The 57,947-nt window shown below is 43.7% G+C and overlaps 1 protein-coding gene, 1 long non-coding RNA gene and 2 pseudogenes across 3 annotated transcripts in view; 2 read left to right on the top strand and 2 right to left on the bottom strand.

Moving 5' to 3' along the window:
• Window positions 1–5,604: 5,604 nt before the first annotated feature.
• Window positions 5,605–24,010, top strand: LOC147999280 (disks large homolog 5-like). Its single transcript, XM_087596435.1, has 7 exons — window positions 5,605–5,671; window positions 18,021–18,115; window positions 19,712–19,817; window positions 20,884–21,043; window positions 22,231–22,374; window positions 23,005–23,167; window positions 23,512–24,010. Exons 3-7 carry the CDS (start codon window positions 19,736–19,738, stop codon window positions 23,539–23,541), a joined length of 579 nt encoding a protein of 192 aa, XP_087452561.1. The 5' UTR covers window positions 5,605–5,671; window positions 18,021–18,115; window positions 19,712–19,735; the 3' UTR covers window positions 23,542–24,010.
• Window positions 12,545–12,713, bottom strand: LOC134483730 (U2 spliceosomal RNA; annotated as a pseudogene).
• A 10,372-nt stretch (window positions 24,011–34,382) lies between the features above and the next one.
• Window positions 34,383–36,545, top strand: LOC147999279 (DNA-directed RNA polymerase II subunit GRINL1A pseudogene; annotated as a pseudogene). Its single transcript, XR_015643707.1, has one exon. The product of XR_015643707.1 is annotated as a DNA-directed RNA polymerase II subunit GRINL1A pseudogene (transcript).
• Window positions 36,546–47,858: 11,313 nt separating this feature from the next.
• The window catches only part of LOC147999278 (uncharacterized), a 12,006-nt gene continuing 1,917 nt past the window's right edge, over window positions 47,859–57,947 (bottom strand). Inside the window, exons 2-4 of the long non-coding RNA XR_015643915.1 lie at window positions 50,124–51,434; window positions 49,887–50,030; window positions 47,859–48,139 (exon numbers count right to left, since the gene is read on the bottom strand). This is a non-coding gene — a long non-coding RNA (uncharacterized LOC147999278). The remainder of the gene's footprint in view (window positions 48,140–49,886; window positions 50,031–50,123; window positions 51,435–57,947) is intronic.

Genomic DNA, 57,947 nt, shown 5'->3' with positions numbered 1-57,947 from the left:
TCCACGCCTCCAGCTCTCCTGACATCTACATGAATTATAACTCCTAATGCAGTGTAAATGATGTCTGCGCTATTGCTGAAGGAATCATGAGAATAACAACTCTAAACATCCCACCATGGATAGAATTTGTGGAAAGAGGTGACTGGCAGCCAACAAGAGGGCTCTACAGTTAAAGGGGCTTGCTGTCAAGTCTGATGAGCTTGACTCAATCCCCAGGATCCACGTGGTAAAAAGGAGAGAACCAAGGGCCAAGCTGTCGTCTGGCTTCCACTCATGTGCTTACATGTATGTGAGTATATATGTATATGTCTGTATGTACGTGTGGATATGAATGTGTGTATGCATGTATGTGTATACGTGTATATGTATATGTGTGTATATGTCTGTCTATATGTGTGTATAGGTGTATTTGTATGTGTGTATATGTATTGTATGTGTGTATGTGTGTATGTATATGTGTATGAGTGTATGCATGTATGTGTGTATGTGTGTATATGTGTGTATGTGTGTGTGTATGCATGTAGGTGTGTATATATGTGTGTGTGAGCATGAATGTGTATAGTCATGTATATGCATGTGTTTTCAGGTATGTGTATTCGTGTATATGTACGAATGTATGTGTGTATATGTATGTATGGACACACAAACACACACAATGTTAAAACATAAAAAGCTCCTTGGAGTATTCACCGTGCCTGGATAAGTGGTGACCATGTGGGGGAAACACATGTCCATGTAAGCACACCTGTTCACATGCGCTGAGTAATGCCCAGCCTGGACTTGAGCTCACTACCTGCCCAACAATGAGTTTCTGCCCACCTGGTCTTCTCAGAGCCAGGCGACGATTGTTCCTGCCATTCCAGTTCTGTTCCAGTTTCTCATGCCGCAAACCTTCTAGCTTGAATCTCACCTACTGACGCAGGAACCTAACAGCCTCCAACCCAGTGAAGTAAGTAAACTTCTTCCTGACATCCTCGGGCTTGGTGTCCCCATGAGTCACAGGGAGGAAGGATGGCATGCACCAAGGAGAAGGGCCATGGGCAAGGAAGACAGGATCATAAGTCAGTCATCACTGACACCAGCAAAGTGTGTGCTTCAGAGCTGGCTCTGCTCACTCTTGTCCCAGTGGCAGGACTTAAGAGTGGTGCATACCTGTCACCCAGCACTCAGAGACGTCTGACGCCCAAGAACCAGGAGTTCATGGCCATCTTAACTAATGGTGAGTTCAAAGCCAGCCTGGGCTGCATGAGACTCAGTCTCAAAGCAGGCAAGGAGGAACTTGCTATATTTGAGCAAGGAAGCTGCCATCCTCCTGGGTTCTAAACATTCACTGCAATACAGAAAGATGCTAGGGCTAGTGTGGCAGAAAGTAGGAGACAGAGAAGCCAGGTTAACCCTCACTAATCTCCTCATGCTGTGTGAGCTATGAGTAGATGGTGCCCTATACACTGTGGACAGGATGGTCTCTCAGACGGTTCAGAAAGCCATGGAGGACTCCAGCAATTCTCCACTTGGGTGTCACTTGAGTCTTATACGTGTGTGTTTACAAGCCAAAACATAAAATCCATAGGTGACTGTGTGAATTCAACATGGCCCAGCCATGTGCTGGAATATTATTCAGCCTTACATAGGATTCAGATTTTGACCCTTGAACAGGAATGAGAATGGTAGCCATTCTCCTAAGTCAGACCTCCAGGCAGTGCAAAAACAAACTAATACTGTATGACACCACTGAGGGCTGCAGTGTCACCAATTATATAAAGACAGAAAGCAGGAAGGTTTACAGAGCCCCAGGGGTGACACGGGGTGGGGAGGTTGGAGGGTAGGTGTGTAAGTGGGACTGAGCCTCAGAGGAATCAGACATGGCTGCAGAATATGCATGTGGCTGCCTCCCATACCTGTGGGTGCTGCCTCCTCAGAAAGGCAAATACAGCAAAATAATGGAACAGAGGGGACAGGCTCTGACCTCCTGTAGACACACAAAAATGATGTGACAGAATGTGCACACTGCTGCCTTGCTGCAGGAGCAGTTGAGCTTCCAGAAGGGTTGAAAGAGGCTGGAAGGGCTGAGCATGGCACTGAGTTCAAGGACATAGCTTTAGGTCCTGGGGAACTTAGGGTGCCCTGGCCCCATCCCGCTGATACTGAGGGACACAGCTGACATTCAGGGTGATGGCTGGGCTGGGCTGGGGAATAGGTGTCCACTCTCACCTGCTCCAGCTTGAAGATGTGCTGGGTGAAGTAGGACTGCAACTGCTTGTTGGATTCATTGATGCAAATCTGCTGGAAGCTATTCTGTTCAAAGTCTTCAAATCTGAATATGGCCAAGACACCAATGGGCAAGCACTGGGAGACAAGGTTTGGTTATAGCCGGGGCCTCCTGGGAAGACTAGCCGTCCTGAGAGGAGTTGCAGCAGAGGGGTGTGTTTTCCTGACCTGTTTGGTACCCAGTGTTTTTTGCCAAGGGTTCCTTTATTACTTCTTGATGGAACCAGGCCTGCACATATCCAGGAAGCATTGGGGTGGAACCTGGGCTTGGTGCCCACATGCTGGCATCGCTGAGGGTGAAGTCTAGCCTATCACACTTCCAGACACCGAGTGCAGATGCCTGGGTTCCTATAGAATGGCGGTTCTTACCCTTCCTAATGCTGTGACTCTTTATTTCAGTTCCTCATGTTGTCATCCCAACATAAACTTATTGGAGAGCTACTTCATGAGTGTCACTTTGTTACTGTGAGGAACTGTAGTGTAAATGTCTGGTGTGCAGGAGCGCTGATGTAGAACCCACAGATTGAGAGCAGCTGCTGTAGAGGATGAGAGTCCCCTGCCAGCCCTGGTGTTTGCAGAGATCCCGTGGCTTCCTAGTCTCCATGGCTTTCCCAAGGACAGGGTTTATTCTTGGCCGTCTCAGGGCCCGGGACCTCACAGAAACAGCCTCTCCCATGTCCTTCCAGTTGAGGAGAGTGTGGTTGGGCCTCAGCACAGAACAGTCAAGCAGGGCGCTGTATAGACACTTGGACAGGGAGTCTCCTGCAGTTATGGCCTCTGGACAGAGGGGTTTCTTACCTGGGGTGGGGCAACCGTGCCAGGTACAGGCAGTGATGCTCAGAGTCAAGACCTAGTTTTGTCTTATTTTCATAGACAATGTTGCCCAGGCTGGCCTCGAACTTGCCGTGTAGCCAAGGATAATTAAACAACTGATCCTACTGCCTCTACCCCCCATGGCCTGGCATTGCAGATGAGTGTCACCAGAGCTGGCTTGTCACAGCTGCTATACGGCTCTAAGTCAGGGGCCTCATGTGCAGGAGTGTTATGACTGTGCCATCCCCACCCTGCAACCAGGGTTTTCACCTTTCTCCTGCTGAAGTCTGCTTAATCCTACCATGGCCCCAGGACACAGCAGCTGTGGGAGACTCAAAGTCTGGGGCTTCAGCACAGCATGGGTACACAGCATGGCATGCAGCCTACACGGCTGTGAAAAAGCCAAGGAAGTGCTTCTCAGCTCACCCCCTGTAGGAGTGTCTAGTCCATCCTTCTCTCCATGGACGCAGACATCTGCTTCCAACTGCCCGACATGTCCCTCTGGTTTTGACTTTCCTGGATGCCATGTCAATGCCACCACACAGAGTGCTGCCTCTACTGGGGACACTCACACAACCTCTCTGGGGGACATCTGAGCCAAGCAGGGATTGGGTGCACTGCAGAGAGGTCAAGTCATGTCGTGAAGTACCTTGTCCCACAAAGGCTCACTGTTCAGGGAGTTGACTGGAAAAGTAAGCCTATGCCCCTGGGCAGGGTCCCCATAGGGAGTGTCCCACACCCTGCCATCAGGTCTATTCCTGGTGCCATGCAAATTCAATATGCAAGACCCAATGCTCTGGAAATGTCAAGAGCTAATGGAAATGTACCAGGAAGTGCACACCATAGCAAAGGGAGAGGATGGCACAGAGACCTATGCTATGGGTTAAGGGGCACGGAAAGGCAACCTCGAGCACAGGGGTCAGTCACCTCTTTCACAAACAAGGCAAAAGGTCAATGCTCTCAGCTCTGGGAGCTTAAAGGGCTCTGTGGTTCCTAAGCCCTGCAGCTGCAGCCAGAAGCAGCACTGAACAGGATGTAAATGCTGAGTATGGCGATGTCAATAAAACTTTATTTACAAAACCAAATTGGTGGTGGTGCTGGTGGTGGTGGTGGTGGTGGTGCTGGTGGTGGTGGTGGTGGTGGTGGTGGTGGTGGTGGTTGCGGACTGGTTCATTTCAAAGCATGCTGGAGTGGCATGGCCACTGAGCATCAGGAAACACAGAAAGGAATGCGACCGGACGCAGGGCTCCCAACACCCTAGACGTCGACCTATGGCACTGGAACAGGGTCCCTGAAGGTAAGTCTGGACAGTCAGATAAGGTAAGTACATTTTATTACAAGGAAATGGGACAAGATAAATCTTCTCTTCATCTCGCTATGCTTAAGCATCTTTAAGAGTGCAGGGAATTCATGTCTATCAGTCTGGTTTAGAAAAGTGTTTAGAGACAGCAAGAGTACACTCCTTGGTTCCCTTATGAGGGTTCCAGGGATTCTGATATCTGGGTCAAAGTGAAAGTTAAGGAGAAAAAGGCTGTCAGGCAGGGCAAAAAGATTCCAATTTCTGGTCTCTTTGGGCTGTAATTTTTACTGTGTTCAAGGCCATGAATGCAGACAGGGTAATAACGAATACAGAACAAGAAGCTACAGCTTCATTAAGACAAAACGAAAGTAAAAGTTTTGCCCTCTGCACCACTGCCTGAAGCAGGTTTTTCTAAGTCGTTTCCTGAGGATGGCATGTTGACCATTAGATTCACACGATGATAATGACGAATTCACCTGCTTTTTCTTTTCCTATAATTAGGCCAGCATCGATTCAAGGTGTGGCCCAACCGACTTATTATAAAGGATGATACTGGTTGGTTGAAAAAGGTAGTAGCTTTCTATGAACCATATATTAAGTTTTTATGTCTATTAAAATTAACATTGGAAAGAACAGTGGTAGGAGAGGAAGCTGGAGGACAACTGCTGCAAATGCTTGCTTTTGAAAATGCTAATGAAGAGTACAGGAGAGCGTTATTACTTATAAAGGAGGCTGGGGATATTAATGCTTATATGAAGGCATGCAAGGGTATCTTTTCTGAAAATGGAAAGATGGATAGTTGGCACATATTGATCCAGATAGAGTTATTAAATTATATGTTTAAATACTCTTGAATATCCTACAGGCACTTTCGCTCAGGATGAGTTGCCTTTAGAATGGATATATATTAAATAAAACTTTAACCAAACATTAACAAATTATGAGGAACAAATTTCTTTAATTATTCAGCAAGGCATACAAAGACCTGTTACTCTGTGGGGATATGATTGTGCTGCTATTGTTTTCCCATTAAGCAAAGATAAAGGGGAATATTTAATGCAGATGTCTGAGGTTTTTCAATTAGCCATGATTTCTTACACTGGAAATATTGAATTTCATCCTCCCCATAGTAAATTGTGGGATTGCTTTAAAAAACAAAAAAAAATTGATAAATACACTAATTTCTGTTGATCCATTACCATCAGCCTTTACTGTGTTTACAGATGGCTCTAACACCAAGATGGCTTATTGGACCAAAGATTAATTTTGGGGACAAGAATCTTCTTTTGGGTCAGTACAACAAAATGAATTATTAGCGGTAATTAATGTATTCCAGGATTTTACTCATGACGTAAAAATATTATAGCTGAGTCCGCTTATGTTGTAGGAGTAGTACAGAATATTGCGACTGCTGTTGTTTCTACATCTAAGCCTATATTAAATGTTATTCTCACATATTAAAGGACTATTGTTATTATGAAACTCTAGAATATTCATTACACATACTAGATCACATTCAAAATTTCCAGAATCTTTAACACTTGGCAATCATATGGTAGATCAATTAGTGGCATTTGCTACCCCAGAAGAACACAGTCATAATCATGCCAATACAGGATATTTACATATTAAATATAAGCTTCCCTATTCTCAAGCCAAACAAATTATTGCTAATTGTCCTATGTGTCAGTCTTCACGTATAAAATGTGTTCCATCTCAAATTAATCCCAGAAGGATGCAACTTAATACATCGTGTCAGATCGATAAAACCCATATTTCTGAGTTTGGTCGCCTTTCACATATAGATGTAAGCATAGATAATTTTTCAAAATTTGTGTGGGCTACACCATTGCCAGGAGTACGCACTGCTCATGTTATACAGCATCTATTGGAAACTTCTGCTGTTATGGGACTGCCTTCTAAAATTAAAATTGATAATGGACCAACATATATTTCTTATCAATATAAACAATTTTGTCAACGGTATCATATTGTACATATTACTGGTACAGAACACAATACACAAGGACAAGCTTTTGTTGAAAGAATTCACCATACCCTGAAATGACAAATTATAAAATTAAAATGGGGGAAAAGAGATGGCCTTATGCAACCTGAATGGAGTTTGCAGAGCAGTCCCAGAGCTATATGGCACAAGCATTATACGTTATTAATTTTCTTAATTTACCACAAGGTGAAGTTATATCAAGAGCAGATAGACACTTTGTTGAACTTACCCCCAGAAGGCATGGAACAGACAGTATGGATAAAAATTGCCCGGGATGCTGAATGACAGGAAGGGACATCATTGTATGTAGGGGAGAGGGTTTTGTCTCATTACAGGATGGGAGACTATTCTGGTTACCCGGGAGATGGATCCAAGCACAGAATAATAAGAACTGCTCCCTACCCTCAAAGGAATCCAGTTAAACCAGCTACATTTTCTCCTGATTGATGTTCTCAGGAGATGAGGAGGTGTCCTCCATTACTGAGGCCCTGGCTTCTCTTAGTGTCCACAAACAACAATGGATAAGGATCCGTGCAGTGACAACCCTATTACCTAGGTGGGGTCAGGTGAAGCGATTAAGCACTGAAAGGAATAATTTTGTCTCCTTCAGGAAAGTCCTTTACTGCTGAGCACTTATTCTCAGCAATGTGTGTTTTACTCATGGTTTCTTCTGCTGCAGCCAATGCCAGTTATCGGGTTTATATTGCTTATCATGATGAAATCCTACCAATTTTGTGTTAGTAAATATATGGATAATGACACAGAACATGATTGGAAGTTAATTCAAGCCTATTTAGAGGGTAATGAAAGTGCTTCAAAAGTAATTAATGCCTTGAAATATGATGTTCGAATGTCTTTTGGTAAACAGCTAGAAGATACTACCCCTATGGAAATAGCGAAATTATTGGCTGATCAATTGACAGGATTAGATCCCAAGGCTTGGCTTCAAAGGATTTTCCATAGCATGGGAGGAGCTAGTTTTGCCATAATCTTATGTACATTATGTATTATGTTGCTTTATTTTTACATGACTAAACCCCTACAAGGACCTTTAGCTATGTTATGTAAAGTGTTACTTTAAAACAAAAGAAAAAAGAAGGAATTGTTAAGACATAGAGATGCAGCTCCCAGGCAGGGTCAAGAAAGGCCTGGTGACAGATTCAAGTAGGGTCTGGAATGCCGCCCTGGAAAAGAAAATGTTTTTCTCACTTGGCCTTAAATTATGTTCTGCTGTGTCCCGTTTCTGTGGAAGTGGTTCTAACGCTCTCTTGGTAATGGTGAGTATATTTTGATTATAATAAGAGAGGTTATTCGTTATATGAATAACTTTAGGAGAAGCTTTCGTTTATTCGTCTTTCTTTGTTTAATCTTCCCTCATTGTTCCTGGTATCCTGGGAATAATAATCTTATGGTATCTTGACACAATGAAAATTGTAGTAATGCATATTCTTAGCTTAATAAGGATTAATAAAGCTTGCAACTGCGTGCAGTTTCTTCTGCCTTTGCTCTGCACCCCCTGTGTCCTGGGGGTATGCGACCATACCCAGGGCCCCAACTCACTACACATTGACAATGGGTCACCCCACAAAACACAGAAGCATCTACCTTAGTCAAAAATGGACATTTTATTGAATGCATACACTAACACTGATTGATCACATCCATAGCTAAGATACTATGGGCAGATCCGTGGCCCAAAATACATTCCTCTAAACCTATAAAGCGAAAGAAAGAAAGAAAGAAAGAAAGAAAGAAAGAAAGAAAGAAAGAAAGAAAGAAAGAAGGAAAGAAAGAAAGGAAGGAAGAAGAAAAAACACAAAAAACTTAAGCTTCTCATAGGAACTTCGCAGGAAGTGTTGTCTGGCGGTCAGTTCTGATTAGGCCATTTTAGATGAAACACTGCACAGTGACCCTTAATGTGATGGCCCCTATATAAAGCTTTTTGCAATATTGGAATTTTAACAAACCTCATCCAGAACATACAGCAGAGGCAAGGATGTGATCACCATGTCCTTGCTCTCTATCAGGTTATTTTTCTGTGTCCTTGATTGTCAGGCATAGAACAGCAACAATCTGAAATAGCTGGTAGACATGGAACAAAGTGGCTAAAACTATAGTTGTGGGTTGCACACCTCAACTGTCAATGGCTAATGCTGTCCTCAGAGACCTCGGAGGCCCCTCTTGTAAGACTGTCTATTGGAAATGGAAGCACTGACTTCAAAGTGAACCGGGCCAGCCAGGGAGAGGGCAACATGGATACGTGAGACCCTGTCTAAAACCAGCACAAAAACCAACCCTTCATTCAAAGCATCATCTATTAATTCTTTATTATTTACCACTTTCTCCCTACCAGCCTTTCAGTCTGGAATGGTAGAAAAGGACTGGGAATGTTCCTTCTATTCTAAGGACCTTGATCTCTCTTTCCTTAGGTCCACATTAAGAACACATGCAAATGGATATCACCATCTGAACAACTTAGTATCATCTACTCAGTATATCTAGCCTAATGCTGTGCTATGACAATCTCAAGCTTCCCTGAGTTTCCCTGACCTAGCAAGAAGTATGAAGTACTGAGGCCACACCCCAGTGATCCTTTCAAGGGGTTAGAAGAAAGCCGTGAGAGATGCTCCACTTCTTTGTCCTTAGATTAAATCACATTGACACAATGTGGGTGGACTATTTAACCAGATATGTTTCTCCCACCCCACCTTTCTGAGTTCAGACCATGGCAGAATTCATGCCCCACCACCCTAGATATTGAGTTTAGTGATATGTAATTATTATTTAAACCTATGTATTAAATTTTGTCATTTTGTTAATTTTTGTGGTTTTCCCAGTCTTCTTTGATTAACTTTCCTAGTTTTATTAATTTATCCCGTGTTCTCTGGTATTTTGTCCTTCCCTTCAAACTAAAGTATTCCTTTTAGGATCCTCTAGAGAGCTGTCTTACTGGTTATACATATTGTGTTAAATTTATTTTAGTGTGCATTAGTCAGCACAGTAGCTGGGCAGCTGCCTGCCCTCCATGGTATCAGATCTACTTTCCAAACAATAACGCTAACTCTTACAGGCTGTGTAGCATCTTGGCTGCTCTTTGTTCCACTTGGACAGCCCTCAGGACCAGGATCTCCTCTCCCTTAACCATGGCTGCTGTCCTCTTCCTCTCTCCTCTCCATCACACGTTCTTCCTTTATTCTATGGCAGCTTCTTCTTCCTTCTTCCCTCCTCATGATCTTCTCTAGCAAAGCCCTCAAAGCTCACCTCCCCCATCTCTCTGCTGTGCAGCTGTTGGCTGTTAGCTTCTTTATAATCACAGTTAACTGGATCAGGGTCAGTTATTTGGGGTTAACCAGTCCTGAGTTCCACAAATTAGCATTAAAATACAAGCAGAATTAGACCAATACACTACAGGGATTTTTGTTTGTTTGTTTGGTTGGTTTGGTTTAATTTTCATTTACCTTTTTACTTGTTATTTTATTTTTGGCTATTATTATTAATCGGTTATTTTATTTATTTACATTTCAACTGTTGTCCTGCTTTCCAGACTCCCCTCTTCAAATTTACATCCCATTTCTGCTCAGCTTTGCCTATGTGACAGTGCTCCCCCACCCACACATATCCATTCCCACCTCACACCTCTAGGATCTGCCTTTGGTGGGCAACAGGCCTCACCTTGAACTATAGAGCATCCTTGCATACACATTGGCTGGCAGTTTGGCCCCTGGGAGCTTGGGGATTAGGGAAAGAGGATCTGGTCAGATATTAAAGCCAATGATTGCTGCTTTCTCTTCTTTTTCTGGTTATAGGTGAAATTATGTTTGTGTGCTTCTCTTTTTTTAAATTATTGAGAGAAGATTAATTTCTTGGTTTTTCTTGGGTATAGTTTAGTTCATTGTCTTGGAGTTTTCCTCCTATTAGCCTCAGTTGTGCTTTCTTACAGAAAAGAATTGTTTAAATTTGGTTTTGTCATAAATATCCTGGTTCCTCCTTTTATGGTGATTGAGGATTATGCTGGATATAGGAGCCTGTGTCTGCATTACATCTGCCCAAGATTTTCTGACTTTTAGAATCTCTGTTGAGAAGTCTGGTGTAATTCAGATACGTCTGAATTTATTTGTTACTAGATATTTATACCTTACCCCTTTTAATGTTCTTTCTTGATCTGTGCATTTAGCGTTTTAATTATTATGTGAATGGAGGAATTTTTCTGGTACAATTAGTTTGATGTCCTGTAGGCTTGTTGTACCTTTATGGCCTTTTCTTTCTTTACCTTATGGAAGTTTGCTGCTATGATTTGTTGAATGTGTTTACTGGATCTATGAACTAGAAATCTTAATTCTCTTCTATATCTATTATCCTTAGGTTTCAACATTTAATTGTGTCCTGAAATTCATGGATGTTTTGGATTCAATAAACCATACATATTTACCTGAGATGGGTGTTTTGTGCTTTGTGGGATGACCTCCTTGACCCCAGGCTGCATGAAGAATCTCAGCTGACAATGGGGACATAAATTATGAGTATGTGTAGCAAGGCCCTGGCCTCTTCCAGGTTCTTGGATATTAACTGAGAACCTCAAATACAGTAGTAATGTGATAGTGTGGTGTGAATCTAGTTACTATTCTCTATTTTGATATAGATGACTCTTTTTGCGTCATGGTCAGCTTATAATGACTAGAAGACCTAAGCTTGAGAATAACCAAAGACTACATTGCTTCTCTAGCAGCTGAGCTTTTAAAAGTCCTGGTGTGACAGCAACTGTTGGTGGATATTCTGGATTATTCCTTCTGTACTTTAACTCTCTGTGTCACTTCCACCATCAGTAAGTTAGTTCAATTCCATAAATTGGAAATCCATCACCTGGAAGAAATACTCTTTTTTTTTAAAGATTTATTTATTTATTTATTTATTATATACAAGTACACCGTGATTGTCTTCAGACACACCAGAAGAGGGCATCCTATCTCATTACAGATGGTTGTGAGCCACCATGTGGTTGCTGGGATTTGAACTCAGGACCTCTGGAAGAGCTGTCAGTGCTCTTAACCACTAAGCCTTCTCTTTAGCCCAAGAAATACTTTCTGAATATGATCTGAGATTGGCCATGGAAAAAGGGTAGCTTGAACTGTCCCACCTAGGTTCTGGGCCTGCACAGGCCTGCTCTCCAAAAGAAACCTGTGTTCACAGCTGTTGGCTGGCTAAGAAAGATTTCACGAGACGTGATACACAGCCCTCGGACTTCTGCTCCAGTCATCTGCACAATTTTTTCCGGACGATATCCTCATACCTCCAGCAGGCGGGTGATGAAGCTGTCCACTCTCAGCTCCCCTTCAGCCATCTTGTGGCCACCAGACTCTCCTCCCTGCAGCAGGAACAAGGGCTTCTCCATGGTGGCTGCAGCAGCAGTGGTGGTTTGGCATTCTCACCTAGGAGGCCCTATGCCTTTCTACCCCAGTTCCAACTCACCTCAGGCCCGGGCCTTCCCCCCATCCACTTCCCACGGAGCAGGGAGAGCAGCACCCACTAGAAATAAAAGGGAAGCCCTTGGTCCTGCCAAGAGTGAACCCCCAGTGAAGGGGCTTGTTGGGGGGGGAGGGTGGCAATGGGAGGAGGATGGGGAGGGGACACCAATAGAGAAGGGGAGGGGGAGGGGTTAGGGGGATGTTTGCCTGGAAACCCAGAAAGGTAATAACAATTGAAATGTAAATAAGAAATACCCAATTTAATAAAGATGGAGAAAAAAAGAGAAAAGTGTCACACATTTAAAACAGAAGAATATGGACCCTAATTTTAAAGCACAGCTCTGTCAATTAACTAAACCTTTAAAAAGCTCAGAAAATCAGGCCAAACAATATTTTCTCGGTTTATGTATCTGTAATGTCGCATAAATAATAATGTCCGTTTCTTGCTATTGTGGAGGGAATTAAATAGATAATATGTAATCATGGAAATTTTGAAGTACCATCCACTTTTCTGTTCATTAAATCACTCTTCCTCATTTCATTGATCAAGTATGTATGTTTTCTTTTCATAGTTACATGTATAATAAAACCAGCATAAAAACCTTCAGAATTGTATAAGCTTTCACTTTTAACAAATTAAATTAGTTGTTCTTTGTATTTCTGCTGAACATTTAAATGTTCTTTATATGTCCCAATGCGAGTTTATTAGGTACCTATAAACTTTAAACTCTTTGCCTGAGAGCATGAGTACTATTTAATTATATAGTAACTACACTCAGGCTGTCTTTGTATTAGAACCAATTATATCAGACTCTAAGAAAAATTACTACACTTGATCTTAGCCAAAAGGCCGAGAAGCTATTAAGAAAAATTACTATTGCTTTAAAGTTTGTGTGTGTATGAGTGAGAGTATGAGTATGAGTGTCTGTCTGTGTGTGTGTGTATGTGTGTGTGTGTGTGTGTGTGTGTGTGTGTGTGTATGTGTGTGTGCAGCACATGACCAAACAACTTTCAGGAGCCATTTCTCTCCTTCTGTCATGTGGGTCCCAGGATGTAACCCAGATGTTTGACTTTGGCAATAAATAATATTACCAACTAAATAAATAAATAAACAAACAAAAAACAAGCCACAAATCAACTTTAAAAGTAAAGGCCAGAAGTTCACAGAATAGTAGCATTGGCCTTACCATATCCTTTCTTTGGGGATGGGAAAATTAATGTTCTGAAATCCATGACTTTCAGGAATTGTGATATTCATGGAAATTCAATTCCTTTGCAGATGCTCCAGTTGTTGTGGCCAATTGCTAGAAAGGTCAGCTTAAGCTTGCAGGACCCCCACCATCCCTCCCCCCACCCCACCTCCACAGAAAGCTCAAAAGACACTGCCCAGAACTTACTCCACATTCCCCAGAACCACTTTCTTTGTCCATCATTTCTGTGAGACGAAAGGTCAGACTCCTTCACCCTAGTCTCTCCACAATTGACATTCGCCCCTCCCAAAACACTTCTAAGACTGGAAAACATGTCTTAGGATGTATCTGCCAGACTCGGACTGAGAGAAACTAGGGCACTGGTTGTCACTACAACATTGGTGACAGAGGACGCCAAGTACTCTGTAGGAGACAATAGAATGTCCAAGAAGGGACAGCAGATGTCATGGGGAGCAGACTTTGCCTCCCTGCTAATGTTCTCCCTGTACTGAGCATAAGCTGAGGTGGCCTTTCCAGGAGACTTTCCCGGGGCAGAGCCACTGAGCATCTCCTTCTTCCAAAGCCAAATTTTCCTCTAGGCTTGATTATAAAAACCTTAGTAATTCTTATGCATCTAAATGAATGTTTCCTTCCAAATCCTGCCCAAAAATGTCTCATCCTAACTCAAATTATCCTTCTTCACCAATATTAGCCATTAAAAATTCCTGAGAAATAATACCAGTTTGAATATGCACTCAAAATGTTCTCCTGTCTTATTATGTACAGGTGCTTGAAATCACATCAAGAAATAGCCTGCATGGAAGGTTGCAATGTGGGTGTGTGTTAGGGGAACACTCATGAAGCCTTGTGCTTAGCATTCAACGGTTGCCACAAAATTCCTTAGGAGGAAGACTTGAAATCATTATGGTGCTAGAAACAGTGTGGAAGCCAGTTGGCATAGGAAAGTGAAACATTAGAGCCACCATTGAAGGCTCCTGTTGGGCCCTACCTTGGTGTTTCCCTCCCCCCTCACTGAGCCTTTCAGCCTGCTATAGGAAGAAATTGTTTACACCTTTGACAGCTGCTCTTAGCCCCTGATTTGGGGCTGGGATTTTCCATGGCACCCTTCCTCCCCACTGAGCTTTCCTGCTTCTTGTTTTTAAGAAGCTGTTTATGCCCCTGATTGGGCTGGAACTTTCACCACACAGACTTGTCCTATTTTCCTGTTTGGGGATTTTCACCTGCCTTGTTGATTTTCCACGGCTTTTGCCTTTGGTATATAAGGAGATCTCAGTAAAGCCTTGGTGGCACTCGCTAAAAAGGGGTGACCCGTGTAAGTGTTTTCTTTCAACTCCACAAACCTACACCTGATATTCACACACTGTTGGCACAGGCACTGACAATAGGTATCACAATAGAAACTAGTAACTAGATTTAACCAAACTATCACATTAATGCTGTATTTCGTGGTATTTTTTTTTTTTTTTTTTTGCTCTCCTAGAACCTGGAAGAGGCTTGGGGTTTTCTAATCCTACTCATAATTTATTATCCTTCCCAACACTATGGGCTTTGTTCTGTTAATGCTAACAGCGGCATCCAATACCTAGGATATTTTCTACTGACATGCGTGACATGAGACAAAACAGTCCCTGTCATCCCTCACCTGAATAAACTTCCTTAGAGGACTGTGTAGTTGGAGGGTCCTTCTTTCCTCTCCAAGATCGAGAAACATTTCCAGTCTTCAGACAAGTGTGTCAGCCATTGTCCAGTGACTGTGTTGAGATGTCCACATTGTCAGCTGAGTGTCGTCATCCAGCCTGCCCTGTAATTGTTGTAGATGATTAATAGGGTTCCAGCCCTAGGATTTAATTCAGTGCTACAGTACTTGCCAAACATGCTCAAAGCCCTAGCTGCCACCCTAGTCCTGTGTGCTCTAGAGAAAGAAAATAAAGAACCACATTGTCTATCAAGTTTCTCCTCCAATAGAAGGAGAATCTGCATCGGTCTTTTAAGTAACTCTAAGCCCCAGCTTCCCCACAGCTCCCTCCATCGATTGCACTATTGGTGCATTTTCAGTAATTCTCACTTTCTTTTTGGTGTGCAAAGAATATGCACCATGTAAGTAAAGTGTGTGTGTGTGTGTGTGTGTGTGTGTGTGTGTGTTCATCCATGAACTCACTATAAATTATTATCAAATGACCCAGAAGACCGTGGAGAAACCTGTCGATGTGCATGCAGAATTATGTTACTACCGTTCCATGGCACCTTGCAGGTAACACTGAAATACTGGGCTGCTTTAATAGAGCCTAAAACCAGGCTATGCATGGTTTTCGGTGAGATTGTGATGTGCAACACCACAACAGAGATCAGCAGAAGCTTCATTTTTTCCATGCTGCTGTTACCAAGTGAGGCAAAGCCTCATCCCATAGAGAGTCTGGTAGGATCTGATGAAAGGAGTAAACTCAGGGTTGAAATCAAGCCTTTAGAAACAAAGAGAAAAATACAAAGTCAAGGAAAGCAAGAGCTGTCTTTTTCTTTTCTTCCTCTTTTTTTTTTTTTGAGAAGATCCACAAGAGAGACAACCCCTTCCTCAAACTAACAATGCACAAGAGAGACAATACATGAATTAAAAATCAGAAATGAAATGAGGGACATAACAATAGACACCGAGCAAATTCCAAAATCATTAGTTCTTACTCCCCAGGACTTTACGCCAGAAAACTGGAATATTTATTCGATATTGTTGATTTTGTAGACAGATAACAATTACCAAAGTTAAATCCAGATCTGGGAAGGTATCTGAATAATACCCCTAAGAAAATAGATACACTCATTAAAGGTTGCATACATTATATATTATATTGCTTTTTTTTTGCATGATTAAACCCCTTCAAGGACAATTAGCTATGTTATAGAAAGTGTTACTTTTAAAACAAAAGGACAAAGAGAGAAATTGTGGAGTCACTGAGATACACTTCCCAGACAGGATCAAGGAAAGATGGCTGAGAGATGCAAGCAGGGGCTGGAACGCTGCCCTTGAGAAGGAAATGTTTTTCTCACTTTACCTTACACTATGCTGTACTGTGTCTGTTTTTTGTGGAAGCAGCTCTCATGCTCTCTGGGTTATGACAAGTAGATTGTGATACTAGAAGAGGGGTGATTTGCTATACAGATATTTTAAGGAGAAGCCTTAGCTTACTCTCACTTCTTTGCCTAGTCTTGCCTCAGTCGTTCCTGGTATCATGGGAATAACGACCTTATTATATCTTGCCAAAAGGGAATGTGAGGTAATGCATATTCATGCCTATATAAGGGTTAATAAGCTTGTAGCTGCATGCAGTTGCATCTGCCTTTGCTCTGCATCCCCTGTGTCCTGGTTATTTGTGACCGTACCTGGGCCCCCAACGCACTAGCTGTTGACAAGCATCACCCTTCTCAGTGTTAGGTATATATTTTTTTGAAATCTATGATGTGGAGGCATATTACAGCAACAATATGAAATAGCAGGCGGGCATGTATGAAAATGCTGTGTTTAAGCTAGGTGTGGGGACAAGTCCTCAAAAGGAGCTGTTAAGATGGGAAACAAATAATGCATTTGTTGCTGGAATTGAGTTGCCTCAGCTGTGTTGCTCTGCCTGCTCAGTGTCCATTCAACCTCACTCTGTTTCTACAGAGGAACTCAAGGTTTGCCCCAGCCGCCTGTGAGCTGTGATATGGGCAGAGAAAGGCCAGGACACAGTGGTGATTTCCCACTCCTCAGTTATGCTGAATTTTCCACTACTGTACTTGTATACACAAGTACAGTGTGGTCAGTTATTATAGATATTTGTCATTTCTTACAGAGGGCAACTATGATTGACTACACCCAATTCTATAAAAAACAAAACTCAGGAAACCTGGCCCTTGGCAGCAATGAATCAAGAAATATCTAGGATGGTGGGGCATGAATTCTGCCAAGCAATGAACTCAGATAGGTGGGTTTGTGAGGAAGATGTATAGTTGAATAGCCCAATAGATTCACGTTGTATCATCTTGATTTAATCTAAGGACAAAGAAGTGCAGTATCTCTGATGGCTTTCTTCTAACCCATGAAAGGTTCACTGGGGTTTGACCTCAGTTCTTCATTCTTCTTGCTGGGGCAGCAACACTCAGGGAAGCTTGAGATTGCCATAGGCACAGTATTAGGCTAGAAATGCTGAGTAGGTGATACTAAGTTGTTCAGATGGTGATACCCATTTCATTTGTTCTTAACGTGGACCTAAGGAAAGACAGATCAAGGTCCTTAGAATACAAAGATCATTTCCAGTTTTTTTTCTACCTTTCCTGAATGAAAGACTGTTTGGCAGAGAATGGTAAAAATTCAAGAATTGGTAGATAATACTTTGACTGAAGGGTGGGTTTCTGTGCTGGTTTTAGACAGGTTCTCAATTACCCCATCTTGTTCTCTACGCTGCTCGTCAGGTTCACTTTGAGCTCAAATAAAGCTGCTTCTACTTTCCAACAGGTAGTCTTACAAAGGGGCCTCCAAGGACTGTGAGGACAGCATTAGCCAATGAGAGCTGAGGTGTGTAACCCACAACTATAGCTTTATCTGAAAGACCCTCAGACAGAGGAGACTCTCGCTCCAGTCCTGAGGACAATCACCACCCCATGAACACACAGGACTCAGTCTTGATGTAAAAACAAGAGGTTTACTTTGGGATACCAATGCACTGGGGCTCGACATGGTCCACACGCAGGAGGGATGTGAGGAGCCTCGAACAACAGAAATGTACAGTTTAAACAGTCATTTACGATCACACAGTTTCATTAGCTCAGCTATTTCGGTGCCAAGAATACCTAGGCAGATGTTTCTCGTCCTGGGATAAGGCCGTAACCACATCAATGTAGCTATTTCAGTAGGAAGGACGTCTGACTTGATATATATTTTCTTATCCTGGGGTTCCCAGGACAAGGACCAAGGATATCTGTCTTGGCAGGTGTTTCCCTTCTGGAGTTCCCAGGACAAGGCTATAGCGATGTCAGCCTATAGCACAGCTGCATTCAGTACCAAGGATATCGCACTTCTATAGTGGTCAGTCAGCTTCCCAGAGATGTTTCCTGTCTTGTAATTGCCCTGCAGTAAATATGTTCTATACCCTCTGTTCTTATGGTCGGGCAGCTTCCTAGAGAGTGGGTGGGAATGTGCTTTCTGTACTTTCTGGTCTATTGTCTAACGTCTAGGGGCTAAACGAGGGCCAGCTTAAAAGATTCTCATGCTTAAGAAATGGCTGTACTGATATCTAACAGAGATCTTTCATATCCACTTTCTTCCAAGTCTACCAGCCATCTCAGATTGTTGCTGTAATATGCCTGACAATCAAGGACACAGAAAAATAACTTGATACACAGCAAGGACATGGCAATCATATCCTGTGTCGTTATGTATGTTCTGGATGAGGTTTGTTAAAATGACAATATTGCACAAAGCTTTATATAGGACCCATCAAATTAAGGGTCACTATGCACTGTCATAGCTAAAATGGCCTGGTCAGAAGTGACCACTGGATCACTCTTCTGTAACTTCACATGAGAGGCTTGTGCTTTTTGTGTTTTTTATTTTTGTGTTTTTTTCTTATTTATTTATTTATTTATTTATTATTTATTTATTTATTGCTTTATATGTTGTCAGGAAGATAGTTCAAGTCATGGATCTGCCCCCAAAATCTGAGCTTTGCCACTAATACTGTAAACAGTATTAGTGTATGCATTCATTAAAATAACTGTTTTTTTTTTTTTTTAGTAGGATAGATGCTTTTGTGTTTTGTAGGGTGATCCATGAAACAGGAGTGAAGATGCTTGTTTCTTACTCTGTCCACTGAGTTATATCTCTAGGCTTGTCCAACTCCTTTGGCTGCATCCCCCCCCCCCCACATTTGCTGACTATTTTATTTTTCAGATGAAATCACACGTTATAGCTTAGAGAGGCCTGTAAGCAATCCTACTTTGGTAACTTAAGTGCAAAGAGGAGAGCCCCACACTCAGCCTGAGGGTGCATTCACTGGTGGATCCAATATTTCAGTTTCCTCTGCTAACAGATCACCACATTGTTGCCAGGACCATAATGAATGCAATTCTTTCTCCTAAGGAATCTGGTGGCAACTGTCAAATGTTAAGCACAAAGCTTCAGGTTGTACCTATAACACACACCCACATTGCAACCTACCCTACAGGCTATTTCTGGGTGTGATTTCATGCACCTGCACATCATGAGACAGGAGACCTCTTTGGCTACTTATAGGAACTGGTGTGATTTCTCAGTAATCTTTAATGGGTAATATTGCTGACTGAGGAGAATTTGAGGTAGGATGAAACATTTCTGTGCAGGGATTTGGGAGGAAGCACTCATTTAGATACATAGCAATGACTTAGGTTTTTCCAATCAAGCCTATAGCCAAATTTGGCTTTGGAAGCATGTGGTGCTCAGTGGCTATGCCACAGGGAAGTCCCCTGAAAAGGGCACATCAGCTTTTGCTCAGTACAGGGAGAACATTAGCAGGGAGGTAAAGTCTGTTATCCATGACATCAGCCGTCCCTTCGTGGACATTCTATTGTCTCCTAGAGAGACCTTGGAATCCCTGTGATGTCACCAGTATCGTTGTGACAACCAATTCCCTACTTTTTCTCTTAGTGTCCAAAGGATATATCCACAGGCATGTTTGCCCGTCTTCTCAGGCGCTTTGGGAGAGTTGATGTTGATAGAGAAGAGTCTAGAGTGAAGCAAACGAAACCTAAAGGTAATGATGGACACAGGACATGGGGAATGTGGAGTAAGTTCTGGGCAGTGTATGTTGAGCTTCCTGTCAGGAGTGAGTGTGGGGGCCTTCACCTGGCCTTTTTAGCAATGGGCCACAACCACTGGAACATCTCTACAGATATTGAATTCCATGATTATCACAATTCCTGAAAGTCAAGGTTTTCACATCATTATTTTCTCCATAACCACATGGAGGATATGGCAATGCCTATGCTATTATTGGGTGAACTTCTATTCTTTACTTTTACAGTGCATTCAGTATGTTAAATTGATATAATAACACCATAAGTAGTCATGGAGGGTATAACTTTTCTGAATTAAACAGGGCATCAATGTACTTCACTTTCATTGCTTCTTTAAATTCAGTGACTATCTGACAGTAGTAAGAGGGAGAGAATTGTGCTCCTGGCCATGACCTTATATTCTTAGAACTCCTCTGACTACCTCTGGCTGACGGGACCAATCTTACCTTCATACATTAGAGGTTCTGTGTGGCAGATATTTTTCTACAGTAGCCAACTATATGGGGCAGGTAGAGAAAGAGCCTGTAACCTACTGGCACTTCTGGGGCATTTGTCATTTCAGTAGGGGGAATTAATAAGTCTGTTGACCATGTCCTCCCCCTACATGAATTTTTAATGCAAAGTTATTGGACGAGAGTAACAGTGTAGGATATCTGAGTATCCCTGATCAATCAAGTCATTGTGGATGCTGAATTGATGATCTGACTTCTGAAACCAGAGGGGTGAGGGTCCTGAAACCAGGTTGTAGCCTGCGTACCTGATAATAATCCTGGAGAAGGCATCTCTCTGGTACTTGTAAGCCTGTGTGGGCAGGCATAGGGAACACCTGGCTGCTTACATCTCTTGGTCTCTATATAGTAGTGGGGGAACTGTGATCCACTTAGGATGCCTCTTACACATAGACCAAATTCCTTGCAGTGACACTGGCTTCCAAGCATGTTCTCCTGTTTGGACCTCACTGTGGTCTGTGTATGCTCTATGCATTCGCCCCATGTGGGTTCACTTGTGTTATTCTACCTACAGAGGCCTGCAGACAGACGTCATCCCCTGAAAATGTCCTAAACAAGGTGCAGGCCAACGAGGAAGAGGAGAGGCTGAATAGAGAACTGGAGCTAACTACTAAGGAGAGAAATGAGCTGACAGATGGCCTCCTTTATGTGACAGGTGGATCCATGAGCAAGAGGTATGCATTGCTCCAAACAAACGACCTTGTTCTAAACCTCATCTCCCATAGAGAGGAGATTCAGAACCTGACCCTTAGTGAGGAGTGAGTTTGGAAATGGACTCTCTGATTCCACCTGTTGAAAATCTGAACTTGTGATCTGAGTGAAGAATTCAGGGATAACGTCACTGGAGCATGAGTTCCCAGTGTACAATTGGAAAGCCCTTGACAGGTGGCAGTTTGCAAGGTTCTAGGTGCTGTGAGTTTGTGGACAGTGTTTGTACTTGCTAGGAAGGTGACTGAATGCTATCATCTCATGGCAGCACCCTTAGGTAACAGGTCCCACATTGTTCATCTCCATGCTTAACTAGAAGGCCTGAGGCTCAGGCCTGTTCCTTCTTGTCTGTGTGCCTTAAACACTGAGACAGTAATGGTGCATACATTTCTACTGATTCTCATTGTGCTCTTTCCATATTTGTCTCTCTTTCTCATTCTCTGAGTCTGTTTACTTTTCTTTTCTTGTGGGTGTGTCCCAGTTTGTGTGTCTGTGTGTTCACAGGTCTGCATGCATATGTACAACTTTTATATGTTTCTATGTCCCCTGTCCCTTGGAATTTAGGGGTCTGTTTTTTGACCTCAGGATATACCTGTATAATAGTTTCATGGAGGTGTAAGTGCTTTATTTTGGAAGCCCCACTTTCAACAGTACAGTTCTTTGCCTGTGTGGTCACATTTGTCTATACACTTGTATGCCTTGGGCAGATTATAAGTTTGTGGCAATATCTGGTCTTATCTCCAGAATTATGTGTACTGTCTGCCTCTAGAATATTAGTTATTCGGCTTGTAGCATTCCACTTGTCAAAACAGGAAAAATGAAATCAGAGGTTTCTGGATGTGTGTGTGTGTGTGTTTGTGTGTGTGTGTGTGTGTGGTTGGGTAAGCTCTGTGGCCTAGGCTCTTGACAGCATAACAGGTTTGAATGCAGATCCAGCCCTCCTGATTCAAAAAAGTGAGCCAGGGAACCCTTTATCTGGGTGCTTAGCTTCTGTTGTCCTGGGCACACAATTCCAAGTTTCTGAAGCTGAAGAAGATCCAAATATGTAGAATTCAGAAAGTGTCCTTCCAGGGCTGGGGTAGTACAGGACACAGACTGAGTTCATATAGTCCTAAACCTCGATGTTCATTGGGTTCTATCTTCCTGGGGCCAGCCCCTACTTCAGGCCAAATCCATTTTATGAAAACTTGAAGATAAAGGAGAAAGAGGTCATTTCATTACTGCACAACTTAGACACAAAGAACATTGAACATCGTGAGAAATTTCAGGAGCTCAAGAAGGAGATTAACTTCTATCGGTAAGTACTGGTCAGAAGGGCCCATCACTTGTGGAATATCCATTGCTGCCTCTCTTTGTTCTGGACTGGAGAGCCTGCAGCTCTGGGTCCATGTCTTCTGCTGTTTAAATATCACTGTGCCGTGGGTCTTTTGGACTCAGTTTCAGTTCCATAAGAGACTGTGACTTCTCAGCACAGTGTCTATGCATCTTTAGAAGGCTCTGGATAGAACTATACTGATTCAGGCATCAGAGTGTTATTAGGCCGACCTGGGCCTCTGGGGTCATATCAGGTTTAACAAAGCTCAATGTGTGGACCACATGGTTAGCATGACCTCCCTTGGTTCTACTGTCCTCTTGCGGTTTTTTACTGCCTACTAATTGATGTTGCCCCGATGCATTGGGCTTTCATGGATAGTTGTAGATCCCTTGTTCTTTTGGAGAGACATGGACTGTTAGGTGCTTGGGTCACAGAAACAATTTATTCTTCCCTGGATTGGCCGTTTGCTGTTTGTGGAGCAGCCTTACATGTATGGAGATGTATTCTATGAAGTCTTTATGGGTATCTGGGTCCTGGTGGAGTTTGTGGGATTTGGCAGTTGGAATGGGAGGAAGAGGCTACAGGATCTTACTATGCAGAGTGTGTTTCCAGCAACCTGCACAGCCGGCTCCTGATGGACCAGGCATGTATGAAGAAGAAGTTGGTCACATTGAAGCAGGAGTGCAAGGAGTTACAGCGATATTTGTTTGAGTTGAACCCGAAGGATGAAGACGAACAGGAGAAGACCAGAAACCTCCAGACCCAGCAAAATGTGGTAGGAACAAGCAGCTGAGTCAGATTAACAATGTCTAATACCATTTGCCTATTGGATACATCTTTGCTTCCCCTATCATCTTTCTAATGTCCCCACACCCAATCAGTCACCCTCCTCATGTGATAGAGTTATTCATTGCTCTGTCTATGCACAAGTATTCTGGGATATTAACCACTTTTCAGAAACTGAATTATGGGCAATTATACTTCTCTGCCCTTTTTGAAACTGCAGTCCAGAAATGGTGACAGAGGAATAACATATCACATGACTGAAGGCAGCAACTTGAGAGCTGGTATGCGTGTCCCCACCATATCCGTGTCTTAATAGCTGCCTTCTTCTCCCAGGTCTCAGGAACTGCAGGAGACATGGAATAGGACGGATCCCAGGAAGACAGCCCCCTGAGGAATGAGTTTCTCTCTCAGGAGTTCCCTGTGACACAATCCTCACAGTCAAAGACTTTTTGTGGGTGAATATTCTTCTTCTCAGATAATTTCCTCAATGTTTAGAGACCCTACATTTATGTATCCGTATGCCAGCCTGTCTGGTTGAGGTCTTTCTCCTTTCTCATACGGACAACACCATTTGAGAGACATCTGAGGAGACAGCCTTGACGTCTTGTCCTAGAGGAGAAACAGCACTACAACTGTGTTTCTAAATGTTCATTAAGAAAATGCTGTTAAGAAATGTTTTTGGTTATGATTTTCATTGAAGTTTTCTTTTTGTTATTTCATAGTTATATATTCTTGTTACTGTTTTTCATTTTTATACCATTTTAGTTGTTCATTTTATGCCTGTTTTTTGTAAATTGTATTCCTTATGAATAAAAATTGATTTGTAACTCTTGACTCTTAAGACCATCTTATTCAAGGGTCCTTTGCACTCCTGTAGACTTAGATCTGACAACTGGATATGGATCTTTGCATGGTCCAGGCAGCATGGGTAAATAGGGAATTCAAAGCCACCAAGGGGTACACAGGGTGATAGTGTCTTTGTGTGGATAATGTGACTTTTTTTATGGACACACACTTTATGATGTAATCACTGACATACTGTATCCATGCTATCATGTATTCTGCTCATCCTAGTCTATATCAGTCTACAACACACATTCCTTATTGACTGTGTGCACCAGATATTGAGTAACACACACTCATGCCTGTAGAGCTGCAGAAAAAATGACAACTTTCACAAAGGTATATAGAATAATCCTAATGGAGAACCATGTGCCTCAGTTTTTCTTACAATACAGCATTAGTATTAAACCAGAAAGATAATGACCATCAACGTCATTTTGGGAAATAGGGTTCCTGAGCTTGCCTCTCGCCATCAGATTATCTCTAGTGTAACTTTGTTCTGCTATTTCTGACAGTGGCTAGACTGTCCTATAAGCCTGTGTGACAGGAGTGCTGTAGACCTGTTTTCCTCTCTTTCAGTCAGTTATGGGGACAGAGTGTTCTGCTTTCTGGCGTGTAGTTTTTCCTCTCTACAGGTCTTCAGCTGTTCCTGTGGGCCTGTGTCTTGAGTTCACCAGGCAGCTTTCTTGCAGCAGAAAATTCGGTCTTACCTGTGGTCCCGAGGCTCAGGTTCGCTCGTGGGGTGCTGCCCACGGGCTCTCTGCAGCGGCAGCAACCAGGAAGACCTGTGCCGCCCCTTCCGGGAGCTTCAGTGCACCAGGGTTCCAGATGGTCTTTGGCTTTTTCCTCTGGCGTCCGAGATGTGTGTGCAGGGAGCAGTCTCTTCTGGTTTCCCAGGCTTGTCTGCCTCTCTGAAGGTTTAGCTCTCCCTCCCACGGGATTTGGGTGCAGAGAACTGTTTATCCAGTCTGTTTCAGGTTCCGGCGGTGTCTCAGGCAGGGGTCCTGCCGCTCCTGGGCCTTCCCCCACGGGAGCCCAGAGGCCTTATACAGTTTCCTCTTGGGCCAGGGATGTGGGCAGGGGTGAGCAGTGTTGGTGGTCTCTTCCGCTCTGCAGCCTCAGGAGTGCCCACCTGACCAGGCGGTTGGGTCTCTCTCTCACCGGGTCTGGGAGCAGAGAGCTGCTGCGGGCCGGGATCCGGCTTGGGGTTTTCTAATCCTACTCATAATTTATTATCCTTCCCAACACTATGGGCTTTGTTCTGTTAATGCTAACAGCGGCATCCAATACCTAGGATATTTTCTACTGACATGTGTGACGTGAGACAAAACAGTCCCTGTCATCCCTCACCTGAATAAACTTCCTTAGAGGACAGTGTAGTTGGAGGGTCCTTCTTTCCTCTCCAAGATCGAGAAACATTTCCAGTCTTCAGACAAGTGTGTCAGCCATTGTCCAGTGACTGTCTTGAGATGTCCACATTGTCAGCTGAGTGAGGGCAGGGCAGGGCAGGGGATTGGGGCAGGGCAGGGCAGGGCTGGGCAGGGTATTGAGGCAGGGCAGGGCAGGGCAGGGCATTGGGGCGGGGCAGGGCAGGGCAGGGGACTGGGGCAGAGTCCATGAGATGTCAGGAGGCAACAGGCCAGCTGGGGCTAGTGTGGGTACAGGGCTTCTAGTGTGGGTGTGAGAGGAGGAAATTAGGAATGGTCAGATTCTGATGCAGCATATAGGCGGGAAGCAGCTTAGACCATCTCAGTGCCATATAGGGACATTGTAGACACTGATGGGCAGTGTGGGGATGGTAGGGTCCGATATACTGCTCTCTGCAGGTGTCAGGAGAGCATACAGTGGCTCTGTCAGACTTATGACAATCAGGCAGGCACTGGGTGCAAGTGAGAATCATGGGACAAGCCCTGTCTGCAGCCTGGATTTGGGACATTCCCAGGTGCCCCATGGACTGCAAATAAAAAGGCAAAGGACACAGGGAAGCCAGCAATTCCCATGCACATGACATAAATACTTGTAGATCTTTCTAGAATTTCCATAGACTATCTGTCACTAGTCCTCATTATAGAAGGCACCAACACTCTGCCCTCTACTTCAACTTGGTGAGACAGCTATTCTAACTCCAGCAGGAAGGCCTCAGGGAAGACAGTAAGAACTCGCAGGTGACTCCTTTTACTATTGAAACAGGGTCTTCCTATGGAGCCCAGAGTGGCCGTAGGGTCCTAATGCTCCTGCCTCACAGTGACTAGAATTCCAATCCACCCTCAAGAGCAGTTGATTCATCACTAGATCAGACTAAGGACATGTGAGGCCCCAGGGTGCTAGGATTACCAGGGTCCTAGTAAGTTTCTCCAGCCTAAATTACAACCTGAGTCAGTGCTGCTATTTGGGACACCGCCTGATGCCCAGTGACATCACACCTTGGAACTCTTTGTCAAACATAAGCTGTTATGGGAATGAAGTACCTACACAATAAAAACTGGTCTGGAGGGGTTGGGGAGGTTGGGGATTTAGCTCAGTGGTAGAGCACTTGCCTAGGAAGCACAAGGCCCTGGGTTTGGTCCCCAGCTCCGAAAAAAAAAAAAAAAGAACCAAAAAAAAAAAAAAAAAAAACTGGTCTGGATACTCCTAGGTCAAGAATCCCCTGTTGGAAATGCTTTGGACCGCAAAATTTTAAATTCTAGATCCTTCTGGCTTTTAGAAGATTTATAAATACAAAAAAAGAAAGATGGGCATAGTAATTTAAGCCAGTGATCCCGGTCATTGGAAACTGAGTCAGGGTGATGGAAGACTGTAAGTTCCAGGGCAACCTGTGTTTCAAGAAAAAAAAAAAGGCATGGTGAAGATTCCACTCAAGTAGAAAACAAAAGGGTTTCACCTGGGCCCTGCCATCCACTGGTCAGCACTCTCATTACCACAGCCACAGGCAGACACTGGGGAACATTTCCCACTGTCTCTCTTTGGGATGCAATCCACCCCATGATTCTATGTGAGGAATCCCCCAAAGGTTGCATCATGTGAGGGACCTAGAAAGTTCCAGGATTGGGAGAATTTAGGAGTTTATAATTAGGGATGATCTACAGCTGTGGCAAAGCCTTTTCCCAGCACATGGCAGCCCTAGGTTTGTCCCCAACAGTAAAAATAAAATCCCCCAAAATAATTCAAACATAATGTCCTGAAGCCTGCGCCCTGACCAGTCTCCTCAAAAGTGCGCAGGAACCTGGGTCCACATTTAGGACCCAGCACGACCTCTGTGACCCGTGAGAAGGGATCTAATATGGGAATTAGTACAGTATGATTTATCCTTGTGGATACCTTTAGTGAAAATAACCACCTGACCCCTGAAAACCCATCTACCTGGGGGGCTCAGCATCATGTCACCCAAAAAGCCCAGATCCTAGGGCCAGCATGGGCAGGTGGTGAAGAAAGTTTGTCTCTCGTGAACATCAGTTGCTGCTCCTGACCTGACTCTATCCTCAGGAGACAATGTCACCCCAGAAAGTGTGGGTGTCAACGGCTCTTCCCAGGCCAAGCCTGGGATACTGCTTAAGTTCCACAATGCACAGCAGTGCTCACTCTAGAGCTAAATGTTCTACAGCTGAAAGGGGTGGGTGCTCTGCTGGCCACGCCCCTCCCCTGCAGTATTTACTGCACTCAGAGTGGTGCTTCAGATGTGAGGGACTTCTTGAGGCTACTCCCATGGAGAATGGCAGATTCATCAGAACGGGGCACAGGGTGAGTTCAGAGCACAGCTGGGAGGAATTTAGGGATGCCAAGCCATGACTAAGACCAGATCCTGGGCTGACAGGCAGTTGAGCTGGAGAACTGGCATCCAAAGAGTGACTGCCTGAATTCCTCTTAGACCAAAAGCCCTGGATCTGAGCTACTTTGGTGTGTGCTCCTAAGTGGGGTCCCAGACACAGCTCAGAATTGGGGCTGTGCATGGACTTTGGTGCTGGCAGCAGGTGGCTTAGCCATAAAGTGCCGAGCTTTCCCATCTGTACCCACTCAAACTCCTCTGTTTCATTTTAGGTGTGTTTGGTATAGTTTTGAGACAGGGTATCTTGTAGCAGCCCAACTCGCTTTGAGCAACAATGTAACATAAAAATAACCTTGAATTCAAGATCCTCCAACCCCTCTGTCCCAAGTCCTGGAATTAAGACCTCCAGCTGTGACCATTTTACTGCAGCATAGGATCCATCTGTGTTAGAGTGAGCTTTGGAAATACTGGAGCTCCGACTGTTCCTTAGAATTCAGGTTTCCTTAATTCTTAGCAGGAGTTTTGTGATGATGCTGATGAGAGAGTCAGGAGTTACACTGGGAGAAGTAACAGTCCTGGCAGCCCTGAGTACACAGTGAAAGTCAAGAGAGAAGCCTGCTGATTAGCACCTGAGTGAAAGTGGGAGGATTCAGAGTTCAAGAACAGACTCAGTTACATACCTAAGACCATATTGCAACATTTTTGTTTCATTTTTGGCTTGTTTTCTTTGAGACAAGGTGTTAATTTATAGCCCTGGCTGTCCTGGAACTCACAATGCCTCTACCTCCCAACCCATGGAATTAAAGGCATGTGCCAACATGCACTGCCACTAATTAATTTTTAATTAAACATGCTGGCACAATCCAGTAATCCCAGTGCTTAAGAGGCTGAGGCAGGCAGATATCTGGCTTCCTGACAAGTCTGATCTACAGAGAGCCTCTCAGAATAGCCAGGGCCAAACAGAGAAACCCTGTCTCAAAAAATAAACAACAAAATGAATTTGTTTTAAAGAAGAGAGGAAAGATTTAACAGAGAATTAGAGGCAGGGAACCAAAAGGTAAAGGGCAGTGCAGAGTCTAGCTTCTGAGATGAAACTGGACACCATGGGGTTAGGGTGGGGATTCTCATCTTGGACTGGGAGACAGAGGGTGACTTCAGGCATGGAAGGCTCAGTCAGTCATTAGTCAGGATTCTCAATCAAGAGGGTGTTGTAAGATCCAAAATGTGTGAGCAGTGTTCTGCATGAGACTAGAAGAACCAGCCTACCCATACAAAACAGTCAATGAAGATTAATCACAAGCATACGTCTGGAGGTCCACAAGAGGTTAACGTCTACCTTAGTGTGGATTATTCAGAGCACAGGTGGAGAGGAGTAGAAGAGCTGATGGTGGCTGAGGCAGGAGAGGAGTTCGGGTGTGAATTTGAGCCAGTAAAATGGAGCTTGGAGGTCGGGCAGAGCAATGAGAGGTCTAACAGCATAGCTGTTGAAATCCTTCAGATTAATTTGTCTTAAGAGCCTCCTGCCATAGCCAAGGGCAGGAATAGATCTGACTATTGGGTGGCTGGGCTCACATAGCCCAACAGGTTTGGCCTTGCATCTGTGGGATTCCAAGTCTCTCCCTTTAGACACAGCCATGGAGAAGGTGTAGCAGTGAAGGTGCAGATGGCTTTGCAATGCTTGGCTTATGGTGTTGAGTACTTCATGCTCCACAGAGCTAGGGAATGTCCTAGAAGCCAGGGAGGCTGAGCCATGAGGAAGACAGGTCTCCAGGAGAGAGAAATGATAACCAAAGTCACTAAGAACTTCCTGAATCACAGTGTCTGTTAAGCATATATTTTATTTACTTACTTTTATGGGCCTGAGTGTTTCACCTAATAAATGCTTGTGCACAATGTGGTATGTGTGGTGCCCGTGAAGTCCAGACTGATTCCCTAGAACTGCAATTACAGCCTAATAGGAGCCACCATGTGGGCACTGGGAACTGAGCCCTGGTCTTCTGCTCTTAGCCACTAAACCAACATTCTCTTCAGCACACCCCCTCATTGTATTGTCATTAAGATTTACCCATTTAGCCTTCAGTATTTGAATTAATGAAGATGTGACAAGAGTCATAGTTACCATGATGGTTCAGGCATAGACAGGCAGGCATCTCATTGTATACAAAATATAATTTCTTTCTTTCTTTCTTTCTTTCTTTCTTTCTTTCTTTCTTTCTTTCTTTCTTTCTTTCTTTCTTTCCTTCTTTCTCTTTCTTTGTTTTACTCTTGGAAACAGGGGTTTTTTGTGTAGCTGACCTGGAACTAGCTCTGTAGAGGGAGCTGGCCTAGAATTCACAGAAATCTGTCTGCCTCTGCCTCCCAAGTGTTAGGATCAAAGGCCTGTGCCACCACCACCACACATCCTTCTGTTTTAAAGGAAAAATGTAGCCCTACATGGCAGCACGAGTTTAGTCCCAGTATAGACATTTTTCTAGAGTTCCTGAAGGGCTTGCTGCCTTCCCCTTTAGCCCTGGCTAACATGAGAGCTCCACACCTATGGGGTTTGCTTCATAAGAGTCTGGAGGATGAGGGTCACAGGCTGATATATCTGTGTACAGCAAAGGATGCCTGGTGAAGGTCAAGTGGGTACAGATCAGCAGGTAAAGGCTCTGCCACCCAGCCTCATGGCCTCAGTTTGATCATGGATGAAAGCAGAGAACTGAGTCCACATTGTGTCCTCTGCTCTCCATGTGCATATCATGGCACAGGAACACCACAAACTACATAAAATGTAAAATGCTGAAATGCTGACAGAAGAGGCCTATGGTAGGCGCCTCCTACACCTGAGACTTCCAACGCCGAAAAGCAGGAGGTAGAGAGTGAGGATGCAGAGTGCACACAGGTCAGGACAAGGCCATGTTACTGAAGCTTCCATGTGTGGTGAGCAGGCTCTGGGGCACCATGAGGGACATCAGGAGCTTCTGCACTTTATAGAATTACAGGGTTCCATGTTACCTCACATGCCCATGATTTGCCCCCTACTGCAGGGAGAAGCCAACACCAGAAGCCTCCAGCTCCCAGCCCTGCTTTTGCCATGTAGGTTGATCCAGAAGAGCTTGGAAGTCCCTGGACCTGGAGTCTCAGGTGGTTGTGAGCCACCTGACCCGGGTGCTGGAGACTGAACTCAAGTCTTCTGCAAGAGCAGAAAAGACCCGTGCGCTGCCTGGCCCAGCCAGGGCTGTGAAATGGTGTTTATTTTCATCTGAACAAACCCAACAACAGTTTAGGTCCCTAGAAGCCACATGAACCTGGATGCAGTAGAGTCTGTCATCCAGCCCTTCCCACAGGGAGATAGGAGCCTGAAGTGGACAGTCTCTAGGATTAGGGGAAGGGCTAGCCTAGCATACACAGCCATGGACGAGAGGTAGAAGGTGAGGACCTGTGCTCAGGTTGTCCCTGACCTTTACACAGGCACATCAGTACCTGTACTCACAGAAACACCATACAGACATAGGTGAGAAAAGAAATAAAACAAACTATATTGAAAATACAATATACTGGGGCTGGAGGGATGGCTCAGTGGTTAAGACCACTGACTGCTCTTCCAGAGGATCTGAGTTCAATCCCCAGCAACCACACTGTGTCTTATAACCATTTCTAATCTCATCTACTACCCTCTACTGTTGTGTCTGAAAACAGGGACAGTGTACTCACTCATATGGACAAAATAAATAGTTTTTGTTTTAATCCTTTTCTAAAAAAAGAAACCCATCTGTGACACATGATCATTGTGTGATTCCAAATGTCGCTAAGTCAGTACAGTCCTATTGCTACATGTTCCACCAGTTGTGTCAGCCTTGGTAGTAGAGTGGCACAGTTGAAAAGATGCTGGTCACAGTGACCAGGCAGCCTAGAAAGCTAACCATGAGCAGAGAAGGCTGTGCTGTGTCCTAGTCCTCTACCCCACACTGCCACCTCATCCCTACGAATAGAGCAAAAAAGAACAGATGAGGAATGTTCCAGGTTTCTTTCCTCTTTGACTTCTTTATTAACCTAGCCCCTGTGCTACATGTAACCTTGTCACATCCTCTGTCCCATCCCTAAGCCCACATACCTGTCAGATAAGACAGGGATCTTGCTTTGGGGAGAAGCTCTGGTCCCTCTCTGTCCTAAGAGGCTCTGAGCCATCGCTGAAAGAGAGTCCTCTGAGGATTGAGGGAAGTCCATAGCCCGTACTCTGACTTCCAGGAAGGTTTGAGGAAGGTGGTCCTCTTCTTGTGGTTCCTCTAGTAGGAGCAGCCCACACTTGGGCCCAGCTCCCACTATCAGGAAAAGACAGGTGGCTCTGGTCTTTGCACAGCTCCAGCGGAATGAACAGTGCATCTCTCCTCTCTCTCTTGCAGGAAGTCTCAGCCTCTGGTGCAGGTGATGTTCCCAAGGCAAAGGAAAGGGAAGTGCAGAGTGAGGACTCCCACGATCCTTTAAAACATTGTCTGCATTGTCTTCATTAATTTTTATGTTTAATTTTTATTCCATGTGTATTGATCTCATTGTAGGGGTGTGCATTCCAAAGCATGAGTGTTGAAGGTAGAGCAGAAAGCATGGGAGTCACTTTATCCTACCGCATGGGGTCCCAGGCTCTGAACTGGGTTGTTGAGCTTGTCTACAAAGAGCTTTCATACTGAATTTCCTGCTGGCTCTGATTTCAGGGAGAGTGTCTCATAGAGCCCAGATTGGCCAGTAAACTACTGATCATCCTGCCTCAAGTATTGCCATCTAGTTCATGAAAGGGTTGAGTTATTGAAACGAGGGACTGGGGATGGGCAGAGGTGCATGACTGAGGCTATCTCTGCTCAGTGGCATGCCTTTGGGGACTGATAGTTTTCATCACTGAGATGTCATTTGACTGCAGTGCTCCTCTGGAGAGAAGGAGTCTCTTTTGCCAGGGCATCAGACTCTCCAGACAGGCCTGGAAGGTGGAGGTCTAGAGGCCAGGCCTGCATTCCTCTTCAGAAGCTGCATTTACCACTCTGGACAGTGCTATAGCACAGGGTCACATATCCAGTTCTACCCTGAGACCTGCTGATAAAGAATGTCTATCCTGGGACAATGTCTATCATCGGTTCAAGGTGTGGCCCAACCAACTTATTATAAAGGATGATAGTGGTTGGTTGAAAAAGGCAGTAACTTTCTATGAACCATATATTAAGTTTTTATGTATATTAAAATTAACATTGGAAAGAATGATGGTAGGAGAGGAAGCTGGAGGACAACTGCTGCAAATGCTTGCTTTTGAAAATCCTAATGAAGAGTATAGGAGAGCATAATTACCTATAAAGGAGACTGGGGATATTAATGCTTATATGAAGGCATGTAAGTATATCTTCTCTGAAAATGGAAAGATGCATTTTTGGCACGTATTGATCCAGATAGAGTTATTAAATTATACATTGAAATACTCTTGAATATCCTATAGGCACTTTAGCTCAAGATGAGTTGCCTTTAGAATGGATATATATTAAATTTAACTTTAACAAAACATTAACAACATATGAGGAACAAATTTCTTTAATTATTCAGCAAGGCATACAAAGACCTGTTACACTGTGGGGATATGATTGTGCTGATTTTGTTTTCTCATTAAGCAAAAATAAAGTGGAATATTTAATGCAGACGTCTGAAGTTTTTCAATTAGCCATGATTTCTTACACTAGAAATACTGAATTTCATTTTCCCCATAGTAAATTCTGGGATTGCTTAAGAAAACAAAAAAAAAATGTGATGAATACACTAATTTCTGTTGACCCATTACCATCTGCCTTTACTGTGTTTACAGATGGCTCCAAGACCAAAGATCTAAGACAGATGGCTTATTGGACCAAAGATAAATTTTGGGGACAAGAATCTTCTTTTGGGTCAGTACAACAAAATGAAGTATTAGCAGTAAGTAATGTATTGCCGGATTTTACTCATGATGTAAAAATATTATAGCCGAGTCAGCTTATGTTGTAGGAGTAGTACAGAATATTGCAACTGCTGTTGTTTCTACATCTAAGCCTATATTAAATGTTATTCTCACATATTAAAGTACTATTGTTATTCTGAAACTCTAGAATATTTATTACACATATTAGATTACATTCAAGATTGCCAGCATCTTTAACACATGGCAATCATATGGTAGATCAATTAGTGGCATTTGCTACCCCAGAAGAAAACAGTCATAATTATGCCAATACAGGATATTTGCATATTAAATATAAGGTTCCCTATTCTGAAGCCAAACAAATTATTGCTAATTGTGGTATTTGTAAGCCTTCACTTATAAAATGTATTGCATCTGAAATTAATCCCAGAAGAATGCAACCTAATACATCGTGGCAGATGGATGGAACCCATATTTCTGAGTTTGGTCGCCTTTCATATATCCATGTAAGCATAGATAATTTTTCAAAATTTGTGTGGGCTACACCATTGCCAGGAGTACGCACTGCTCATGTTATACAGCATCTATTGGAAACTTCTGCTGTTATGGGACCGCCTTCTAAAATTAAAACTGATTATGGACCAACATATATTTCTTATAAATTTAAACAATTTTGTCGGCTCTTCTGGGAAAATGGCGACTCCTGCACGTGCTCCAGAGTTGCCGCTGCCCTGGAGCCTGCGACCTGCATGGGCCCTGCTGGGGAACCCTGCCTGCGGGGCCAGCCTCAGCCCATGCACATTGTGCTCCCTGCCCCGTGGCTTTGAGCCCCCAGTTCCTGAGGACTTGGGGCAGCAGAGTTTGGAGGAGCTGCGGGAGAGGTTGAGGGGCCAGGAGAGACTTTTGCGCAAAGAAAAATTCATTTGCAAATTGCCCTACAAAGGTAAAAAGATCTCAGACACCACTGCCAAACTGAGAGCTGCCATTTCAGAAAGTGAAGAGGTCAGAAGGAGAACTGAACTACTTCATCCTGTTAGTGTTGACTGTAAGCTAAGGAATAAAGCAACCACAAGAGTTGACACCGACATAGAAAAGGCCCAGAATTCTGACCTGATGCTTGATACTTCATCATTAGTTCTGAATGTTCGTCAGTAGACATTGAATCATCTAAAACAACCTCAGAAACACAGGGACCAAACAGCTCACTCACAAAGGCAATGAAGAGACTTTGGAGACTGGCTGCACAGTGAGTACCAGCCCCTCTGTCAGCATCACAGCCCAGGCTCCCCCATCTGAAGTTAATGAACATCTCCCCCAGCATTCAAGTCAAGCGGAAGAGGTTTCCAGCAGCGTCGACAGTCTGTTTATCACTAAATTGCAAAAGATCACAACTGCAGACCAGACTGAACCCTCAGAAGAAAACACCAGCACTGAGAACTTTCCAGAACTGCAGAGTGAGACTCCTAAGAAGCCTCATTACATGACAGTGCTAGAAATGCGAGCTAGAAACCCAGTGCCCCCTCCTCATAAGTTTAAGACAAATGTGTTACCCACACAACAGAGTGACTCAACAAGTCATTGTCAGAGGGCTCAGTCTCCTGCTTCCTCAGAAGAGCAGAGACCCAGGGCTAGGCAGCATCTTGATGATGTCACAGCAGCTCGCCTTCTTCTGCTCCACCCCCTGCCTGCACAGCTGCTCTCCATAGAAGAGTCGCTGGCTCTGCAGAAAGAGCAGAAGCAGAATTATGAGAAGATGCGGGCAAAGCTCGCAGCACAGAAACTAGCTGAGAGACTGAATATTACAATGCAGAGCTACAATCCAGAAGGGGAGTCTTCAGGGAGATACCGAGAAGTGAGGGATGAAGATGATGCCCAGTCCTCGGACGAATGCTGAAAATGAGCGCTGGGAGATCCCGGGAGTTGACTGTTGAGCTTAAATTGTCTCATCTAACTTCCTAACAAGTACCAAGACAGTGTCAGACCTTGTTGAGGGACAGCAGTTGAAGTTACACAAAGGTAGCTACAAAATAAGAACCCAGTTTGTCTTTCAGAAGATGATCTTCACATGCTTGAACAGTTCAATATTTGAACATTGTGTTTGGCCGTATTGTGTTACAGTTTTGCAGTATATTGTGCATTGGTCTGATATTTTAGTGTGAGTAGAACACACGTTTTCTTTAAGATATCTGCTTTTTCCTTCTTCGTATTCTTATCAGATAGCACTGCTTACACCCCTTCTGGTGAAATACTTTGTTATTCCAGGCACCTAAAGTGAATTAGGAAGGCCTGGTCCCCTCACTCAAGAAATTAGGGGAGCAGTCTAAAGAATGGTACGCATGCTTGCATGGACACGTTCCTGAGACGCTGGATATGAAATGCCGCACACAACACTCGGGAACCACCACCACTGTGTCTGCTGCTCTGTCCTCTCTTGGGGCGACTGCTGTCACCTGTGATGAGGTTAAGGAGCACTTGGAAGAAGTGCTAGGTGGGGAGGGTCTTCTGAGCTGGTGTGGGGAGCTGCTCCTGGCTGCCCTAGGCTTGAACTCATTGCCATCTGGGATGATAGGTCCCTGTACAGGACACTCGTGCTTGGTAAGGAAACCGGTGTTTTTCTAAGAGTTACAGTTGAATTGTCAGTTAATTGCTTTTTTTCCTTGTTAAACCCACAGAGGTGTTTACAGGCTGCAGAAACCTCAGTCCTGTATGTGCACATTTGTGCTGTTTCAAATGATTATATGATCATTTCCAGCAAAGTTAACAATGTTATCAAAAAGCCTTTTTCTATTATGTGGAATTTGTAAAGGAGAAATAAAATACCAATCAGAGCAAAAATAAAAACCATTTTGTCAATGATATCATATTGTACATATTACTGGTATAGAATACCATCCACAAGGACAAGCGTTTGTTGAAAGAGTTCACCATACCCTGAAATGACAAATTATAAAATTAAAAAGGAAAAGAGATGACCTTACACAGCCTGAATGGAGTTGGCATACCAGTCCCAGAGTAATATTGGCATAAGCATTTTTTTATTAATATTCTTAATCTTAAATTTCATAATTATAAGCTTCATGTAGGACCAATAAAATTAAAGGTCCATATGAGGGCTGCAGACATGACTCCATGGTTAAGAGCACTGACTTCTCTTCCAGAGGTCCTGAGTTCAAATCCCAGCAACCACATGGTGGCTCACAACCATCTGTAATGAGACCTGATGCCCTCTTCTGGTGTGTCTGCAGACAGCTACAGTGTACTTATATATAAATAAATAAATCTTTAAACAGATAAAAAGTCAGTATGAACCTTTGTTGTCTAAAATGGCTTGAGTCAGGGCTGACAACCAGACAGCCCTTCCAGCACCTGCCTATGAGCTCACAGATTTAGGCTTTATAAACTGACATAGAAAAATGTCCAGGGTCGTAGCCTGACAAATTCTCAGCTACGTCTCTGATGATCAGTCTTAGGGTGGGCATTCAAAAAACCATCCCTCTCTAAGTGAGGTCAAAGTTTGTGTGGTTTATGGGGCAACTCCTGGACCCCATAAGGCTGGATATTTCAGCTGCTCTTCAGTACATGCAGGAATCCTGAAGAAGTAGGCAAATTAATATAGCAAACTTCCTTCTTCCATGTCCTTGATATGAGCTGCCAGCAGAAGGTGTGGTCCAAACAACAACCAACAGATTGGGTAAAGATCTTTACCAATCCTACAACAGATAGAGGGCTTACATCCAAAATATACAAAGAACTCAAGAAGTTAGACCTCAGGGAGACAAATAACACTATTTAAAAAATGGGGCTCAGAGCTAAACAAAGAATTCACAGCTGAGGAATGCCGAATGGCTGAGAAACACCGAAAGAAATGCTCAACATCATTAGTCACAAGGGAAATGCAAATCAAAACAACCCTTAGATTTCACCTCACACCAGTCAGAATGGCTAAGATCAAAAACTCAGGTGACAGCAAATGCTGGCCAGGATGTAGAGAAAGAGGAACACTCCTCCATTGTTGGTGGGATTGCAGACTGGTACAACCATTCTGGAAATCAGTCTGGAGATTCCTCAGAAAATTGGACATTGAACTACCTGAGGATCCAGCTATACCTCTCTTGGGCATACACCCAAAAGATGTCCCAACATATAACAAAGACACATGCTCCACTATGTTCATAGCAGCCTTATTTAGCCAGAAGCTGGAAAGAACCCAGATACCCTTCAACAGAGGAATGGATACAGAAAATGTGGTACATCTACACAATAGAATATTATTCAGCTATCAAAAACAATGACTTTATGAAATTCATAGGCAAATGGATGGAACTGGAAAATATCATCCTGAGTGAGGTAACCCAATCACAGAAAAACACACATGGTATGCACTCATTGATAAGTGGATATTAGCCCAAATGCTCGAATTACCCTAGATGCACAGAACACATGAAAATCAAGAAGAATGACCAAAATGCAGATGCTTCACTCCTTCTTTAAAAGGGGAACAAGAATACCCTTGGCAGGGAATAGGGAGGCAAAGTTTAGAACAGAGGCAGAAGGAACACCCATTCAGAGCCTGCCCCACATGTGGCCCATACCTATACAGATATTAGATAAGATGGATGAAGCAAAGAAGTGCAAGCCGACAGGAACTGGATGTAGATCTCTCCTGAGAGACACAGCCAGAATATGGCAAATACGTAGCTGAATGCCATCATTAAACCACTGAACTGAGAACGGGGCCCCCGTTGAAGTAATCAGAGAAAGGACTGGAAGAGCTTGAAGGGGGTTAAGACCCCATATGAACAACAATTCCAACCAAAGCCACTACCCAAAGACTATACATGGACTGACCCTGGACTCCAACTGCATACATAGCAATGAATAGCCTAGTAAGAGCACCAGCAGAAGGGGAAACCCTTGGTCCTGCCAAGACTGAACCCCCAGTGAACATGATTGTTGGGGGGAGGTCGCTAATGGGGGAAGGATGGGGAGGGTAACACCCAAATAGAAGGGGAGGGGAAAGGGTTGAGGGATGTTGGCCTGGAAATCGGGAAGGGGAATAACAATCGAAATGTAAATAAGAAATACTCAAGTTAATAAAGATGAAAAAAATAAAAAGAAAAAAGAAGGTGTGGTCCAGATTAGAGGTGGGCCTTTCCATCTCAAAAGATCTGAATTGAAGATTTATCTTCTGATCTCCAAGATTTGGATTACAAGTAGGTCTTCTTGCTTCAGAAAATTTAATTAAGAAAAAAAAAATCCAATGGTGCTAATGCCTTTAGCCTCAGCATCCAGGAGGTAGAGGCAGGTGGATCTCTGAGTTCAAGGCCAGCCTGGTCTACAATATGAATTCCAGGACAGCCAGAGCTACACAGGGAAACCCTGTCTCAAAAAAAAAAAAGAAGAGGAGGAGGACCAAGAGGAGGGGGTTGAAAAGAGGAAAACAGAAATAAGGAAGGAGAGAGAGAGAGAGAGAGAGAGAGAGAGAGAGAGAGAGAGAGAGAGAGAGAGAGAGATCCCCCTCACAGGGCGTCAAGCCATTTGGCATTAGTTAATTCCAGGTACACTCAAGTTGACAACCAAGAACAGCAATCCCATTACCCGTGGTTGTGATCTCACCCTGGTAGGCTCCTGAGTAGGAGGCTGAAGCCGGAGAATTGCCATAAGTCTGATGCCAGCATGAACTACACACGTGTTCCAAGCCAAGCCAATCTCAGCTACAGTTTGAGATTCTGTCTGAAAAATATGAAAGAGAAAGAAAACATAATTTCCTAGAGCAGTGTTTCTCAACCTTCCTATGGCCTCAACCCTTTAGAACAGTTCCTCAAGCTGTGGTGACCCCAACTACAAATTATTTTGTCGCTACTTCACAACTGTAAATTTGCTACTGTAATGAATCTTTATTGTAGTGTAAACTATCTGATAGGAGACCCCGTGTGGGTCACGACCCCCAGGCTGAGGGCCTTTGCCCTAGAGGTGGTCTTGGCCTAGTTTATATAGTTCATATTATAATGGGCTCTCTCAGCGTTTGAAGGTCAAGTATATTCACTTGTAACATCAAAACTTAAAAATTCAGTTGAGCTGCTGGCTGGTACGGTCTGACATCCCCCAGAATACCTTTGCCATTTTGTTCCATGCCTGCCAGCCATTTAATATTGTTGCTGTAACACGCCTGCTGTCACTGACGAGGAGAAGGGACTTGGCTCAAGGACATGCTGACCACACACCTTGTTTTGTTCTGAATGTTCTGTATGCGGTTTACTAATCTTGAGAAATTTTATACCTGAAGGAGTGGTTCCCTGAAGTGGACACAGGTGAAAGGCTAAGGCAGATGTGTGAAGGAATGTTTCACTGAGGCAGATGCAGGTAAAAGGATGTTCTGCTAAAGCACGCATGTGAAAGGACACGTGATGAAGGGTTCTGCACTAAGGACACACATGCATTGGTCTGCCTTGCATTCTGTAGTTGAGCTGCATTTGTTGGGACTTCATAGAACCACAGCAAAAACCCTTGTGGTGGGCTGTGTGGTTTCTCGCTGTTTCCTTGGGCTTGGGCTGATGGGCAGAGTGATGTCAGCTGAGACAGACACATGTGCTGACGCAGGACACACGCTGATGCCAGGCCCATGGAGGACACGGGATATTGAGAGGGAGTTTGGATAGAGTTATGCTTGCGTAGCTTGTTGGTCTGGGGTCTCTGCTGATCTCTGCTCGCCTGAGAGCTGCTCTTACTGACTGTGTAGCATCTTGGCTGCTCTTTGTTGCACTTGGACAGCCCTCAGGACCAGGCTCTCCTCTCCCTTAACCATGGCTGCTGTCCTCTTCCTCTCTCCTCTCCATCACACACGTTCTTCCTTTATTCTCTGGCAGCTTCTTCCTCCTTCTTCCCTCCTCATGATCCTCTCTAGCAAAGCCCTCAAAGCTCCCCTCCCCCATCTCTCTGCTGTGCAGCTGTTGGCTGTTGGCTTCTTTATAATCACAGTTAACTGGGAGCAGTGTCAGTTATTTGGGGTTAACCAGTCTTGAGTTCTACAAATTAGCATTAAAATACAAGCAGCATTAGGCCAATCCACTACAGGAGTTTTTGTTTGTTTGGTTGGTTGGTTTGGTTTAATTTTCATTTACCTTTTTACTTGTTATTTTATTTTTGGCTATTTTTTATTAATTAGTTATTTTATTTATTTACATTTCAAATATTGTCCTACTTTCCACACTCCCCTCATCAAACCTTACATCCAGTTTCTGCTCAGCTTTGCCTATGTGACAGTGCTCCTGCACCCACACATATCCATCCCCACCTCACACCTCTAGGATCTGCCTTTGGTGGGGCAACAGGACTCACCTAGAACCATAGAGCATCCTTGCATACACTTTGGCTGGCAGTTTGGCCCCTAGAAGCTTGGGGATTAGGGAAAGAGGATCTGGTCAGATATTAAAGCCAATGATTGCTGCATTCTCTTCTTTTTATGGTTGTAGGTGAAATTATGTTTGTGTGCTTCTCTTTTTTGAAATTATTGAGAGATGATTAATTTCTTGGTTTTTCTTGAGTATAGTTTACCTCATTGTCTTGGAGTTTTCCTCCTATTATCCTCTCTTGTTCTTTCTTAGAGAAAAGTATTGTTTATATTTGGTTTTGTAGGTTTGGGGATTTAGCTCAGTGGTAGAACGCTTGCCTGGCAAGCTCAAGGCCCTGGGCTCGGTCCTCTGCTCCGGAAAAAAAAATTTGTTCATTAAATTTGGTTTTGACAAGAAATATCTTAGTTTCTCCATTTATGGTGATTGAGGATTATGCTGGATATAGGAGCCTGGGTCTGCATTGCATCTGCCCAAGATTTTCTGACCTTTAGAGTCTCTGTTGAGAAGTCTGGTGTAATTCCGATACGTCTGAATTTTTTTTACTGGATATTTATACTGAAAGGACCCCAAATTTGGGGAGACTCTTGCTCCAGTCTCCTTATGGCTTGCCCCAGGAAACACGCATAGCTGATCTTGATGTAACAACAAGAGATACCTTTATTAACAAGATCTCGGGCCGACACGTATCTCACAGAGCCGACCTCAAGCCTCTAAAGGCAGGGGTTTATAGAGGGAAAGCCAGGGGATTTCGCGCTGTTACACATGATTGGCTGATTCAAATGGTGCACAGTTACTTTTAGTGCGGAGTTACATCAGCAAAGAATACGTGTAATCTAGCATCTCAGCAATGTGTGTAGGGTGACTCATCTCACTCAGCAGGGGGATGACTCATCCTCAGGGAGTGAAGGAAGGGGAGGGGGTGGCTCCAGATGGCCAGTGTCCTTGGGGGCTGATAGCCGGGTCGGTGAACCCTATCTCAAATTCTCTCATGCATGTCAGCACTTTGTTTGTGACTGACTTTTTGAAATTTAGCTCTTCAATACCTTACCCCTTTTAATGTTCTTTCTTTGATCTGTGCATTTAGTGTTTTAATTATTGTGTGAATGGAGGAATTCTTTCTGGTATAATTAATTTGATGTTCTGTAAGCTTGTTGTACCTATATGGTCTTTTCTTTCTTTACTTTATGGAAGTTTTCTGCTATGATTTGTTGATGGTGTTTACTGGACCTATGAACTAGAAATCTTAATTCTCTTCACTATCTATTATCCTTAGGTTTCGACATTTAATTGTGTCCTGAAATTCATTGATGTTTAGATTCAATGAACCATACATGTTTATCTGAGATGGGTGTTTTGTGCTTTGTGGGTGACCTCCTTTACCCCAACTGTTCTATTTAGTAGCACGTTGGATAATGAGACATGGTCAGCAATGGTGACCTCTTCCCATAAACTATATGAAAATAGGGAGGGGAATTGATGTGTGTCAAGTATCAGTAGTCTCCTGGGAGGTTTTGGTTCCCGGTTGGCCACATGCAACAGTTTCAAAAGCCCAGGTTTGATGTTCCTTGGGATTCCCATGATGATGTACTCAGACATGACAGAAAAAGACCAGAATACACATGAGAGAACTTGATTTCTATAATAGAGAGAACATTACTAAGTTATGTTACAAAATATTAGATCACACGGTGATCTCTATGAATGTATTATTTAGTGAAAAACTAGTGTGTGGTATAGCATTGCCATGGCACAGACATTTAAAAAAAAGTTGTTTGTTTACTGCAAACATGGACTTTATTACCATATGACTCACCTACTACACACCTTCACTGCAAAGGTAAAACGTGCACTTAGGTCCAGATGAGATCAAGGCATATCTTGAAAGGAAATGAAGATGACTAATGCAATGGAAAGTCTTTGAATTGAAGGATTTTTAAGAAAGTGTGCAGAGGGAACAAGAATGTTCTTTCTGTGGGGTCAGTGAATTAGGAAGGATAGTTGGGAGCTTTACTTGACTTCAGCATTTGATTCCTGAGACTTCATTGGTAAACTTAATGTCTGGAATTTTGTGTTGTAAAACAACACATTGGCTCTGCAGCTTTTGGGAAGGCCCATGGACAGAGAGATCACACCCGCTGGGAACCATTTGTGTGGCCATCACATTTTGGAAAGACACTTGAGAAGTCCTCAAGGAGAAAAGAATGAAAAACTAAATGTCTTCACAGGAATTACCTCAATTCTGATTATGATTTTTTCATATTAGTAATTTATACTTGATTCTTTTTTTTTTAATTTAAAACAAGAGCCTTCGGTTTTAATCTGAGGTGGTCGTAGAGTCACAAAATGCTTACAATACCTGTATGGCACCGATGTCGTCTCCGTCTCCGTCCTGCAGATAGGAGAGACACCACGAAGTTCTTCTCAAAGCAGTTTATTCAGGAACCTTTCTTTCTGCATGCAAGCAGCAATCTCCTACCCCCAAGGACACTCCCTACTAAAAAACCAGTAACCACGCCCCATCAGTGCAGTCTACATAGTCTCAGTTCATAGGTCCACGCCAAATGGCCTGATCTTGTGTCATGGTGCGCCTGCGCAGCTCACAAGATGGGCGTGGCTTACTTTTGGATGTATGAGGAACTCAGGTGCTAGTCATAAGACTTGGCAGCAGTCCCGGGCGCCATCTTGGGATTGCCGCCACACCTGCTCCCCACAACCCGGGATCTAACACTATGGGGCTAGAGATTCTTCTTTTAAATGCATCACCATCGACAGCTTCCATTTAACCAGCAGGTGTCCATGCCAGGCAGACACTGAGCAGGTTGTATGTTCTGTTAATCTCCACAACAACCCAATTCAGCAGAAACACCCCCATTTTACAGGTGAAGAAACCACAGCTCAAAGCAAATGAGTGTCAGGGTCCCCTCAGTCTCACTGGCTGTCACTTAGACCCACATCCTTCTCTGTACAGGGAAGCCATGGGCCTGATGTGGCTGTGCAAGCTGACTCTGCTGAGATGATCAATGCTATTCTTGACCCTGGGAGAATTTAAGACAAGGTGACCCACAGACTCCTGGGGTAGATTCTGCCTCTGGGTTCTAGGGTGTGACACAGTATCCCTTGCATGGGTCTCTACTCATCTGAGGAGTCTGTTCCCATCTGTCAGCTTCTATGGCAGTGGTTCAAATCCCTCCTAATGATGCAACCCTTTAATACAGATCTTCATGCTGTGGTGACCCCCACCATAAAATTATTTCATTGCGCCTTTGTAACTAATATTGCTGTTCTTGTAAGTCATAATATGCAACATATCTGATAGGCAAAGTATCATAAAATAAGGGCCTGGGAAGGGATCGAGACACACAGGTTGAGAAACATTGCTCTGTGAAATACTTTTAAAGTAAGGCCTTCTTCTCAGGAGAACCCGGAACAGTTGTCAGAGCAGAGATGCCCTGAACTAGTTACATGATTTAGCAGGCCTTAATGACAACAGAGATTTCCGGCTAAAGGCACAATCTGAAATCACTGTCCCCAGGACATTTCTTGCCTCAGGTTTTCCCCATAACAATGTGAGTCTGCTTGAACATGTCTGTCCAGGAAGCCAGTCCCTGTAGACTGTTATACAGACAGAATGCTAAAGTCAAGAATGGTTTCCCTCTGACGGCCCATAGTCACTTCTCTAGAAGTAAGTTCAAGTCCCCTGTGTGTAAAGTCACATAGTGTGTGAGACTTGAAATGTCATCCGTTTGAGTTGACAAAAAACAATTCTCACTTCAGATTTACAGCTGACCAACAGTTATTTTCAGGAGAACACAGAGGGTGGCCAGGCCTGCAGAGTCAGATCCCCTCCCTGCCTGGGACAATCCCACCCACAGTAGACTTCTGCTTCTCCTAACAGTGTTATCAGAAAATGTGACGTTAAGGTTCTGAAGTACACAATATGCACAAACCCTAAAGTTGTTAGATGGCCGATATGGGGCTTTTCTCTGCTTTAAGATCATTCTGGCCTCTCCTCTCCCCTGGACTGCATTCTGTTCTCTCTGGTCCGTTGATCTTTAAGTACCTGGGTTCAACTCAAGGCCTGGGTGGGGAGGAGGCCCTTTTCTTGTAGGAATGAGCATGGATCAAGAATGTATCCCCACTGTGACTGGGCAACAAAGTACCAGAAAATCTTCCCCAATCACAGAACTGGGTCATGTGGGAGCCTACACTGTTTCAAAGGGAGAGCTGGTTGCTTTCTCCTGGAAGAAGCACTTGGGGGTTGACTGTCACTTCTGGACTTTCTGTTCTAAGGTCACTTCTCAGAAGGGGCACTTTGCTCTAAGTCCTTTGGGGGACTCACCCAGCACTGGGGCTGGAGGATCCTCTGGTGTTGCAGCTCTGAGCTGGGAGGGGGAGCTCGCACACTGACTTGAAGAAGCCTGTTTTCACAGCTGATCTATGTCTGAGGAACAGGTGCTTTTAAAGAAGCATGTGAAAGCATCTCCTGCAGGAGAGCCCAGTCTGCAGGGAAAGTCACACAGGACATCGAAAAGTGGATTCCCACCTTCCACGGGGTGGGTGAACCAGGTAGGGCACTGGATGGTCAGAGAGTTTGAGAAAAGCCTGAATTTTCTGAAAGACTTCCAGCACTTTACATCCCACCACTATCCCAGGCTCACATGTGAGGCTCAGCAAAGAGCGCCACCTGCTGGGGTCCCTGAAAACTAAACTTGGAGTGGAGAACTGTGGAATACACCTCTGGGTAGGGGGAGATGCAGGACTCCAGGGCCAGGCCTGGGGTCTGTCCCTTTGGGTCTCCTTGCTTCCCAGAGGCTCTAAGTGCAGGGCCAGGGAGCCCAAATCTCAAATTCTTTGGCCTAAGTAGTGAGAGTCAACAGGGCAGGGCAAGGCAGGGCAGGGATGGGCAAAGGAAGGCCAGGCACAGGAAAGCCAAGCCCAGCCAGCCAGTGGATAGGCTCTGGGCATGAGGGACTGGGGACAGCAGGACCGACCCTCACTCTCCAGGCTGGGCATGGCACCCCAGCAGGGATGTGGAGAGTCCTGGAACCGACAGCCCCTTGTCCTCTGGCTGCATCTGACAGTGCATGGAGGGCTAGAAGTCAGAGAGGCTCCTGGGATCCCCCGATTTCCTAATCACATTGTGCTCACTAGAACACTATTAATCTTCTACAAAATTACAGAGCAGGCTGTATGAAGACTCTCAGCTGACAATGTGGACATAAATTATGGGTATGTGTAGCAAGACCCAGGCCACCTCCAGGTTCTTAGATAGTAACTGAGAACCTCAAACACGGTAGTGATGTGATAGTGTGGTGTTAATCTAGTGACAACTAGTTTCTATTGTGACACAGATGACTCTTTTTGTGTCATGGTCAGCTTATAATGAGTAGAAGACCTAAGCTTGAGAATAACCAAAGACTACATTAGTTCTCTAGGTGCTGAGCTTTTAAAAGCCCTGGGGTGACAGCAAGCTTTTGAGGACATTCTGGATTATTCCTTCTGTACATTAACTCTCTAAGTCACCTCCACTCTCAGTAAGTTAGTTCAATTCCATAAATTGGAAATCCATCACCTGGAAGAAATACTGTCTTAATGTGATCCAAGATTGGTCATGGAAAAAGGGTAGCTTGAACTGTCCCACCTCGGTTCTGGGCTTGCACAGGCCTGCTCTCCAAAAGAAACCTGTGTTCACAGCTGTAGGCTGCATTCACTATGGATGCCCTTGAGGTTCCTCCCTAAACTGCTTAGATAAAGATAAGTTTCTTGCTAACAATCAAAAGAATTCATTATGCCAAGCTGGCCTACAGCAAGTTAGTTTCTATTCTGTATTTTATCAGATGTGAATAATATACATGGTCCTCATTGATAATAGGTGAAAGATCTGCTCTAATATGGACACTAAGTGATGCTGGAGGATGATCCTGACCCACAATGAGCAGTGGGAACACCAGAGCCATGTAGGGATGCCTGACAACCTAGCACATTGAGCAGGCACAGCTCAGTAAGTTTCCTGTGAATACACATCTCCTGAGATCTCTCCATTTAATTGGAGGTGATCCTGTCCACCTAATACAGCACATGCCCTGGAAAGACAAAAGCCACCTGAAGAAGCTGTGGTGACGACTCACAGGTTAGAGCATCGGCTGTTCTCTCAGAGGAACCACGTGGTCCCTAACAATAATATACAACGGGGAATGGGATTCCTTCCTTTGGACTATGAGGGAAATTCACCCAGGACAGGCCACAGACAGACTGTAGAAAAAAAGACCCATTGACATAAATGATAAAACTAAGTCTAATCTACATCAATACAAACACAGCATACTTCTGGTCAAGAACAAGAGCATCTGTCAAAACCTGTTTCCCAGCATGACATTGAAGGTCATAATCTCTGGGGTAAATATCGATGCTGTATTGCAAGAAAAGCTGAAGCACATGGTTCTCCATTAGGATGACTTCTGTATTCCTTTGAGAATGTTGTCAATTTTTCTGTAGCTGTACAGCAATGAGTGTATATTACTCAATATGTGGGGCACAGGGTCAACAATGAATGTGAGCTGCAGACTGTTATATGTTAAGGTGAGCAGAACACATGACAGTATGGGTAAAGTATGGCAGTGATTACATAGTAAAGTGTGCATCTGAGAGACAGCCACATTATCCACACAGAAGACACTTCACACTGGGTACCCCTTGCTGGCTTTGAATTCACTATTTAGCCAAGGCTCCCTGGAACATGCAGAGATCCATCTCCAGCTGTCAGTTCTAAGTCCACAGGAGCAGAAAGAACCCTTGAATAAGAATGATGGTCTTAAGAGTCAAGAGATTAAAATCAATTTTTATTGATAAGAAATACAATTTACAACAAAACAGGATTAAAATGAATTAATATAAATATTTAAAAGTATTTTAAAAATGAAAAATAATAACAAGAGCATATAACTATGAAACAACAAATAGAAAACTTCAATGAAAATCATAACAAAATATTTCTAAACATCATATTCTTAACGAACATTTAGAAGCACAGATGTATTGCTCTTTCTCCTCTAGCATAATGAAAGGCGGTCCCCCAAGTTGTCTCTCAAGTGGTGATTTCTAAAGAAGAAAGTGAGTAAGACCTCAATCAGTCAGGCTGGCTTAGTGATATATAAATTTAGGGTCTCTAAGCAATGACAAATTAACTATGAGGAAGAATATTCATCCAAAACATGTTGTTAATAGTCAGGATGTTTGTCAGCAGGGGACTCCTGAGAAAGCAACTTATTCTTCAGGAGTCCTCTTCCTGGTCCGTGTCCAATTCCAGCAGTCTTGCACTTTCTGAGACCTGGGAGAGGAAGGCAGTTTTTCAGACACTGATTTGGTGGGGAAATGCTAGCCAGCTGTCAGAATGCTGCCTTCTACCACCGCAGTTCTATTGGACAGTCGACCTGGACCTTTTACCTAATATCATTGTTGTTAACTCTGCGGGCAGGGAAAATCTCCAGCAAGCCTCACAGTGATGTGGGCTGCCAATCTGGGACCCAGACTTATACCAGTGCAAACCAAGAACAGGGCAATGGGAAGAGACCTCATTGGGTTGCAGGAAGAAAGGAGATGTCCATATGTCACCAAGATAAAAGTCAATGACAAGGATGAATTCAACATTTGCAATTGGTTCTTATCCCACAAAGGTGCTTCCTACCTAGGAGGTCACATGACCACAAAATGTCATTTGTCACAGGACCAAGACCTTGTTCAAAACTCTACATAGCATATCACACAGTCATGCCATAATATGATATGTTATTCATCTGTCACCATTTGTGGACTGCAGCTTCAAAAAAAAAAGGAAAATATACTTGCCAATAGTTCAGTTTCTGCAAAGTGGTTACCTTCCCAGAATACTTGTACATAGACAGAGCAATGAACAATTCCATTACAGGCCATGGTTGGCTCGTTGGGAGTGTAAATTAGAAAGATTGTAGGGGAAAACAAAGATGTATGAAATTGGAAAATGGTATCAGATATTGTTAAGCTCACACAGCTGCTTATTCCTACCAGATATTGCTGGGGTCTGGCGGTTTCTGGTCTTCTCCTATTCATATTTATTGTTCAATTCAATCAAATATTTCTCTATCAGTGCACAATAAATCTGTACCACCTTGCTCTCCTGCATAGATGTGACAAAGTTCTTCATACATGTGTTCTCCATCAGGAGCGGCTGAGCAGGTTACTGGAAATACATTCTGCATAGTAAGATCTTGCTGCCCCTTTCTCCCATTCCTACTTCCAAGTTCCACTAACAACCCTAGAACCCATATACCCATGAAGACGTAGAATATATCTTGATTCATATAAGGCTGCTGCAGAAACAGGAAACAGCCAATTCAGGGAAGAAGAAATTTTTTTGATGGCCCAAGCATCAAATAGGGTCCAAATCTCTCAAAAAGAACATGGATCTACAACTATCCATGAAAGCCCAATGCACGGGGGCAACATCAATTAGTAGTGGGCAAACACCCTCAAAGGAGGTCAGTAGAACCAAGAGAAGGTCATTCTAACCATGTGGTCCACACACTGAGTTTTGTAAAACCTGGTATGACACCAGAGGCCCCGTTCAGCCTAATAACCTTCTGCTGACTTCAATCAGTGCTGTTCTATCTAGAGCCTTCTGAAGATGCCTAGACAATCCTGGGATGAGTAACAGTCTTTTGTGGAACTGAAAACTGAGTCCTAATGACCCTGGCACACTGATGTGTAAACAGCACAAGAGATAGACTCATAGATGAAGACCGTCCAATCCAGAACAAAGAAATCAGAAATGGCCATTCCACAAGTGATAGCCTTTCTGACCAGGACTTACCTAGAGAAGGTCATCTCCTTTTTCAGCTTATGGCTGTTCTCATGGATCTCAGTGTTCTCCATCTCTAAGTTGTGCAGAATTGACATGACCGCCTCCTCCATTCTCTCCAGGTCTTCATAATATGGATTTGGCCTGAAGTGTGGCCTGGCCCCAAATGATAGAATACAATGAACATCAGCATTTAGGAATATATGAACTCAGGGTGGGTCCTGTACTACCCCAGCCCTGGAAGGACACCTTCTGAATTCTATATATTGGGATCTTCTTCAGCTTCAGAAACTTGTTATTCTGGGGCCAGGACACCGGAAGCTCAGCATCCAGATGGAGGGTTTCCTGGCTCCCTTTGTTCAATAGAGAGGACTGGACCTGGAGTCAAGACAGTTATGTTATCAAAAGCCTCAGCCACAGCTCTTCCGGGCACTCCCCTACACACCCAGAAAATGTGATTTGATTTTTCCTGTTTTGACAACAGGAATTATTCATTCTGAATAACTAATAGTGTAGAGACAGACATTACACATAATTATGGAGTTGAGATCACATCTGGCCACAAAATAATAATCTGCCCAATGGATACAACTGTACAGACAAATGTGACCAAACAGTCAAAGAACTGTGCTGTTGACAGTGGGGCTCCCAGAACAAAGCACTCACATCTCCATGAAAGTGTAGCATGGGTAAATACTCAGGCCAAGACATAGACCCCCTAGACTCAAATTTGGAGGGAAATATAAACATATAAATGTTGTACCTATGCATTTGGATGTGTGCACATGCACATACACAGACTGAGACACAGCCACAAATAAGAGAAATGTAAACAGAGTCAGAGAAAGAGAAAGAGAAATATGGAAACAGAGAGCACTGTGACAACCAGGAGAAATTGCATGCACCATTGCTGTCTCAGAGGGCAAGACACACAGACAAGAACAAACAGGCCTGAGCCTGAGACCTTCTAGTCAAGCATTGAGATGAACAGTTTGGGACCAGGCCCCTCAGGCTGCTGTGTGGATCTTCCAGCACTCAGTCCCCTGCCTAGCACGTACAGAGACTCACCATAAACTCACTGCAATTACAATCTTGCAAAGCCACCAGCTGTCAAGGGCTTTGCAAATACACACTGGGCACTCACTCTCCCTGACTTTATCCCCGAATTCTTCATTCAGACCACAAATCCTGCTTTTCAATAAATGGAAGCAGATGAGTCCATTTTCCATCTTGCTCCTCAGGAAGGGTCAGGTTCTGAATCTCCTCTATATGGGAGGTGAGGTTTAAAAAAGGGTCGTTACAGAGACACAGCTTTCTAGAACCCAAAACCTTAAAAGGATAAGATGAAGGTGACATTGAACACCCAGGAATGGAACAAGAGCGTTTGGAGCGATTCATATCTGTTCTTCATGGATCTCTCTGTCACAAACATCAGGCGATCTCTCAGGTCGTTTCGCTCCTCTTTAATGAGCTGCAGCTCTTAAATCCACCTCTTATTTTCCTTCTCGGCCTGCTTCTTGCTTAGCTCAGTTCCAGGGGATGATGTTTCTCTCCCAGCCTCTGTAGGTAGAAGGACACAAGTGAACCTGCATGGGGAGAATGCATAGAGTGTACATAGACCACAGTGAGGCCTAAACAGGAGAACAAGCCTGGAACCCAGTGTCACTGCTAGGCGATTGGTCTATGCTTAAGAGGCCTCCTCAGTGGATCTCAGTTCTCCCACTACTCTATAGAGACCAAGAAATGTAAGCAGCCAGGTGCTCCCTATGCCGGACATCACGTGCCTACATGTACCACCGAGATGGCTTCTCCAGGATTATTATCAGCTGAACAGGGTACAGCTTGGTTTCAGGACCCTCACCCCTGTGGTTTCAGAACTCAGATGATAAATTCACCATCCACAATACTTGAGTGACTGGAGACACTCAGATGTCCTACCCTGATATTCTAGGCCAATATCTTTGGATTTACAACGCATTTCCAGGGAGGACATGGTCAACAGACTTATCAATTCCCCTATTTGAAATACCAAACCCCCGAAGTGCCAATGGGTTACAGGCTGAATCTTGGTCTACATGTTCCAAAGAGTTTTGGTATTTTAGAAAAATGTTTGTAACACACAACCTCTAATATATAAAGCTAATGATGACCCTGCAATTAGAAGAAATCAGAGAAGATCTAAGAACATAAGGTTATTGCCTGGAGCACAATTCTCCCCCTTTTCCTACTGTCAGATATCCACTGTATTTAAAGAAGCAATGATAGTGAAGTACATTGCTGCCCTGTCTAAACTCAGAAAAGGTGGACCCTCCATGACTCCTGATGGTGTTTTTATATCAATGTAACAGAACAAATGAACTGTAAAAGTAAAGACCAGAAGTTCACAGAATAATAGCATTGGCCTTACCATATCCTCCCAGTGGGGATGGGGAATCTAAAGTTCTGAAATCCTGACTTTCAGGAATTGTGATATTCATGGAAATTCAATTCCTTTTCAGATGCTGCAGTTGTTGTGGCCCATTGCTAGAAAGGTCAGCTTAAGCCTGCAGCCCCCCTGACAGGAAGCTCAAAATATACTGCCTAGAACTTACTCAACATTCCCCAGAAGTGCTGTCTTTGTCCATCATTACTCTGAGACGAAATGCCAGACTCCTTCACTCTAGTCTCTCCACAATCGATGTTCCCCCTCCCAAAACTCTTGCGAAGACGGGAAAACATGTCTTAGGGTGTAACCGCCAGACTCAGACTGAGAGAAACTAGGGCACTGGTTGTCACTACAACACTGGTGACATCACAGAGGATGCCAAGAACTCTCTAGGAGACAATAGAATGTCATAGAAGGGACAGCTGATGTCATGGGGAGCAGACTTTGCCAGCCTGCTAATGTTCTCCCTGTACTGAGCATAAGCAGAGGTGCCCTTTCCAGGAGACTTTCCCAGGGCAGAGCCACTGAGCACCTCCTGCTTCCAAAGCCAAATTTTTCTCAAGGCTTGATTATAAAAAAACTTAGTAATTCCAATGCTTCTAAATGAATGTTTCCTTCCATATCTTGCCCCAAAAATGTCTCATCCTAACTCAAATTGTCCACATTCACCAATGTTAGCCATTAAAACTTCCTGAGATTTCATACCCGCTTGAATATGCAGTCAAAAGTTCTCCTGTCTCATTCTGTACAGGTGCTTTAAATCACATCAAGAAATAGTCTGCATGTAGGTTACAACATGGGTGTGTGTTAGGGGAACACTCATGAAGTCATGTGCTTAGCAATCGACAATTGCCAGAATATTCATTAGGAGAAAGAGTTGAAGTCTTTATGGTGCTAGGCAAAGTGTGGAGACCAGTTGGCAGAGGAAAGTGCAGTATTGGGACCATGAGTGAAGGGAACCTCATGCTGCTTGTGGGGTTCTCTTCTCTGTACCAATGTTGCCAAAGGAGCACTGCTCACAGGCCTGAGTAAGATACATCATGTGCTTTTATCAGAAAAATAAAATAGTCAAGAGTTATAGGGGATGCACCTAAACGGCTAAATGGTGCTTATCCATTAAGTGGATAGAGCAAGGTCCCAGCACCTGTACACTGGGAAATGGCCACCCCACCAAACACAAAACCACCTATCATAGTAAATAATGAATACTTTATAGAATGCACACATTAACACTGATAGATCACTTCCGTAGTTCTAATTATGGGGGCAAATTCATATAGTAACTTATATAGCAAAAAATAAGAAAGAAAGAGAAGAGAAAAAGTCAAAACAAAAAGCTCAAGCTTCTCATATGAGGATTGCAGGAAGTGTTATCTGGTGGTCAGTTCTGATTAGGCCATTTTAGATAGAACAGTGCATAGTGACCCTTTATGTGATGGGCCCTATATAAAGCTTTTTGCAATATTGGAATTTTAACAAACCTCATCCAGAACATACAGAAGAGGCAAGGATGTGATCACCATGTCCTTACTCTGTATCAGGTTATTTTTCTGCATCCTTGATTGTCAGGCATATAACAGCAACAATCTGAAATAGCTGGTAGACATGGGAAAACGTGGCTAAAACTATAGTAGTGGGTTACACACCTCAACTGTGAAAGGCTAATGCTGTCTGCACAGTCCTTGGAGGCCACTCTTATAAGCCTATTTATTACAAAGTGAAAGGAGGATTATCTGAGCTCAAAGTGATCCTGGCCAGCCAGGTAGAGGGCAACATGTGATACTTGAGACCCTGTTTTAAACGAGCACAGAAATCCACACTTTATTCAAAGCATCATCTACGAATTCTCGATTATTTACCATTCTCTCCCTACCAGTGGTTCAGTTTGGAATGGTAGAAAACAACTGGAACTGATCTTTCTATTTTAAGGACCTTGATCTCTCTTTTTTTAGGTCCACATTAAGAGTGCATACAAATGGACATCACCATCTGAACATCTTAGTATCATCTACTCTGTATATATAGCATAATACTGTGCCTATGACAGTCTTAAGCTTCCTTGAGTGTAGTTGCCCCATTAAGAAGTGTGAAGTTCTGAGTTCAAACCCCAGTGATGCTTTAAAGGGACTAGAAGAAAGCGATCAGAGATACTCCACTTCTTTGTCCTTAGATTAAATCAAGTTGACACAATGTGAACCTGGTGGGCTATTTAACCATGCATCTTTCTCCCAACCCCACTTCCACGAGTTCAGTCCATGGCAGAATTCATCCCCCACCATCCTAGATATTTCTTTGTATATTTCTACAAGAGCCAGGTTTCTTTTTTTTTAATATAATTAGTTGTAGTCAATCAACTGCTGCCCTATGTGAGAAATGATTAGTATCTATTGCAACTTACCACACTGTATTTGTGTATACAAGTACATTATTGGAAATCCAGGGGCTGGGGATTTAGCTCAGTGGTAGAGCACTTGCCTAGGAAGCACAAGGCCCTGGGTTTGGTCCCCAGCTCCAAAAAAAAGAACCAAAAAAAAAAAAAAAAAAAAGAAAAAAGAAAAAAAAAAGAAAAAGGAAATCCAGCATTACTGAGTAATTGGAAACCAGTGCTGTGGCCTTGCCTTTCTGTGCCTCTTCCTGGCTCACAGGCAGCAGGGGGCAGACCTTGAGTTCCTCTTCAGGGACAGAGTGATGGTGAATGGGCACTGAGCAGGCAGAGAAACACAGCTGAGGCAGCTCCTTTCAGTTATCAAACACATCATCTCCTTCCCATCTTAAGGGCTACTGCTGAGGTTTTGCCCCCATACCTACCTTAATAGCAGCGAATTTGTTACACAGCAGCCAGCTCTTTCCTATTGTTCTGTAATACGCCTCCACATCATGGATGCCAAGAAAAACACTAACAAAGAACAAAAAACTCTGACGTTGAACTGTGTGGTGCTGGTCACATACCCTGTTATGTTCTGTATGTTATGAGGTTTGTTAATCTTAACAAGTTCCCCAAGTGTATTCTTCACATAGGACCCAATAGATTCAAGGAAAATAGGAACAATTATGTGTAAAATGGCCTGAGTCAGGGCCATAGACCGAAGCATTTCCAGCACTTGTGCATGAGCCCATGTGGATTTTGCAATGAGCTGGGCCTAGCAATGTCCAGTACACATTTGTGAGCTGTTGCTCTGGTTGAACTGTATTGGTGTGTGCATTAATAAACTACACCTATTTACATGAATTCAGTGTCCTGTGGTTTGAATCCAGACCCCTTGACATCAGGTCTTCCCTTCTGCAGCACTCGGGAAAAAGGCTAAGTTTAGGAAAGGTGACGTCTTGTCATAAGTTATGTGACAAGAGGGATGGTGAATGATCCCTTGTGATAAGAATCAAGGTTTCCTCTGTGGTATTTAGGTCTATACTGGCCCTGTGCAACAGCTTCAAGAACCCAGTTCTGATTTTCCTTGGGATTCCCGTGATGATGCACTCAGACATGATTGGAAACAACCAAAATGGTAGTCAGAGTATTTGATTTATATAATGTAGGGAGCAATGCAAACTCATGTTGTAGGATATTTGATCATATTGTCATCCCCAATATTGTGTTATTTACTTAGAAAAATACCTTCTGGCTGTGTAGTTCAGTACTAGCACCAATATTTAACTCTAGAGCTATTTTTGTTTGTTTGTTTGTTTGTTTTTTGTTTTTGTTTTTGGATGAACAAGTACTTTCCTATTTTGTGGCCCAGCCCTAGCTCTTACTTCTTTGCACAGTCATAGAGAGACCTCAAACATATGCTCAGACAAAGCCAGGGGAATGTATAAAAGGGCCTAAGGCAATACCACATAATGACATTGAAAGTGGGCTCTCTTCTTGATCCACGCCTCCAGCTCTCCTGACATCTACATGAATTATAACTCCTAATGCAGTGTAAATGATGTCTGCGCTATTGCTGAAGGAATCATGAGAATAACAACTGTAAACATTCCACCATGGATAGAATTTGTGGAAAGAGGCAACTGGCAGCCAATGAGAGGGCTCTACAGTTAAAGGGGCTTGCTGTCAAGTCTGATGAGCTTGACTCAATCCCCAGGACCCACGTGGTAAAAGGGAGAGAACCAAGGGCCAAGCTGTCCTCTGGCTTCCACTCATGTCTTACATGTATGTGAGTATATATGTATATGTCTGTATGTACGTGTGGATATGAATGTGTGTATGCATGTATGTGTATAGGTGTATAGGTATATGTGTGTATATGTCTGTCTATATGTGTGTATAGGTGTATTTGTATGTGTGTATATGTATTGTATGTGTGTGTATGTGTGTATGCATGTAGGTGTGTATATATATGTGTGTGAGCATGAATGTGTATAGTCATGTATATGCATGTGTTTTCATGTACGTGTATTCGTGTATATGTACGAATGTATATGTGTATATGTATGTATGGACACACAAACACACACAATGTTAAAACATAAAAAGCTCCTTGGAGTATTCACCGTGCCTGGATAAGTGGTGACCATGTGGGGGAAACACATGTCCATGTAAGCACACCTGTTCACATGTGCTGAGCAATGCCCAGCCTGGACTTGAGCTCACTACCTGCCCAACGATGAGTTTCTGCCCACCTGGTCTTCTCAGAGCCAGGTGACAATTGTTCCTGCCATGCCAGTTCTGTTCCAGTTTCTCATGCCACAAACCTTCTAGCTTGAATCTCACCTACTGACGCAGGAACCTAACAGCCTCCAACCCAGTGAAGTAAGTAAACTTCTTCCTGACATCCTCAGGCTTGGTGTCCCCCATGAGTCACAGGGAGGAAGGATGGCATGCACCAAGGAGAAGGGCCATGGGCAAGGAAGACAGGAAACATAAGTCAGTCATCACTGACACCAGCAAAGTGTGTGCTTCAGAGCTGGCTCTGCTCACTCTTGTCCCAGTGGCAGGACTTAAGAGTGGTGCATACCTGTCACCCAGCACTCAGAGACATCTGAGGCATGAGAACCAGGAGTTCATGGCCATCTTAACTAATGGTGAGATCAAAGCCAGCCTGGGCTGCATGAGACTCAGTCTCAAAGCAGGCAAGGAGGAACTTGCTATATTTGAGCAAGGAAGCTGGAATCCTCCTGGGTTCTAAACATTCACTGCAATACAGAAAGATGCTAGGGCTAGTCTGGCAGAAAGTAGGAGACAGAGAAGCCAGGTTAACCCTCCCTAATCTTCTCATGCTGTGTGAGCTATGAGTAGATGGTGCCCTATACACTGTGGACAGGATGGTCTCTCAGACGGTTCAGAAAGCCATGGAGGACTCCAGCAATTCTCCACTTGGGTGTCACTTGAGTCTTATATGTGTGTGTTTACAAGCCAAAATATAAGATCCATAGGTGACTGTGTAAATTCAACATGGCACAGCCATGTGCTGGAATATTATTCAGCCTTACATAGGATTCAGATTCTGACCCTTGAACAGGAATGAGAATGGTAGCCATTCTCCTAAGTCAGACCTCCAGGCAGTGCAAAGACAAACTAACAGTCTATGACACCACTGAGGGCTGCAATGTCACCAGTTATATAAAGACAGAAAGCAGGAAGGTCTACAGAGCCCCAGGGGTGACATGGAGTGGGGAGGTTGGAGGGTAGGTGTGTAAGTGGGACTGAC

Source organism: Rattus norvegicus, chromosome 19 (assembly GCF_021556685.1).
Source record: "Rattus norvegicus strain SHRSP/BbbUtx chromosome 19, alternate assembly SHRSP_T2T, whole genome shotgun sequence".
NCBI lineage: Eukaryota > Metazoa > Chordata > Mammalia > Rodentia > Muridae > Rattus > Rattus norvegicus.
This window is presented reverse-complemented; position numbering and strand designations above follow the sequence as displayed.

Bases quoted from the DNA above. Each gene is read 5' to 3' on its own strand.
- LOC147999280 (XM_087596435.1), top strand. From the start codon at position 19,736: ATGTTTGCCCGTCTTCTCAGGCGCTTTGGGAGAGTTGATGTTGATAGA. The intron at 21,044-22,230 runs GTATGCATTGCT...TCCTGGGGCCAG, and splicing joins GGTGGATCCATGAGCAAGAG to CCCCTACTTCAGGCCAAATC. The intron at 22,375-23,004 runs GTAAGTACTGGT...GTGTGTTTCCAG, and splicing joins AAGGAGATTAACTTCTATCG to CAACCTGCACAGCCGGCTCC.